General features: G+C 37.9%; 1 protein-coding gene and 2 non-coding genes across 4 annotated transcripts; 1 reads left to right on the top strand and 2 right to left on the bottom strand.

Annotated features, from left to right (window-relative positions):
* Nucleotides 1-13,229: 13,229 nt before the first annotated feature.
* On the bottom strand, nt 13,230-13,335 carry LOC145565847 (small nucleolar RNA R71). The gene has a single exon (XR_014095215.1). It is a non-coding gene; the product is annotated as a small nucleolar RNA R71 (small nucleolar RNA).
* Nucleotides 13,336-34,478: 21,143 nt separating this feature from the next.
* LOC145563837 (putative membrane protein At3g27390) lies at nt 34,479-45,148 on the top strand. Of its 2 annotated transcripts, XM_081624256.1 has the most exons (10): nt 34,480-34,794; nt 39,316-39,424; nt 39,513-39,705; nt 39,859-39,995; nt 40,350-40,638; nt 43,112-43,218; nt 43,361-43,499; nt 43,587-43,785; nt 43,887-44,127; nt 44,691-45,148. In XM_081624256.1, exons 1-10 carry the CDS (start codon nt 34,701-34,703, stop codon nt 44,947-44,949), a joined length of 1,767 nt encoding a protein of 588 aa, XP_081480382.1. In that variant the 5' UTR covers nt 34,480-34,700; the 3' UTR covers nt 44,950-45,148. The 2 variants fall into 2 exon arrangements, with proteins under 2 accessions (XP_081480383.1, XP_081480382.1); XM_081624257.1 differs by lacking the exon at nt 39,316-39,424 and having other exon boundaries at nt 34,479-34,794; nt 39,614-39,705.
* A 9,238-nt stretch (nt 45,149-54,386) lies between these two features.
* Nucleotides 54,387-54,493, bottom strand: LOC145565747 (small nucleolar RNA R71). The gene has a single exon (XR_014095127.1). It is a non-coding gene; the product is annotated as a small nucleolar RNA R71 (small nucleolar RNA).
* Between the last annotated feature and the right edge of the window lie 17,596 nt (nt 54,494-72,089).

Raw genomic sequence — 72,089 nt, 5'->3', positions numbered from 1 at the left:
GCAGTTTTAAAGGGAATTTGTACTTGAAATCACGCTTAGTAAGATAATTAATAATTTGATTTTAGGCTAATATGATTTTAATTCAAGTGATCGCCAATAATAACATAGATTAAACAGGTTTAGGGTTAATATATTGATTGTATGTTAATTGGAAAGAGCACATGAATACGAGAAGAACAAAGTAGAGGCCTATTTAGGGCATGTTCAATCTCTTTTAGGTTGGATTTGTACCTTCATCCCCGAATATCCAGTCATGGTTCTGGACCACTATGGAGCTAGCGATCTCTGTGATTATGAATGATTTACAAGTTCCTAAAACTTGTTGGCGACTCTTTTGCTCTAGCTTCCTTCCCTTTGGACGCCACCATGCTTAAGTGTATGATCACAGTGGGGCTCAAGTGTGGGATGCTTGAAATATTCCCTACAGTTTTTGGCGACTCCAGTGGGGAGGATTTCCATTTTAATTCCTAAAATTTATTTTGGAAATAATTTAGAATGAGTGGATGAGACTTGAAACGTTCTAAATATTCATGTGCGTAATTTTGATTGACGTTAATTGCATAAGCATAAAAAGGTCCGCATTGGAAAGACCATCCGTAATGCGTCAAAAACATAGGATTTTACACGTAGGAAATTTGGGAAATATCTTTCACAACTAGAATCGAAAAAACGCTACGAAAAATCGAAAATCCTGAGAACACAGAAAGCTGTCGAGGCATGTAGGAACTGTCGCGAGACAACGGTATCCATTGGAGTGCGATGACCTTATCGCGACACGATACTCTTATCGCGGCTCGATAAAGCCATCTCCTCGTGATGGATCTAGTTTTCTCGCGCCGAGTTCTTCCAATACCGAGCCAGAAGTTTGCCTTCTTGTTTTGCCGATTCGAGTACTGTTTGATCGATTGTATTTCCTGATTGAATTTTTCCTTCATTTCCGAAAACCATATGTGTTCTACATGTGGCTTTTGCACTCGAGTATTCACGCTCCATCAACCCAATTGAACGCTCCGTGCAACGAAGGGTACATCCGAGTTTTTGAATTCACCAAACCATGGAAACAAGTTTAACTTGTGGGGTCCCATCCTATAACACCCTAGAAATTCCTTTCTTTTAAAATACCTGTTTTGCCCTGTTTAAAACTTTAAATAGGAAAATGTAAGACATTACCGCCATCGTGAAAACGGCTAAGGCAACTATCAAAGACACACAGCGGAAGACTCTCCTTTAAAATATTTAAAACGACTCAACATAAAAAGTCAACCAACCAAAAGTAAAGTCAACCAAAGTAAAACAAAGTCAAACCTACAACTTGGAATCATTGTAGGCCTTGACAAAATCAAATCAATTTCAAAACCTTTACGTTAGTCTTGCAACAATAATATTTTTTTTTCGAGAATAGGGGTGGCCGGATAGTAGGTGGCGCCACTACCGGCTGCTGCCAGCCTGCTGGTGGTCACCGCCGTTGCCAGCTGGTGCTGGTGGTGGCCGGTGGTGGTGAACTGAAAAAGGGGAAGGGGAAAAAGAAAAAGAGAGAAAAATAAAGGAGAAGGGAGAGAAAGTTTACCTTGGGTATTCTGCACTCTGGGCAAAGTTTAATTTGCCCAAGTGTTGAATATTTATACCCCTTTGTCTAGAAACCCTTCTTACCTAAACTTTCCCTTTTTACTCTTTCCTAATCCCTTTCCTAATTAAACTTTACTAAAATAAAACTTTCCTAAATTAAATTCCAACTTAGTAAAATAATTAATTAAATAAAAATTTCCTTTTATAAAATATTTCCAAACTTGTTTAAAATAAATAATTAAAATATCATAACTAATTCATTTCAAATTATTTAAATACCCCACAAAATACTTATTTTAAATAAAATACGTATAAAAATACGGGGTATAACACATCCATACGCGCCAACCCTTCCAAAGGTAAGGCTTCCGCGCGATGCATCCGGACTCATAACCATCGACCCTCTTTAACTACCATAATTCTTGAACTTTAGAGAACTATAGCCATGGTTAGGTTGCAAACTCATTGCATCATATTGTGACTACTTGACTATTTGTGCATTTCTTACTTGTGCATAACTTATGTGTGATTAAGCTAACCATTTGTTTGACTTGTGATTAATAATAATAAGTCAAAATAAACTGATTAATGACTAAAGGACTTTGCTTAATTAATTAATTAATTAATTAATTTAGATTATTAAAGTCTAAAAAACTTGACTTAGCACGACTTTAGGTTCACCCTTTTCGAGCAGAATATTAGAAACAAGTTCAAGCTGATGTTTCACTCATGACGCTGAAGTTTGGCTTGTGGCGCGAACCATCAGGGTTCATCGCGACGCGATAACAATATCGCGCCGCGATGGCTCTATCCCATGGTCTTACACAAGTCACGCGATGGTCCAATGTTTTGCTCAGGTCTTTGCGTCAAGCCTAATTGATTAATTAATCAAATAACCAAGTCATAATTTGGTTTTTAATCGAGTCTAAGCACATAGTCCCATGGTCTTACACAAGTGTCAAGCATGTTGATATTTGTGTTTTATATGTTATTTTATCCCCCGTCCCACGGTCATTTATATGCTTATTTGAGCTCTTCGGAGCTATTTTTAGCGCTAATGTGCGGTTTCTAGTGTTTTGTAGAGTTGGCATTTGTTTTGCAGGAATTTTCCGGATTTGTCGGTTTTTCCCATGGTTTTCCGACCACTACGGAATATTGGAGCTTGTTGCACATTATGACTGTTGATCGTAGCCCAAGACCGATCGTATCGGTGATTAAGGGCTTGGTTCGAGAAATTGGTCCGAGTAATGGACCAAGATGAGGTGTTGGGCCTCGATGGTTGAAGCCCAAGATGATTTAGAAGAGAAGCTAGATAATGGTCAAGGGAAAGCCGGGCCCGATCGGGCAGCCATTGGCTCGATCGGGCGGCTGCCCAGAAAGCAGAGTTCGAGGAGAAAGGCAGGCCCGATCGGGCGGCCCTTCGCCCGATCGAGCGCGAGTAAATTTAGGCGGTTTAGGAGTTTGTTTTGGCTAATCTTTGAGCTTAGTTTTAATACTCTTTTTTGTAATCTTTTATAGGACGCTTTCATTATTCTCTTTTCTCATACTAAAACTTTAGAGAGCTTTTTAGTTGGTGATTATTGTAAAACTCAAGTTCTTCCCTTTTAGTGCAATTCCATATTTTCTTTCTTTCAGTATTCCTTCTTCTCTCCTTTATTGTTTATTTTCTTGTTTTAATCTTAATCACGTCTTCTTCATATGCTTTGATTTATTTAGAATTAATTATGTGTGAGTAGTTTAATTCTAGGGTTCTTGGGGAATCCATAATTAATATGAAGGGATATATTGTTACTGTTAATTATTGATATTGCACAATAATTTCTTATTGAATTGTTTTAATTCTTTACAATTGGATTATGAATCGAGCAGATGTGATTTGATTGTGAAAGTATATCAATATTGAATTGATGAATCGAGCAGATGTTAATTTGATATTAATGGGCTATTTTCAATAGGAACTTAGATCTAGTAAATTACGAGAGCCTGTTAGATCTATGTTGATTAATAAATTGCGAGAGTCTGTTGATTATTGATTATTATGTTTTATCCCAGAATATTAATTATTGGTGAACTTGTGACCCTAGGCTTCTTTACTATTGAATTTTCTCTACCCTTAATTTCCATAGTTTAATTCCCCTTTCACAATAACAATTTTGGTTACTTAATAGTTTAGATTGTATTAATTAATTAGGAATAAATTGACTTGTTTCCCTGAGGTTCGACCCTACTTCCCTATCTACTTATTTAGAGGACTTGGGAATTACTTTTGATGAGGTTCCCTATCTACTTAGTTAGAGGACTTAGGAATTACTTTTGATTAGGTGATACGACTTAAGCCTGTCACATGTCACTTTCGCTCACTAATTAATAGCACACACTTTGTATATGAGTTTCACCATGACCATGTATAAGAGTCATTTTTTTTAAGGGGGTAAGTCGGATAATATTTCCTCCCAACAAAACTATGTTGTTTTAAATCATAGATTGATTTGTAAATTGATTCCCAAAATATGTACCCATTTTTTTTTTTTTTTTTTTTGCTTTTTTGTCTTTTAGACCCATAAAAGTCAAAGTCAATTTGAGTCAAGTCATTAAGTCAATGGTTTAATATTATAGCGCTTGGTCAAGAAGAGAAGGGCGATTAATCAAGGATAACACTTTTGTCCAAGTTCTACTTTTTGATAAACCCATCAGATTCAGGAAAAAGTTCGTAATAATGGCTTCCCAACAAGAAGTTGATGAATTGAGGCAAAACATGAATAGCTTGACTGAGATGATGAAGACTCTTGCTTTTCAAGTCAACGATCCCGTCAAGCAACAACAACTTAAGCACATGGAAGAAAGCCTTAGCAAAATTTCCAACAACTACAAGTTTCAGGGAATTAGCTCGTAAGGGATCTTAGTGGATAAAGAACTTCTTCCGCAAAAGTTCAATGCCAATGACATCCCTAAGTTCAAACCAACTGACAACCCTTATTTTCATTTAAGATCTTTCGAGACTATAATGAATATTAAGGCAATAAAAAAAAGGTTTTCCCTTCATTGTTCTCACTATCTCTTGAAACCGTTTGTCAACAATGGTTTTTCTCTGTAGACAAGGAGAAGTTTTCTTCTTGGGAAACCATTACAAACGCTTTCATTAATAGGTACAAGTGCAACATTCAAGTTGAAACTGACCATAGAGGACTCGAAATGTTGAAACAAAAGGAGAATGAAGGATTCACTTCTTTCTTCAACAAGTGGAGAGAAACTTCTGCTAAGATGGTAGAAGTTCCTACCGAAAAGGAGTCTGTGAGGATGTTCATCAAAAACCTTCAAGAAAAGTATTCAAAACATTTGAAATACCAAAGCAACCTGAATACTTTCAATGCTGTTTATGACATAGGTATCGATATTGAAGGCGACCTTAAAACAAAAAGCTGCTAATAACAACAATAGTGGCTGGAAAGGAAAGAAGAACGACAATCCTTCTTCTTCCAAAACCACCCACTCAAACAATGTTAGCACCTTTAACTTGAATGAGGTCCTTGCTATGAACAATCAAGGACAAAAGAAGTCATTAGGAAAAATTTCACACCTATTGGCATGAGTTATGACATGGCATTCGATCGCCTTCATGCCAAAGGACTCATAACTCCTATTGGACCATTTGGAGATCCACCAGTCGAAAAGAGGACGGCTAGTTGGAACCCCAATGCGCATTGCAAGTATCACCAAGGCAGGGGCCATCTCACTGAGAATTGCTTGAAATTGAAAGAAGCCATTCAAGATTTAATTGATAGCAACAAACTTCCATTGCCTCCTGCTAGCAAGAAGCCAAGTATTAATAGTGCTCTACTTTTAAACGCCTTAGCAATTTTTGATGAGGAAGATAACCTTGATCCATCACTCCTCATCAAACCGATTGAAGAAACTCATCCTATTGAAGAAGAGGAGGAAACCTTTTTCGATGCCATGAGTGATTTTCCCCCAACTAAAGAATTTGCCTCTAAGAAAGATGTATGCGCTGTCATAAACACAATGAGGGAGGCAATGAGCCTACTCTGTGATTCCATCCAGCAAGCGAAGTTGGCTAAAAATAAGCGTATTACTGAAGAGATGATGCCCACTAAAGCTACTGAAAGGAAGCCATTTTCTTTCAATGTTGTTGAACCATCCAAAAGGAATGAAAAAGTCTATACACCTATTGGGACCTCCTACGAAAAACATGTTCAAAATGCTCTTCGAGAATGGAAAGATCAAACCTCTCGAGCCAAGACCATTTGAATCATTAAAAAGGACAGACACATTCTATTGTCCATACCATCAATCTGGAGGACATACTATTGAACACTACTTTAAATTCAAGGATCTTATCTAAGGATTCATTGACAGTGGAAAGCTTGCCCGAACTAATCCAGAGAAGGATGTGAGCATTAATGGAGTTTGGGAAAGCGATGATGAGGATGTCTACCTCAAAGATGTTGAAGAAACCTCACTTTCCACAATCTATCCTGTAGACGACATTTGGGACGAAGAAGATTCATCCATATACGTTCTTACGAGAACCGGAAGAATGCAACCTCCCATCACAAATCAACCCATTCCTACCACTCAACAAGTCGCTATACTACTTATAGAAGACAACGATGTTGTCAAACAACTAAAGAAGACTAAGGTTGAGATGAATGTATGGAAATTATTAGCCACATCCCACGAGCATAAGCTCGCAGTGATGGACACTTTGGCTAAAGTGGGGATAGATTCGGAAACCTCACCTGAGGGTTTATCCAATTTCCTCACTAGTGATCTCCCTAGTCCTATCAACTTGATTACCTTTTCTGACAAGGACTTATCCCTGAAGGTGACAAGCATAATAAGGCTTAAACCTCACGGTTATTTGTAAAAGAATGAACGTTCCGATGACTCTTGTAGATAATGGGTCGGCAATTAATGTTTGCCCACTCCGAAATATGAGAATGTTAAGAATAAAAGATGAGGATTTGTCTCCATCAACACAAGGCATAAGATCTTATGATAATACTCGTCGTCAAGCTCTTGGGACTATCACTATGAATGTCACGGCAGGAGTTATTGAACAAGCTACTACTTTTTAAGTAGTAGATATTAAAGCATCATTTAACCTATTTTTGGGATGCCCTTGGCTTCATGACCTTAAGGCCGTCCCTTCATCCCTCCATCATCAAGCCAAGGCTATAGTTGGAGGAATTCCTATCACAATCGATGCTTCCCCCATGAGAATCAAAGCAATAGATAAACCGATTATAAATGTGGAGCACGATGAAAACGATAAATACTTATGGGGCTTTAATGCTGAAGAGGTCGCTTTAATCGAGGAAGATGAAAATACCCCTCTTCGCTACGACCTCTATTCGAATATAACAGTCAACACTATTCTTAAGAAACTAGGACACTTTCCCGGAATTACTCTAGGAAAGAAGAAAGGAATAGCAAAACAAACGGGACTTCCTGGCCTCCCTAAGTTAGATACTTTTGGACTTGGTTTTGAACCAACTCTAGAAGATTTTAAGCGAGCCCAGGAAAAGTTCAATGCACGAAGAAACGCTCGTACTTAGAAAAGAGCAATCCCAATGGATCACTACCCTCTCACCCTAAATGGACAATTCATAAAAGAGGGTGAAGATTATCCATGCTATGAATTCCCTGAACCTTTTGTTAAAGATGGGATAAGGCAACCAAGGTTCGAAGTATTCTTGGATTGCAATTTTTTAGATGAGATCCCAACTCCCATCCACAAGGAGAAAGCACCTCCATGCTTTGACTTATGTTATGGGTCTCCTCTTTGGATACGAGAAAAATGAGCCTAAGCGTGTCGACGACAACTCCGCGCTTATCCAAACGGTGTTGCAAAATGAAAACTTTGACCCTTCAAAGCTCATTACCCTGGCAGAAGGACTAGCTCAAGGATGGCGAAAGACCGTGAAGGTGACTACGCCAAGTGGAAAAAGAATCTCCATCACCACAAGACAAGGACCAGTGTTTGATGAATCTGATTCATCTGAGTGTGAGTCTGAATTTGAGTATTCTGTTATTGAGTCTTCCAAATATCCCATAATTGCATCTCCTCCTATCCTTCCTAGTTTAGAACCTACTCCTAGAATAGTTAATAGTCAAGTCCCAACGGACGTGTCTCTTTTTGATGTAATGGTTTCTGAATTAAATAATATGTCTTCTTTCGCTTACTTTTCGTGTAATTCTCTTACCCAAGATGATGAGCATTGCTTTGCTAACAACAAAAATGACAAAGAAATAATTAAAGCAGTGGAAACACTTGAAAATAAAACACCGATAATTGAGGACACCGAAATAGTTAATATCTCAAAAGATTCAACTGTTAAAAGAGAAGTTAAATTGGTTTAACTCTTAATAAAGAAGAAATAACCAATTTAATTGACTTATTAAAAGAATACATCGATGTTTTGGCTTAGTCATATGAAGATATGCCACGAATAAATAGAGAAATTGTTCAACACACTATACCATTCATCCTAGAAATGAAACCTGTAAAACAAAAGCTATGTCGAATGAAACTCGACATAGCTCTTAAGATAAAAGAAGAATTTCAAAAACAAATAACTGCAGGTTTATCAAGGTATCCAAATGCCCCGAATGGGTTACTATGTGGTATCGGTTCCTAAGAAAGACGGTAGGGTAAGAATGTGTGTCGACTATAGAGATCTAAATAAGGTAAGTCCAAAGGACGACTTCCCTTTACCACAAATCGATATTCTAGTAGACAACATGGCTAATCACGCGCTTCTCTCATTTATGGATGGGTATGCAGGTTATAACCAGATCCTCATGGCCAAAAAATATATGGAAAAAACCACCTTTATAACACCTTACGGCACTTACTGTTACACGGTGATGCCATTCGGGTTGAAAAATGCGGGTGCCACTTACCAAAGAGCAATGTCTGCCTTACTCCATGACATGATGCATAAAAAGGTTGAAGTATATGTGGACGATATGATTGTAAAATCAAAAGACCATCCAAGACATTAAATAGCCTTGAGAAAGTTCTTCGAAAGATTAAGGAAATACAACATGAGGTATACCTCAATTTGATGTCAGGTTTATGCCTCAAAAAGCCATCAAAGACTCGGTGGTTTCAAATTTCTTAGCAGATTTTTCGATCGAAGACTTAACACCAATACATGAAAATGACTTTTCGGATGAAGACTTAATGCTCACATAAGATGATACTTGGACATTATACTTTGATGGAGTATCAAGCCAAAAAGGATGTGGTGTAGGAGTCCTATTGGTATCACCCAAAGAAGAGCATGTCCTAATCTCAATCAAGTTAGATTTCGACGTTACCAATAATGCTGCAGAATATGAAGCATGTGTGGTAGGCCTCGAAACTACTTTAGCTTTGGGAGTGAAGAAGCTTCGAATATTTGGAGATTCTTCCCTTATTATTAACAAAATCTCCAAAAGATGGAAATTAAGGAGTGAAAGTTTGGCTCCTTACCAAACATATTTAGAAACGCTTACTGATCAACTCGAGAAAGTAGAATATACCTACTTACCAAGAGAAGAAAATCAGTTCGGTGATGCCTTAACAAAACTAGCCTAAATAGTCAGGATTCCTAAGGAAATAGAGCAAATGCCTTTGACAATAGAGAAAAGGCATAAACTAATTTATATTCAAGCCATCGAAGATGAGGAAGTATTCCAAGAAGAGGAAGAGGAAGAACCTTGGTATACCGATATCCTCAATTATGTCACAAAAGGGGAATACCCACCTCATGCTGACAAAAGAGCTAAACGTGCTCTATGGCTTTTGGCTTCCCAATTTGTGCTCATAAATGACGAGTTACACAAAAGGGTACCTAAAGGTAGAGCTCTCCTATGCGTAGGCAAGAAAGAATCCCAAAGGGCAATGGAGATAATCCACGAAGGAGCATGTGGAATCCATATGAATGACAAAATGCTAGTCCAAAAGATAATGCGACAAGGATATTATTGGACTACCAGGAATAGGAACTGTCATCAATATGTGAAAAGGTGTCCCAAATGCCAAATATACGCTAACCTATAACATGTTCCACCATCCCTCCTTCACACCTACACATCTCCATGGCCATTCTCAACATAGTGAATTGATATCATCGGAAAAATAACCCCTCCTGGGGCAGGAGGCCATGAGTACATCCTTGTTGCGATAGACTACTTTACAAAATGGGTTGAAGCATCCTCATAAGAAACTCACTGCAAAACATGTAGCACTCTTTATCGAAAGAAACATTATATGTCCATATGGAATCCCACATGAGATGATAAAGTTATAATTGAAAAGATGACTGAAAACTACAAGGATTGGCCCGACAAACTCCACTTTGCTCTTTGGGGTTATCGCACGTTGATCCGATCATCCACAGGAAATACGCCATTTTCCTTAGTCTATGGAATGGATGCCATACAACCTGTAGAATTGGAAATACCTTCCTTACGCATAGCATTGGAAAGCCAACTCGATGAAGTTGAATGGACAAGGGCAAGGTATGAAGAGCTAATTCTACTCGATGAAAAACGACTGGAAGCTGTACATCATACTCAATGCTATCAAACCCGCATGGCTAGACACTTTAATAAGAAGGTCAAGACGAGAAACATCAAAGTAGGAGACTTGGTGTTAAAAGCATTAAGGAAAAATGTTCTAGACCTAAGAGGTAAATTTAGGCTTAATTGGTCCGGACCGTACATTGTCAAAACTATCCTGTCAAGAGGTGCCGCAAAACTAATTGACATGGATGGCAATGAATTCACAAATATGACAAATCTTGACCATCTTAAGAAATTCTACCCATGATTACTTGAGTTCTATACTCAAAAGAGCTACGTTTGGCCTAATTCCTTAAAAAGGATACATAGGCAACCCTTTACGGGGCGCGGCCACTTTAAATTTTATAAATATTGCACTCCCACATCAACACGCTGAGTTAGCGTCAACGTCGCATCAAAAATGAGACCAACGTGTCATGACAGTCTTATCGCGCCACGACAAGATCAATGCGCAGCGATAGGATCATCACGCTGCGTTGGATTCAAATTTTCAATGACAAATTACTGTTGTTAATCCGGGCAAGTTTGGGTCAATTTCGGGATGTTTTGACTTCCTTACTCGAATCGTTGTTCGAACTTGTTCAAGTTGTTTTCATTTCTTTAATAAAACAGAGAATTTAAAATAAAGTTGATTTAATTAAAAAGCTTAAAATTACATTAATAAATAAATAAAAATTATTATTGATGGAATTAAATAAAGCTTAAAAATAAAATTGACTAAAAAATTAAAATTTTCTAATGAGTTAAAATCAATGCAATGCTTTACTCTGCCTTCTCCTTTCTAGCCCTTTTCCAATTATTCTCTTCTTCTTCCTCATCATCCATCTCTTTCACCAATAGGAATCCCTTAGATGATCTACATACAACCTTCGCAGTGATAGTTTCTCCTTAGCTAACACCCCAATTTTCTTTTCAACTCACACTTTTTTGTTCATAGAGTTAGTCTTTCTTTTCTCCTTGCCCTTAGACACACTCTTTTTCTTAGGCATAATAGGAGTCTTGAACTCAACTTTTGAACCCATACGGTCTTTGGGAGGGATTATCTTGTAGGCTAAACGATCTTTAATATGTGTCTTCTCTGCACGTACTTGTACTTTGAGCTTTACCTTTGTCCTTCTGGGATCTGCTAAGCAACCATTGATTTTCTAGACAAAGGAGGAATCACTCGATTGGAAAAAACTTCCCATAGGGGACGAGCATACCAATAATCATCAAAGTGCTCAATGTCATGCGATATAGGATGCTCATAGGGTCTACGAAGGTCCCTAGAAGGGATAGTTTGTGTAAGACCATATTGTCTTCTTACTCTGTAGGGGAAATAAAAATTCATCTTTGACAAGCTTAGGATACGACAGGCAGGTTGAGCATTGGTCCCAACCATCTTCTCAATTTTCCACAAAGAGACGACCCACTTGACAGAGAAGTCGCGAGCTTCAAAGATTTTACTCCACTCTCGATGACCTATCTTCAAAGTGAAGCGTTTCTTTCTTCTTACAAGGCAATTATGAGTGTATTTGTCAATATTGTCAGGAGGACTTATTAACCTAGGTCTCTCCATTAGCCAAGCCCGCATGAATTTGATACTTGATTTTACTTGAATTTGATCTTTGATTTCAACTTGATCTTGGATTTTTTTTTCTTCTCATCAATGAAAGTTTGTGAGATTTCTTTCCTTTAAATTTACTTTTATTGCAATTTCCTTTAATTTTTGAATGTTTGATTTGAATTTCTTTCTTTGCTTTAGAATTTGTTTAGTGATTGAATTCCTTCTAGATTAAACTTGAAATGAATATGATTTTGATTGAATTTGTTTTGTTCTTCATTTTCACCATGATTAGTGAGTAGATTAGTTGCTAGGGAGAAGGGGAAGCATGCTAGATTGATGATTTTTGCTAGTTGATGATCCTTGATTGATTGAATTGTTACAATTAAATTGGTTGACATGGTTGTGCATGTGATTAATTAGACTAGGAGTGATCAACCTATAAGATTAATCTAGATTGCATTGCAAGTTTCAATGACATGAACCCTTGATTTGAGAATTGCTTTAATTGATTGAATTTGATTGTGATTTTCCTAGTTAGCCATTCATAGTGAACCCTAGCTTGGCTTATAGGAGATAGCCCTTGAATTCCTTTGATTGCAATGTTTGAATTGATTGAGTGATCCTTCAATTAGCATAATCATTGAGCTTGCATGTGGAAGCTATATCCCTAGTGTTTAGTATATTGAATTTCTCGATTTATCTAGTTTTCTCGATACCTTAGTTACCAACCACATCTTCCCATAATCTTCGAAGTAGCTTGACCTAGGCTATAGCTTGCATCTACTCATTCCTTTGGGTTCAACCCTTGACTTACCATATACTCGTATTAGGTTGGTCGAGTGTTTATAAATTTTCTTTGGCTCTAGGAAAGGGTAGAAAACGACCTACATTTTCCCTACGTCAAAATGGCGTCGTTGCCGGGGAATGATATTGGTGCTTTGTTATAGTTGTTGAGTCTATTTCACCTTTAATTGAAAATACAAAAAGATTTTCTTTTAGGCTACACTTGTAGCCGTGCTACTAACCATTTCTTTTGAGATTTTATGCATAGAGCACGTGGTCGTTCACTAGTGCCATTTGATCCGGAAATTGAGAGAACTATTGCAAGGTTAAGGGGTGCTAGACGATCTTTGAGCCCTAGCATTTCAAGTGAAGAAGAACCACAACAAGAGGAACAAGCAAGAATGAGAGAAAATCCAAGGGTGGCGTTGGGGATTCCCGGTGCATATAGATTTGAGAGTGGGATCGCTCCACCTACAACACCGGCAAATGACTTTGAAATAAGACCGGCAATGATCACTTTGATAGAGAGGCGACAATTTAGTGGGGCCAAGCATGAAAGCCGCTAAATCATCTCAAGGAGTTTGAAAAGTATTGCAATACTATCAAGGTGAATGGAATTTCCCAAGAATTCATTCGCCTCAAGCTTTTTCCCTTTCACTCATAGGGCGTGCCTTGGAATGGCTAGACAAGGAAGTCAAGCCAAATTTTCTATCCCGTTTTTATCCACAAAAGAAAACGGTGGAGGCTAGAGCTTTGATTCAAGGTTTCAAGCAAAAGCCTAGTGAGAGTCACTATGAAGCATGGGAGAGATACAAAGAGTATCAAAGAGAGTGTCCTGACCACGGAATTCCTACGTACCAAATTATTCAAATCTTCTATGGAGGCCTTAGTCCTCAAGGAAAATCATGTTTAGATGGAGGAGCCGGAGGTCCTATCATGAACAAAATGGAAGAGGAAGTGGTAGACATAATTGAAGACGTAGTGAGGTACTATAGAGAATGGAAAGATGGAGAAAGAGAGTCAACTAGCAAGAGTAGCTCTTCGGTGTACTCGATTGATCATCTAAATGCAATCAACAATCTATCCTCACAAATGACAAACTTGGGGAAGGAGATGTCCGCTATCAAGGCGAAGTTGGAAAGTGATACCTACCAAGTTTCAAGTCTTCCCTCCCAATCTAAGGGGAGAGGTATGTCTTCTAATTCTCAACTCCCTCCCTCTTCTAGTAACATGCCTAGTGGATGCTTGTTTTGTGATGATTGTGGGTCGTATGATCATGATGTTTCTTGTTGCCCTCATGCATGTATTGATGTTTGTGATGATCAAGATGGAAATGTGAATGAGCATGTGAACTATGTGTCAAAAAATCATGATTCTAGGTTTGAGAATCAAAGAGGTCAATGGAATAGGAATTACAACAACCATGACAATTTTGACAACTACAACCAAGGTGGTGGTAATAGGAACCATGGGAACTAAAATTCCCGAGGTAACTATAACAACCAAGGTTGTAGTAGCCAAAATCATAACCAAAATTATGGTAATCATAACCAAGGTTATGGTAACCATAATCAAGGTAGAGGTAATTGGAACAATCAAAATAGGGGAAGTTTTCAAAATAATTCTCAACGAGGTCCCCCACCCGGTTTTGCTCCAAAGGGCCAAAATGATAATTCCTATGTTCAATCCTCTTCTTCTTCACATAGAACCAATTTGGAAGAAATCATTGAAAATCAAACAAAGTTGTTGAACACTTACATGGCCACAAGTGACACGAAATTTAATGAAATGATGACTCATAATAAGATGCTTGAAAACCAAATTTCTCAACTTGCTAATGCTTTGAAAGACCATGCTAGTTCTTCTTCTTTACCTTCCCAAGGCCTAGATCCCAAGAGACCGGTCAATGCTATTGTCACAAGGAGTGGTAAGGTTCTTGAGGAGAGTTTGCCTAGGAAGAGTGAGACCAAGGAGAGCACAAAAGAGGTTTTGGTTGAAGATGAGAGAGATGGTGCATCTTTGAGTGAGGTTGAGATTGAGAAGCCTAGTGAGGTGAGAGTGGAAAAAGAAATTATGAAACCCAAGCTTCCTTATCCACAAAAATTCATGAGACACAAGTTAGATGAACAATTTGGAAGATTCATTGACATGCTCAAGCAACTTTACCTTTCTCTACCATTTACCGAAGTTGTCACCCAAATGCCTAACTACCCAAAATTCCTCAAAGACATTTTGAGTGGTAGGAGGACTTGTGATGGCGTAGAGACGGTAAACTTGACCGAGAATTGTAGTGCAATCATGATGAACAAGATGCCACCTAAGCTAAAAGACCCCGGAAACTTTTCCATCCCTTGTGTCGTTTATAAAATGCAAATTGAGAATGTCTTGTGTGACTTAGGAGCTAGTGTTAACCTTATGCCATATTTGGTGTACCAAAGACTTGAGCTAGGGGAACTCTTACCTACTAACATCACTTTGCAATTGGCCGATAGGTCAATTAAGTTTCCTAAGGGTAAGGTAGAGGATGTTCCTTTGAGGGTTGGGAAAGTTGTTATTCTGGTGGATTTTGTGGTGCTTGAGATGGACGAAGATGCTAACATTCCTATCATTCTAGGGAGACCATTCCTTGCTACTTCGGGTGCTTTGATAGATGTGAAAAGTGCTAAAATTTCACTCAAAGTAGGGGATGAGGTGATAGAATTTGACTTGAATGATAGTATGAAGTATCCAAGTTCTTCTTTAGAAAATTGCATATTGATTGATTCTCTTGATTATGTTGTGTCCTCTATGCATGAGCAATTGCTCACTTCTAACGATGCTCTTGAGAATGTTTTGTTGAATAAGGAAAAGATAGGGATTCCTAGCAAGGAGATGGCTTTGTATGAAGATGTGCTCAATGGAAGCTTTTAGGATGTTGAAGAGCAAATGTGTATGAGCATTTCTAGCTAAGAAGCGTTGCAAGTGGCTACATCAAAGGAAGGTAAAGGTGTTCCAATGGTTGAGCTCAAACCTCTTCCATCACACCTTAGGTATGAATTCTTGGGACCCAACTCCACCTATCCCGTGATTGTTAGCTCTTCTTTGATTGAGCGCCAAGCTCAAGAGTTGTGTGATGTTTTGAGAAAGCACCAAGGTGCTTTGGGTTGTACCATTGATGACCTCAAAAGTATAAGCCCCGCTTTATGTACACATCACATAACCCTTGAGGAGGGTACTCTACCATCTATTGAGAGACAACGAAAGCTACACCCCCAAATGGGAGAGGTAGTGAAAAAAGTGATCACCAAACTTTTAGATGCGGGAATTATATTCCCCATCTCAAGTTCTAGGCGGGTCTCTCCCGTTCATGTTGTCCCAAAGAAAGGAGGCATGACCGTCGTCGAGAATGAGAAAGGTGAGCTCATTCCGATGAGGACGGTCACGGGATGGAGGATGTGTATAGACTATAGACGTCTAAACACGTCCACCAAGAAAGATCACTTCCCCATTCCTTTCATTGATCAAATGCTTGAGAGACTAACGAGGCACAAGTTCTATTGTTTTCTTGATGGTTATTTGGGATTTTTCCAAATCCCTATCCACCCGGACGACCAAGAGAAAACGACCTTCACTTGTCCAAATGGAACATTTTCTTATAGGAGAATGCCGCTTGGCCTTTGTAATGCTCCCGCAAAATTTCAAAGATGCATGATGATTATATTTGGAGATATGTTGGAGGAGGAAATGGAAGTGTTTATGGATGACTTCTCCGTGGGCGGTGCTTCATTTGAGGCATGTCTTGAAAACCTTGAGAAATGTTTGGCAAGGTGTGAGAAGGTGAACTTGGTTTTGAATTGGGAGAAGTGTCACTTCATGGTGGAGGAAGGCATAGTCCTTGTCCATAAGATTTCTCACAAGGGGATAGAGGTGGATAAAGCAAAAATTGAGGTTATTGAGAAGCTTCCACCTCCGATTAATGTGAAAGGAGTGAGATCTTTCTTAGGACATGCCGGGTTTTATAGAAGATTCATCAAGGATTTCTCGCTCATTGCAAAGCCCCTCAATGATCTTCTTCAAAAGGATGCTGAGTTTGTATTTGATGATAAGTGTTTGGAGGCATTTAATAAGTTGAAGAAGGCTCTAATCTCTGCTCCTATTGTTCAAGCCCCAAGATGGGATTTACCTTTTGAGTTGATGTGCGATGCGAGTGATTCGGCAATTGGAGGTGTCTTGGGTCAAAGAGTGGAAAAGAAGCTACATGTGATCTATTATATGTCCAAGACTCTAAATGGTTCTCAAAGGAACTACACCACAACGGAAAAGGAGTTTTTAGCTATTGTTCATGCTTTTGAAAAGTTCCGTTGTTATTTGTTAGGTTCCAAGACCATTTTCTTCATGGATCATGCGGCTCTCAAGTACCTTTTTGCCAAGAAAGAATCAAAGCCTAGGTTGATCCGGTGGGTGCTCGAACTTCAAACTTTTGATATTGAGATTAGGGATAAGAGAGGAGCGGAAAATGTTGTGGCGGATCATCTATCTCGTCTTGAAGATTCTCAAATTCATAATGATGGTTCTCCAATTGAAAATAGGATCCTTGATGACTTCTTATATGCTATTGAGGCAAAGGAGCTCCCATGGTTCGCCGACTTAGTGAACTTTCTTGCATGTCGGGAGTTTTCACCTTCCTTTTCTAAGAATCAACGAAAGAAACTCAAGAGAGAGGCAAGACACTATGTGTGGGATGATCCCATCTTGTACAAGCGAGGAGTCGATGGCTTACTTAGGCGTTGTGTTCCAAATGAAGAGGTGCCTAGTGTTTTGAAGATGTGCCACTCGAATCCGAGTGGTGGCCATATGGGTGTTTCTAAAACCGCCACTAAGATTCTTCAAAGCGGTTTTTGGTGGCCGCATCTCTTCAAGGATTCATGGGGTTTTGTTAAGACATGCGACCGTTGTCAACGAGTTGGGAATATCTCCAAGCGAAATGAGATGCCTCAACAACCGATTCTAGAATTGGAGGTATTTGATGTTTGGGGAATTAATTTCATGGGACCGTTTGCCTCATCTTTTGGAAATCAATATATTCTTTTTGCGGTGGATTACGTGTCTAAATGGGTTGAGACCATTTCTTCCCCAACTAATGACCACAAGGTGGTAATGAAGTTGTTCAAGAAGGTCATTTTTCCAAGGTTTGGTGTTCCAATGGCGGTGATAAGCGATAATGGTTCTCATTTTATTCACAATGCCTTTCAAAAGATGTTGCGAAATCATGGAGTTCACAAACAATTTGGCCTTCCATATCATCCTCAAACAAGCGGCCAAGTCGAGGTTTCCAATCGTCAAATCAAGTTAATCCTTGAAAAGACGGTTGCAAGAAATAGGAAGGATTGGTCGGACAAGTTGGATGATGCTCTTTGGGCTTGTAGAACGGCTTTTAAGAAACCTATAGGTACCACTCCATACCACCTAGTCTATGGCAAATCATGTCATCTCCCGGTTGAGCTCGAACACCGTGCTTTGTGGGCAATCAAGAAGATAAACTTTGATTTGGCAAGTGGTGGGGGGGGGGGGGGGAGGGAAGGTGGTTAGATCTTCATGAGCTAGAGGAGCTTTAATTTGATGCTTATGATTGTGCTATTATTTACAAAGCTTATTCCAAGGAAACTCATGATAAGCTTATTGAGAAGAAAGAGTTTTGTGTCGGTGATAAAGTTCTTCTTTACAATTTGAAAATGAAGTTGTTTCCAGGAAAGCTCATGTCAAGAAGGAGCGGTCCTTACTTGGTTAAGAATGTCTTTCCTAGTGGTGTTGTAGAGGTTTCAATGATGGATTTTTCGTCTCCATTTAAGGTTAATGGCCATCGACTCAAGAAGTATTTCGATGGTGCTTTTGTTGGCCTTATTCACATATTGCTTCTCCGACAACAACCTTAATAGGTGGAGAACGTCAAGCTATGACGTTAAACAAGCGCTTCCCGGGAGGCAACCCGGTTTTCTAACCCTTTTCTTTTGATTTTTCATTTTTTTATATCTTTTATTTTTTAGAACGGCTACGTTGCGCCTGTGAAATGCTGGAGGTGGATCCCAGTTTTGAGGCATTCACTCACATGCATTATTTGAGCAAAACCCCCCAATTAAGCGGAGCCGGATGGTTCACCCTTACTAGCCATAAGGGTTTTATGATAACGGTGGGGAAGGAGAACAAATGAAAAGACTAGAGGACGAAATTCTAAATAGTTTCCTCCTCCGACTGTCTGCGCAATAAGAGATACAACCGGTGGAACCGGAACCCTCCTCTCATCGCTGGGAAAAAAGGCCTACCACCTATCCCAAGGTAGGCGCAGGAGGAGATACTAGATCGAGGCCTATTTACTGTGGCTGTTCGAACCAATGAAGAGACGAGGGAGAAGGAGGTCACCCCGCAAAGCTACATTCCCCGTCATGAGTGGCTATCTGACGGGACGTTTTTGGCCGCTTGCGGTCTTAGAACTGAGAGGCTGAGAGGTAGTAGGCCGCTTGGCTTTATTTTACTTTGCTGATCTTGATTCTTTCTTTAGTTTCTAACTCTTACTTTCTGTGCAGACAAAGCAATGGAGAAGCTCTCGGCCACCAAGAAGCCGGCTGCACATTCTGCAGCGTATTATCGTTCGTCCATCTTGGGCAAACGGACTAACGAGGAACAACCGTCAGGCGGAGCTCCTAAGGTGAGGAACTTTCTCTCTATACTTGGATTGAGTTTTATTAAGAACACCGGTATACTAACTTGTGCATTCCATGCAGGGTGGTTCGTCCAAACCTTCTCCCTCCAAACAACCGGACCCGAAGCTTCAAAAGCAGTCGGGTGGTGATGTTGGCACTTCCGGGAAGCCTAGGAAGCACATTGCCCATAAGCCTAGGAAGACTTATGACGGCTCCAACCCCAACAAGACGACTCTGAAGCCGAATGCCCCCAGGGTATCAAAGAGTGGCAAGCCATACAACGTTGCTGTCGGCTCAGTAGCAGGCGGAAGCAAAGCCGATTGAGCCTGAAGACAAGGCGTCTGTCAGAGGAGTCGGCTGCCTCAACCTCGATGCCATCTTGGCGCTTCTTTGTGAGGTAGGATACTTGTGATTTTATCCTGAATAACGAGTATAGCCGCTTGATATTGACCATTCTCACTGTTGGTCGAATATAGGCTATGCTGCGCGTGAATGGGCTTAAAAAGCCAATCCTCAAAAATTCTAAAGAGGTAACGGCTGCTAAAGCTTGGGCCGCCTCCTCCTTAGACACTTCTCAGTTTGAGATTGCCCAAAATGAACTACTGACACTTGATATGATGTATTCTCAAGCGTCGGCCAATCTGCAGGTCAAGAAGGACTTGGATGCAGCGAGGGGGCGGGTAACCGAACTCCAAAATGAGGTCAAGGACCTCAAGGCTAAGCTGGGACCCCTCGATGAAGCGGACAAGAAGGCAGACCGCCTGCAGGGGTAGGTTGACAAACTCAAGGGCCGGCTGCAAAACCAAGAGACCCAGCTCAGGTCTAAATACAAGTCCTTGGCTGAGGAGGAGAAAAAGGATCTAGTCAAACAAATGATGGAGGACTATGAATCCATTATGCGGATGGCTTGGGAATCATTGCAGCCGAGCTCTGACTACCAAATTTAGAAAGCCAAGTTTGACGTAGCCAATGATGAGTTTAACGACCGGCTCATGAAGCATGCGGAGGAGGAGGCGACCAAGGGTGTCGAGGAATCCAACTCCTCGAACGAGTCGTCCTCGGGGGATGATGAGGATCAGGAGGTGGATGGGAACGACAATGAGCAGCTGCAAGTGGACAACAAGGATGATGCGGCTGTTAATGTTGAAGACCTCCCCTGATCCTTTTAAGCTTTTTAGGTATCCTTCTACGGCCGGATGGCCAAGTATTTTCATTTCCGGTCTGCGTGCCGAGTAACTGTGTATTTTTACCGACCAAGGGGTCGATTGAATCAACAATTTCTGGCTCAGCCAGCTAACTTTTCCAGTCTTCCATTGTGACGGTTGTTATTTATGTGAATGTAGCATCCGGTCGTTTTGACCACTTTGTTTATATTGGAGTTTTGCTTTAAAAAATTTTAAAGCTTTCAATTTTTCAATATTATATGCATAGATTTTTAGCTAAGTATTTAACTTGTATACTATGCGATTGCTTGTTTTACCGAATGTCCTTGCCCCTGGCTGAATGTCGATTGGTTTCAAAAATGGTTGATTGACTTAGAAATTACTGATACTTTAAAGAGTATGACTAGTTTCTAAGTCAATCAATCACTATGGTGATTGCCCCAAACCAAGCGACAGACGACCATTTTAAGCTGTCGGTTAAACATTTGAGAGTATCCGGCCAAAGGCCTCAGCTGGACGTTTAGACGTTTATTTAAGCCACTAAGTTTTTTAACTTAGCTTATAATCATAAGTATAATCTGTCCGCCTGTATTGCCCTAGAGCAACAACAGGCAGTGATATTTGAATAGCGTAGCTCTAAAATGAAACAGTAGCTGCTTTCCATCTGTGCTAGAACAGTTTGAAAAACTTAACGCTTTTTAGATTTCAAATTAGATTAGATAAAACGGCTGTGAGCGTTGCCTTAACGTAGGCGGTGGGGCAGTTTGGTTTTTGATTTATAGAGCAATGTACCACCCAAATGGGAGATGCTCTCTTCGACGAATTCGCCCGAATGGACGTCGTCGGTTGTTTGACTCATATTAGAGCAGACAGTCATACTCATGTTGGAGCAGACAACGTTATTTATAAAACATATCCGGCCTTCGGCCTCTTTTAGAAAAGTAGTTAGCCGCCAAGTCTTGGGCACTTAGCTTATAAATGGTAAGTAGATTTAGGCCGTCTGCATATTGTGCAGGCGGTGCTTATAAGTATTCGGGCCGACTGCTTATGGTGCAGGCGGTCCTTATTGATGCATTTTTCAAAATGCTAAGTGAGTTGGGCCACCTGCATATCGTGCAGGCGGTTCTCACGATCATGGTAGAACGCTTGGGTTTAGGCTGTCTACACATTGTTCAGGCGGCACCCTATGATGTAACAAAATTTTGAGCTTGGTTCATCTGCACATTGTGCAGGTGGTGCTCTTGAATGTGAAAATAAATAGTCTGGGAAAGAAGGCAGACTTTTCATTAATGAGTTTGAATAAAAAATTTACAAAATTTCAAAAGTAGTATTGCTTCAAGTTATCTACATTCCAGGTTCTGGGTAGCTGCCTGCTGTCTGGTGTCTCCAAACGATAGGTGCCGCCTCTTACTTATTCATATATTTGGTAGGGGCCTTCCCAATTTGGGGTTAGCTTCCCTTGTTCATTCACCCTACCGACTGCCTCCATTTTCCATAGCACAAAGTCCCCAACCTTAAGGGGCCGCTTGTGCACTCTCTTGTTGTAGGCTCTGGTCATTGTTAGACCGTAAGTCTCATGGCGCAAGGCGGCATTGCCCCTACGCTCTAGAAGCGAGTCCAATGCTAGCCGCATGGCCTCCCAATTTGCCTCTTCATCATACAACATGATTCGAAGAGTTGGCTCATAGTGTTCGATGGGCAAGACAGCCTCTGCACCGTACACCATGAGAAATGGGGTCTCTCCAGTCGCCCCTTTTGCTGTTGTTCTGATGGCCCATAGGACGTGTGGTAGCTCATCCGCCCATAGGCCGCCAGCTCTTTCAATCTTCTTTTTTATACCGTCTGAGATTAACTTGTTGAAGGCTTCAACTTGGCCGTTTGCTTAGGGTTGGCCGACTGATGCGAAACAGTGTGAGATCCCTTGATCCCCCAACCAAGTCTTGAGTTGAGGCGTCTCAAACTGAGGACCATTGTCAAAAACCATAGACATAGGCACCCCGAACCGGGTGATCATATTCTTCCAGATGAAGGAGATGGCGTCCTTGGTCTTGATGTTTTTGACCGCCTCTGCCTCTACCCATTTGGTGAAATAATCTATGGCAACAAAGATATACCGCCGTCCGCCTGACGCAGCAGTAATGGCCCCAAGATGTCCATGATCCACTTGGCGAATGGAACCGGGCTATGAATGCCGTCAGATCTATGGCCAGACGGTGTATAAGTTTGCCGAATTTTTGGCATTTATCGCACTTTTTCACGAATGTCATGGCGTCTTTCTCCAGGGTAGGCCAGAAGTAACCCTGTCGCCTAGTCCTTTTTGCTAGAGACCTGCCGCCTATATGTTAGGCATAAAAGCCTGCATGTAGGTCTTCTAGAACTTCTTGCCCCTTTTCGAGGGTGATGCATTTTAAGAGTGGTTGAAGGAATCCTTTCTTAAAAAGCTCACCTTTACGAATTTCGAAATTGGCCGCACGTTTTTCAGTGCGGCTGCTTCTGGAGCTGAATCCGGCAGCGTGCTGTCTAGCAGATACGCCCGGATGTTATCAATCCAAGTAGAAGTTCGGTCAAGTACTCCAATGGGATCTTCTTTAATGCTTCGTTTTTCCATTACTTCCCTGAATACTGACCGAGGTGTATCGCATGAGGCGGATGATGCCAGCTTAGACAGAGCATCCGCCTGATTATTTTCGGACCGAGGCACATGACTTAGATTGAATTCTTCAAGTGTCTCGGCCTCATCTTTGACCGCCTGCAAGTATTTGATCATAGCCGGATGGGTGGCTTCATAATCACCATGGTATTGGCTCACGACCAACTAAGAGTCAGAGTAGGCGTCAATCTTAGTTGCCCCTGCCACCTTGCACATGCGGATTCCGGCTAGCAGTGCTTCATATTCTGGCTCATTATTTGAAGCCTAGAACTTGAACCGTAGTGCATGCTCGTACTTATCCCCCTCAGGGGACTGATATATAACTCCTGCACCATAGCCGTTCATAGTGGAGCTCCCATCCATGTACACTTTCCAAACCTGATCAGTGTTATCTGGCGTAGCCGGCCTTGTCATTTTGACTATAAAGTCGGGGAATGTCTGCCCCTTTATTGCCTTCCTTGGTTCATAAGTGACTTCTAGACCTCATAATTCAATAGCCCACTTGAGCATTCGGCCTAATGATTCCAGGGTCATCATTGGCCGCTTGATTGGTTGGTTAGTGTAGACCACTACCGGATGTGCCAAGAAGTAAGGTTTTAACTTCTTGACAGCCATGTAAAGAGCAAGGCCAAATTTTTCAACCATGGGGTACCGAATCTCTGCTTTTCTGAGAATGTGGCTAATGAAATAGACCGGGAGCTGGGTGCCGTCTTTTTTAGGAAGGAGAACGGCACTGAGGGCATGATCGGAGACAGCCAGGTACATGTAGAGCGTCTCTTTGGGCAGAGGGCTGACCAGCCTTGGCAAAGAGTGCAAGTGTTGCTTCAATTTTTGGAAGGCCGCCTCAGCATAGTCTTCTTCCTGATCGCCTGGAAGAAGTAGAGGCACTTGTCACCTAACCGGCTGAGGAATCTCCCCAAGGCCGCTAGACAACCTGTTAACTTTTGTACTTCATTGACAGTGCGGGGTGACTGCATGTCAATGACCGCCTGTATTTTTTCAAGGTTGGCCTCTATCCCCCTTTGGTCAATTAGGGATCCGAGAAACTTCCCAGACTCAACACTAAAGACACACTTCTTGGGATTGAGTATGACCAGTGAAGCAAATGTTTCTCGTAGGTCAGCGAGGTGATCCATCTGTTGCTTGGATTTGACTATCATGTCATCGATGTACGCCTCTACATTCCTCCCAGTACGATTAATGAAGACCGTATTAATCATTCGTTGGAATGTAGCAGGCGCATTCTTCAAGACAAACGGCATCACTTGTCAATTCAAACCATTTCTCATCAATCATGACTATGTTGTACTGTGGTAGATATTCTTTTTGGTGCCTGCTGTGTTACCAATGAGGTGACTTAAAATCCACCTTAATCTTTCCTTTTTGTTTGCTGGTTTGAGACTTGGTTTCAGAGCATTTGTATGGGGCCGTATGTCTCCCCTCCTCACAAGCCTTTACTCGGTGCTTTTTGAGACATTGACTAGAGTTGCCAAATCCCTTTGACAATACCTATTTCCCATTGAAATGCTCTGAAGTTGTTCAGGTGATATCTGGATTCTTTTCCTCCCACAAAGATGTAATTTTGTGGTCACATTATACACTTGATCACCTCCATGTTGCCTATTTCTCTTGTTCCATATGAGGCCTATGTATTTCCTGGTTATGTTGAAATGTTGTGCAGTAGTTGTGATTGCTCCCCTTCCTAGTTTGCCATTAGTTGCTCTGTTTAGAAGCCATACAAGTATATTATGCTTGTCCTCACTTCTAAGCCTGCGCTTGTGATGACCATCAGTTTGCTATTATTGTTGATTATGTGTTGCTTGATTGTCCATGTAAGCTTGGCCATTATGAAATGTTGCTTCTTGGTCAGATGTGTGCATGCCTTCAGCTGTTGGAATTTGGTTAAGATCTATTCCAAACGCAAAATAGTCCCCTCCATGACTTACATCTTCATCAGCAACATCTTCAACAACAACATTCAAATCGAAATTTATGTCTGAAGCCATGATGAAGCAGGCAATGATGAAAGTGGATAAATTTTAAAGCAGATTTTTTTTCACTCCATAGAGTGTTTAGTGATTGTGTAAAAATATTTTTAGAGGGAATGAAAATTTTCTTTTATACAGTAAAAGGAGGGAAATCTGATTTCATTTCCCTTCCTTTTAAAAGTGTCAGCTTGGCAATCTTGTATATTTTAATTATATTAGTTGTTGTAAAACAATACTTTAATCTTATTGGCTAATAAAGCATCACATGGATTAGTGCATTATTACATCATGTTTATTGGGCATAGGATAAAGATAAAAACCCAAAGGTTTTCTCTTTGAACTAGGACTTTCTCTCTCTAGGTATTAATTGCAAATTATTGCTGACTTGTGTTTTCCCATACATTTGTACTTGCAAATTAAGTTTCTTAATACCCGTGAAATCAATCCAAATGGATCGTTCTTTCGGGGATGGAGGGAGTACTTATCAATAAATATCATTAATTGTGTATTATATTTTTTTATAAAAATTACATATTTAAAAAGTTCACGATGAGACAAATCTAACAAGATCCAATTGGATAATGTTTTTCTTTATTGATTAGCATTAAAATACGGAAAAAGTTTATTCAAACTGTTAACAGATCAGAAAAATTCAGATCAGAATAGATCAAAATTTAAAAAATTCAGACCAAATCTACTTGTTCAAGCGAAGAGAATAAGTCCTTATTGATCCCTTATGAAAGTACAAAAAAAATTTCCAAATCTTGTTCATAATTAATTTCAATCCAAACATTATATATATATAAAAAAAATTATATTTCACTATATTGATTTCAATCAAAAAATAGGACACGAAACTACGAGTACAGCTAAATAGTACTTAAATATTCAATCTTACAAGTCGAAGTACTACAAATAACATGTTACCAAAAAAATAGTACTATAAAACTATTACATTAGATTAACATTAATTATTATTTTTTACTTAACTGATAAGTTTTGTGGGAAAAAATTAAAATTGGTTGCACAAATCTAATATATAAATAGAAACATTATTAAAAAAAAATTCTCAAAAAAAAAAATTAAAAATTATACAAAAAAAAATAGTGAGATAACTTAAGAGAACGATTATTAAATATAATCGGTCTCTTTAATGAAAAAGTAAGCAGAAAATCATGAAATTCAATTGTTGCATCAAAAGAGGTCTGTTATCTAAATAACCAGTCTCTTTGATATTTTAAAAAAACACTGACAGGTGTCGGGGTCTGACGCAGTGCTAATCCCTTGTAGGAATAGCAGCATCAAAGAGACTCTATAATAAGCGGTCTCTTTTATAAATTTTTTTTTAAAATAAACAAACATCATTTTTTTTAATTGGTGGGTCATGTGCACCACTATGCACGTGAATAAATTCTCCCATGGGTATTGTGTGTGTGTGTTTTGTTTTTTGTTTAAGTAAAAGGAAGGATCTTGCTGAATTGACACCTCTTAAAAGTTAAATCAGTCCAGCTCTGCAGGCCAACGCTTGAGAGTAAGAGTAGAGAGGGAGGTAAGGGAATTCTTTTACTCCCAAACAAATGTAGTTGGTGGGTCCACACCAAACAAAGCTTGATGTAGCAGTATTGTTGAAGTTTGAGGCCCCGTTCTTTAGAGCTGTTCTGCTCTGCTCTGCTGAGTCCTGCTTTGCTCTGCTCTGCTTTGCTTCAATCTGTTCTGCTTAAAAATAATAATTAATATTGAATTATTACAATAATAATAAAAAATAATTAATATATAATAATTATAATTAATATTTAATAGTAATAATAGTAGTAATAATAATAAAGATAATAATTATAATAATAATAATTGATTTTTTTATAATAAAAACTAATATTTAAAGATAATAAATAATATTGAAAGATAATAATAATAATAATAATAATAATAGTAATAATAATAACAATAAAAATAATAATAAGTAATTAATATTTAATAATGATAAATAATTAATATTTAATAATATTAATGATAAATAATTAAAATATAATAATAATTAATATTTAATAATATTATTTAATTATTATAATAATAATGCAATAACAAAAATAGAGATAATAATAATAATAGTAATAATAATAATAGTACTACTACTACTACTACTACTACTAGTAGTAGTAGTAGTAGTAATAATAATAATAATAATAATAATAATAATAATAATAATAATAAGTAATTAATATTTAATAATAATAATAATAAATAACTAATATTTAATAATAAAAATAATAATAATAAATAATATTTAATAATTATTATAATAATAATAATTAATATTTAATAATATTACTTAATGATTATAATAATAATGCACTAATAATAATAGTGATAATAATAATAGTACTAGTAGTACTATAATAATAATAATAATAATAATAATAACAAAAATAAGAGCAATAATAATAATAATAATAATAATAATAATAATAATAATAATAATAATAAATAATGAAATCTGCTCGGCTCGGCTCTGCTTTGTTGAGATTTGCTCTGCTCTGCTGACTCTTGCTCTGCTCTGCCTTGCTCTACCCAGAATCTCAAAAGAACAAGGCCTAAGCATTTTAATGTAATTGTAGTCAAATAAGGTTATGTTCACTTCATCTTATATATAAAGTATATATTTAGTAAAAATAATTTCATTTTAGTAAAAACCAATAAGTTTAAAGAAGATATATAATACTAAGTAAAAATAATATTTGTTCATTAAAAATAATTTCAGTTCAGTAAGAATAATTTTATTTCACTAATATTAATTTCAAATAAGTAAAAATAATTTAAGTTCAGCACTAATAAGGCAATAATTACCCTCATCATTAATAACAATGATAAGTGTCTGATGGTATCAATATGACAACTTAAAGTATCATTGGTTTTGTTGGTATTTTTAGTTTACTAGGTTAGAACCCGTGCATATATTGGAGGTTATAGCAACAAAAAAATGATGAAGTGGAAGTTATTTAATTGGAGGTTATAGCAAAAAAAAAAAAAAAAAAAAAAAAAAAAAAAAAAAACCCTCAACGCATGAGATTTGAGAATTGGCCTTTTGAAGGGTTGTGGCTAAATCACTCTGCAATTATATAAAAGATTGGTGTAATTATCATACTAACGTGAAAATTAAATGAAAATCAAACAAATAAATAGGAAAAAAGAAATTATTTAGGGCTTGTTTGGCATCATTTTTGATTTTCAGTTTCCTATTTTTTTGAAAACCAAAAATCAAAAACAGGAAACAAGAAAAAGGTGTTCCCACTTTTCTGCTGTCATCAGTTTTCAAAATTATCATGATTTTTATAAGTTTAAATAATTTTTGATTCATTATGGGACATATATCATATACTTTTAAAAAACAAAAAACCACAACAATGCCAAACGAACCCTTAATTTTTATCTTTAATGACATAAATAATTACTATCTTTTCACTAGTTTTATTGATTAGCTTATTCATGAAAATTGGAAAGGAAATCCTAAGTCTCTTTCCTTTTTTTTTTTTTTTGTTTTTTTTTTTTGGAGGAATGTAAAGATAATTATTCATTTACGTTTTAGAGGTTGTTCACCTCACCTTATAAAAATAAGTTTCAAGTCTAATAAGTTCATATAAGTTCAAATAAGTCACAATAAGGTCCAATAAGTTTTATAAGTTCAATAAGGTTTAATAAGTTCCAATAAGTTAAATAAGATCTAATAATAAGTTCTAATAATTTCTAATCATAAGTACCAAGTAAAATTGTACCCAAAAAAAAAAAAAAAAAATTGATCTTTTCCATATTTTTGTTGACACTTTTTGAACAGATTACAGTTTATGAAGTTTTTTATTTTTTGTTTTAAACTAAGCCTGATCGTTTATCACATGAAAAGTTTGTAAGGATAATTGCATATGACACTACTTTAGTGTACCCATGTTATATGAGCATCACACAACACATGGTATTTTGGTCATTTGTTGTGAAATTTTAAATTTCAATGGTATATTTTGTGTACCATTAGAAACTGGCCAATTAGCCAAATTGGTATAAAAGTTAGCACCCTTATGACATATTGGTATAAAAGTTATCGCCAGCGACACATTGGTATAAAAGTTAGCAAGTTGTGACAAATTAGTATAAAAGTTAGTCACTGGCAACATATTGGTATAAAAGTTACCATGTGATGACATATTGGTATAAAAGTTTATTAGTGATGACATTTAACCCTCTTTCTTGTTAGAATAATAAGTGTATATTGTACAATTGATTATATCTTAAATCTTTTTTTTTTTATTTTGCTTCAAATATTTATTGTAAACTTTTTGGACACTTAAAAGCCCCAAAAATAGTTAAAGAATTAAAAAAAAAAAGGAAAAATAGGAAAATATAGAGAAATATTTTAGATTATGCAGAAGAATTAATCAAGAAAAATTACAAGATCAAACTCTTTGATTAAATATTTTAAAGATTATATCGAGCTTTTTTTCTTTTTTGTTTTCCAATAATTCAATTTTATATAAATATATTTGCTCCCAAATTCTTAAATATTACAACTTATTACATGCCAGTTCTAACTTTTGAGACATTAATTTATAAAAATTTCTCTTTCCATTATTCATTTTTTGAGATGTTTTTTGAACTCACAATTTTTTTTTTTTTTTGTTATTATTTGTCGATTATCTTAGGTGAATGAGCATGGAGGAGAGAATTATTTAGCATAAAATGAGAATTAACAACAAAAAAAATTAAATAAAAAAACCACATTCAGCAAGAAAAGAAGGGTGAAATGTCACAACTTGTTAATTTTTATACCAATTTATCACAATTTGTTAACTCTGATACTAATATGTCGCCAGTGACTAACTTTTATACCAATCTGTCACAACTTGCTAACTTTTATACCTATATGTCACCGGTGATAATTTTTATACCAATATGTCACAAGGGTGCTAACTTTTATACCAATTTGGCTAATTGGCCATTAGAAACATATATAGTAATTGCTCAAATATATATATATATATATATATATATATATATATATATATATAGTACCATTGGAGGCTTAATGGTATATTTTGTGTACCGTTAATATCATTGAAATTTACCTAGTCTATAAAACTCTATTGTACTACTAGAAAAATATCATGACATATTTATAATATCAAAATATATTATGATTAATGGAGTTTCTCTATTCACTTAATGATATGTTTACTATCTCAGAAAAAAGTTCATACTATTTACTAAAATTGGTTCATATCGCAAAGGTATGTAACAATACTTAGCGCTACTTCTAGCGCAAATCAACAATAGATAAGCTCTTTTTAAATTTAAATATAGTAAGAAATTAAAGTGAATTATTAGTAATCCTTCCGTCTTAATATTAAGTGTATGTTTCTCATATTTCACGGGTTTTAATGCAAATGAATGAAGTGTAAAAAGCATGTGTGAAGTACAATGAGAATAACTATAAAGTGTATAATTTTGTTTTCTAGTGGAGACAATAATAATGAAAAAACATGTGTGAAGTACATGTGGGCACCAATTTTAAGGTTATTTAGAGAAGTTTAGTATGTTAAAAGGTATATAATAGGGCTATGTAGGTAATTTTACATGAAACAAAAATTAAAATAAATATTTAATTTTGGGACAACTAATTAGAAAAACGGACATTTAATAATGAGGCGGAAGGAGTATAAAGTTTAAATTTTTGAAGTATTAATTTGAGTATTTGATTTTACTACCTTCGTTTCATGTTTTTTGCAACTTTGGAATATTTTATATTTCACAAATAATACCCAAAGTTGCAACAAATATGGAACGGAGGTAGTAGGATTTTTGTTTTCTTTCAGATTGTTGAATGTTTGACAATAGCAAAACAGTTAGCCAACCTGTAATGTAGACACCTAAAAATGTCTCCTCGAAACCAAACCCGATGATGAACAACCTTTCACCACCGTTATTGGTCGAGTTGAGTATTTAATCTTTGGAGTGCTTAAATCCATATTCAATCCCAATACATTTCATAAACCAACTCAATTCCTAGCCCATTTCCCTAAACCATTACTTAGCTTATTTTCTTCTTTTCGTGTCCACGTCACAAAACCGAGAGAAACTGATTTTTTAGCCCTATAATTTTGATCAAATTATTATTTGGTTGGATATTTCTTTCAATAAGCTTTCCAACGATATATCATAAGCCCACTTCCGATTTAAAACGAAGAAGATATGATCCAAATACTAAACTCGGCCCAAAACCGACACCCTTTCACTAAAACGACCATTATATTAAAATCTACAAATGATTTTGACCTGATTCTAATTGGGTTGGAAAGTAGACTTGATAAGCTTTCCAACGATATATTATGTGTCTTATTCCCAGATAAAAAATTATCATAGATTTAAAAACATGTAAAAAACTGGAATTACCGCGCAACAGCTAAATTGTCGCGTCGCGGCAAAAGCTGACGTGTCACAGTGCCTTGTATCGTGACACGGTATTCTACATAGTGTCGCGGTACACATATCGTGACACGGTGCTTTCCCGTGCCTATTCCATGTTTTTTCTCTCACGCTTATGAATCTGGACGCATTTTTAGACAAATTATACACCGCGACACGGTGTGCTTCACTGTGCCACGGTGGTCTGTACCGTGTCACGGTGCCCAATTAGGGTTTTTATGCGGCTCTTATCTCTTCTAGGGTTCCGTGCATCCCCCTATTCATCTCCTCTATAAATACAAACCTGATTTTTACAGTTACGGGGCACCAAAAATCATTCTCTTCTCCTCTCTAGCCTAAATTCTAGCTTCCTTATTCTTCCTAATATTTCCCCTAAGCACTCTAAGGAGTCCATACTTGACCCGAGGTTCCATCCTTACACCAAGGCATGAAAGGTATAATTGACTGAAGGTTTGGACCAAATCAACTTTATTTTTTATTTAATTTAATTTCAATTTGATTTATTATTTATTGAAGTTACTAACAGTTTATTCATGATGTAGCAATTCAAGGAAACGCGAAAAGTGAGTAATTAATTTACTTAATTACTCTTTTTTTTATTCTTGTTGCTAGTATCATGATTAGGTTTATTATTATTTGATTTGGACTAACGCTATTATTGTTAAATTGCTTCCAATATTAATGTTGATTTTATTATATTTTTATGATCACTATATTGCATGTTTAAAGGGAATATGTAATTGAAAATCACGACTAATAAGATAATTTGGACAACCGGTTTAGGTTCTTTTTTAATCTTGTTATTTAATTAAGTGATCACAAATATTTTAGAATTATATGTTGCATTAATGTTCAACCAATTTAGCATAATAATAGTTTGGAGCGAAATGAATATTTTGTTTGCATGCCTTTGAGATCGTAGGAATCACTTTTCACAAAAAGAATCGAGTAGAGGCCAATACGGGCGAATGTGACTCCATGACTCACATCGTACCATCATCCCCGATCCTCCTTTCGTGGTTTCGAACCATATGGAGTTAGTAATCTCATGGATTATGAATGGGGTGTAACCTTCATGGGTCAATCGTTGTTGCCTATCGTTGTCCCTTAATCGTGGTTGCCTTAAATGATCCGTGAACGGTTTACAAGTTCCTTAAAAAACTTGTTGGCGGCTCCCTACTTTCCTTGTCCCTAATCGTTGGCCCTAATCGTATATGTCAATTCCCACTTCCTATGAGCGCCAAACATATTCACCACATGCTTACGTAGCGCGCTTCAAATGACGCCTACACAACTAAAAAGAAACATTTATGGTACGTTATATTTACTTGCTTGTCTCTTATCAAGACATTTGAAATATACAAACTTAAATGCTTTTATCTTAACTTATTAGTAGAACTATGCTTTATCTTAACTTATTAGTAGAACTTATTTTAATATCGGTCTCCTTTATTTAAAAAAAAAAACTAAACTAATTTTCTTAAACTTACCTTATTTAGAATAAAAGGAACTTTTTATTTTTTATTTGAACTTAATTATTTTTCATAAAATAAGTGGATAGAGTGTGCATAGAGCGGAGATCATTATGTCTTTTTGTTACATTAGTTTCTTGAATTTTTTATCATATAAAATGTTTGTTCGATTTTGGATTAAACCTTCTTAATAAAACCTTAAATACGCCATTAATATATAATGTTTATTATTGCGATTATTACGAAACAGTGATACAGAGTATATATTAGTATAGGTATTTCTTTTCTCCCATAGTTCCTAGACTTCCCACTCAAATCCATTACAATATTTTAATTATTTCTTTTCCACTCACATCCCTTTGTTTCGATAAATAATTACTTCAATATTTTGTCTTATATTGTGCTCCCTCCATTTTTTTTAAATGCATCACTTTGACAATTGCACTATTCACATACCATGGTTGACTTAATTTTTTCACCTCTAAAAAATAAATAAATGTTATTATATAATATTATCATTAGATTTGTCATAATGTCTAGTTTCATAATATAATTTTGTCACAATTTTTACTAATACACAATTAAAGATATTAATGGTCAAAGTAGCGTCTCGGCAAATGTACCGGTCAAACTGATGCATATAAAAAAACAGAGGGAGTAATTTTTATAGCTCAACTTGAATAGATCAACTATGCCCCAACTTGCTTGCCTGGTCCGAAAATATGGTGGGTTTTTGGGCTAGCCTAAAAACACATTCTCAGTTAAAATATCAAACTCAGCCCGAAAAGCCCACTTTAACCTAATAATCCGCTACTTTTTATGAATTTAGACACGAGATATGATATTTTAAAAAAAAAAATACTCATAATCCCTCAAGAGAGATCGGCCGTATGGCAGTGGGTAGGGTGTCCATAATTGGGATTAAAACCGAAATCCAATCCAATCCAAATCGAATTATCAATATAAATCGGAAAGGATTGAATTGAGATTTTTTTAAAATTCAGATTTTTGGATTGGATCGGATTGACCATAATTGGATCCAATCCAAACCGATAATCGAATTGTAAAATTAAGTTTGTATAAATATGGATTTCTTTGTTTTTTTAAGTTTAGCTCAAATACTTACTACTACATAAAATTAATTAGGGAGACTTTATATTAATTAATTATTGACTTGATGTTGAACTATTTATTTTAATTGAACTATTTATTTTAATCATGATTTTGAAGACTTGTATTTATATTAAAACTTAATTTTTATTATCGTATTAGGCACTAAAAACTAATATATTATAATTCGGATTTTCGGATCGGATCTAAATAACCGAATTTTAATTCGAATTAGATCGGATTGAATTGAAAGAGAAATTCGATCAGATTAGAAAATTGAAAATCAAATTATGTTTCAGATTGGATCGAATTTGGATTAAATCCAAAACGAAAACTGAACGGACACCTCTAATAGCGGGCTAGTGGGTGGTGTGGTTGGAAAGGAGAAAACCAAGATCAGTTTATATTCGATTATTCGTTGCTTTTTAATACCAACTGCTTTATCCAACATTTTTCATTTTATAAAAACCGTTAACATCACCAATACAATTGCGCATCACTACTATGATACTTTCCCTTTGTTTACCCCACTTGGCGTCGACACAAGTAAAGAACAACACTCACTAAAGTTGGATTTTCTTGCTACACTCAAATGGGGTTACTACTCATCATAAACCAATTTCACAGATGTTTTTTCTTCTACTAATCTTCTCAGATCGATTTTTCCCACAAAACTGTGTCATTCATGGAGCCTCCAACCGGGATTTGGGCTTCTCTTTTGCAGTTTTTTCGCTTTCTCCCTTTTTTTATTGGTCTTCTTCTTCTGGGTACAATCAAAGGTTTGTCATCATTTTTTTTTTTTTTGGTAATTTCTGATGGACTTTCAATTAAGTTAATCTTGTTTGGTTTTGGGTTTGATTTCTTGTTTAACTTAGTGCGCATACCTATATTTTTCGTTTTTTTTTTTTTTTTTTTTTTTTTTTTTTTTTTTTGGGAAGTGTTGTTGAATGTTGAAGATTGGTATAATGTCATTTTCTAGTGGTTAAGGTTAGGTTGATGAAGTTTTGTTTGAACATTTGAGATAATTAGGTGCCCTGATTATTATTTGAAACATTCATTCATTTTGTTTTTAAAGAGGAAATAATTGTGATTAATGTTTCAATGCAAAAGAGCAGTTCTTGTTGTATACTAGTATGGCAATGAGATGGTCACATTAAGTTTATTGCATTTTCTCAAAAAAAAAAAAAAAAAAAAAATTATTGCATGTATTTTATCCCTCTTATTAGAATATCAAATCAAGGAGAGAAATGGAAGGATCTTCAACATCTCTTAGATTGGTTATTAGATTTTGGCTTATTAACGCTTTGTTTGGATAGCAAAGAAGGAAGGAAAGGAAGGGGAGAGAAATTGGGGGAAGGGAATGGAAAAGAAAGGGAGGGGGAGGTGAGCTCCATTTTCCCTCCAAATCTTTCCAATTTTGGAGAGATTATGCTTATTAAAGAGAGAGGAAAAATGGATACCTCCCTCTTCTTCCCCTTCCATCCCCCAATCCTTTATCCAAACAAGAGAATGTGTCCCCCTCCATTTCTCTTCTCTTCTTTTCCTTTCATTTTTTCCTATCCTAACAAAGTGTAAAAGTTTGATATGTTGGATATTGTTTTGAGTTGAAGTTGTTTTTTGTATGTAGTTGAGTTAACGGGTTCATATTCGTCCCAGTTTTGCAGATTCGAATGAGATATTAGTAGTTGTGTGAGGGTTTTGTATCTTTGCTGTTAGCATGTTGAGTTTACTATTTTCTACTTTATTTAATTACATAAGTTGAAGCTGTCCTAGTTATTTTGGGATTTATAAGCTTAGGTTATAGAAACCCTGTAAGATTCCTATTTGACAGAGAAGTTGTGATCTGTTTAGGAGGATATTATCGAAGAAAGACGGCCATCCTAATTTTTCAAAAGCTCTGTGATACTTAAAAATTTGATTGTTATTGCAAAGAGCCAAAGAAATCAATAATGTCTGTGCATACCCCTACCAATAAATGATAGTTACAGAGATATTGTAATTGTCACCAATCCGTTTGTCAAGTTGATGTGTATGAGGGTGTTTGGAAAAGAGTATAATGCGGAAATTTAGTATAGATAGATGAGGGTGAATGTGCATTTCTCCAATATGCTGATAGGCTAATAGACTCATAACTCATAGAGGCATTTGGTTTATAGTAGAGTGGGATATCATTCACGGATTCACCCCAAATACATGTGGTGGTGTATTTTTTATTCTAGATTTTGCTTAAACACTTTTATCCACTCCTATATGTTAATTAGTGCAGAATATTGAGAAGTAGAACTGATTTAAATATAAAAATATTGAAAAAATTATTAATATATTAATTAATTACATACAACCGGTACAACTATTAACAAAGTTACAAAACAAACTTTTGTCTTTGTGTCTATGGGTGCATTTTTATTTTATTTTCTGTACGTTATAAATAAAATGCCAATAGAGAACTGATAGTTTATCAAACAAGTTTGCAAACCAGTTATCTGCAATGTGTGTGATTCCTTGTCTACCGGGCAACTTGCTGTCCACCATTCATCACATAGGGCCAATAACAGGGTGTATATAATTGTAGATAATGGTTTAAAACTGAAATGTCTACTTATTCCTTCAAATATTAACTATTTTTTACACTTCAGTGTTAAACAGATAGTACTTGTAAAGTTGAATCAGTTACTAAATCCAAATTTAAAAAGCAAAACTTCTAATATTTCTGCAATGATGCTAATCTAAACTCCTGATTGCTAGATAGGGCCTTAAACTTGGCAAGCTCATGATAAGTGTTTGTTAAATTTCGAAACAATATGAAATAGGCCTGGCAACCCGAACAAGGAGGAGGAGAGTTTGGTCCACAAACGAGGCTTAGGAGCTTCCACACTAAAACCAATTGGCAATAGTAGGAGTTACTCCTCTACTTTATAAAGTGGAACCACCTCTCTTCTTTCTCCAATGTGGGACACTCACAAGTGGGATACAATGGGTTTCAACACTCCCCCTCACTTGTGAGTGTCTTTAGAAATTAAGAGCTAACTGGATAAGGCCAGATCAATAATCCTCTTAGGGGCTGGACGTCCTGTCGAGGTAAATCCTTATCCAGTAGTGATTAAATACCCAGTTTATAAGAGACCCGCAACCTGGGCTCTGATACCATGTTAAATTCTGGAAATTGAAAGCAAATTGAGAGAAAAATGAAAGCAGATTTTTGTATATATTTTTGGATAAATGAGAAATCAGCTTACAAAGTGTATATATACCTTAATACATAATCTAGAAGCTGCTGTAAGAAAGCTAGAAATATCTAAAACTAACTTAACAAATATCTGTAACTAATTCCCTGAAATCTAGGGAATTCTGTTATGAATAAGCTGAGCTGGAATTCTGTTATGAGAAAGCTGAGCTGGCAGTGCTAAAGTGCTGACTTGCTGCGCTCGTTTGATGCTGGTAGCTTCAGCTACTGCTTCAGGATGATTAGCTTCAATAGTGTTTGTTCTACTATGTTTTTCCTCTGGAAAAATGAAACATATCTTCTCACTTCAAAGTTGAAACACCTAAACAGATTGAAAAAAGGCATTGCTCCAAAGCTACATCTTTTACTTATTCTTCCCATATATTTGATTTGATACTGGTCACACCTATGATTGCACCTTGTATTTCTTGAGATGGCTGGTTCAAGTGGCTGAAGGCTTTAAATTAACTTTTTTTTTTTTTTAATTTTTTTTAATTTTTTTTTTTTTTTTTTATATATTAATAATAAGCTGTTATCCCTCATGCTATAGCAGTGTCAAAAATTTATTTTCGTAGTCTCAAGCTCTACTTATTTTAAAATGAATTTATCATCTTAATATAATGTCCTACCAGTAATTATTTGGATTTTTAGTTTATTTTTCTTAAATGCTTTTTACCAGTCAGTGGTCTTTAGTCCTTACTTATGATCCAATGACCACTGACCACGTGACCAGTAGCTTTGCAACTCTCCTTATTGGTGATGGCTTAGTTTTAAAGTGGACCTAGTTGCAAGGCGCAGTCAGGCACGAGAGCTAGAGCCTCAAATGCTGGCTGGTCGCGGCCGTGACAATGCCCATAACAGCACCCATTGTATTTTGCTCATATTCTTGCTTTGCTCATTTTGTTCCTTCATTAGTGAATCTGAAATCCACTGCGTGTCCTTCAGATTGTACTAAATGTGTTGGACTTGCTATACTTGGCATTTAGCACTAAATTTTAGCATATTCCATATGATTTGTTAGCCTACTTGCAAAACTGCTTCAACTCATGACTGGGAAAACATACAACCAATTTTTAACATTAGTAAAAGATTTTTGTCTATTAGAGAATAATTAATGGAGTCTTAGATGTTTAGCCACATAAAAGGAACTTCACGGCATATGTAAGATTTTTTATTAAGGATCAAGTTCTTAGTCTGCCTAATGTAGCATGCCAGCAAATGAAGGTATCTTTGAATTCTTTATTCTAGATCTTTAAAGTCAATTTATATATATTCTCACTATTTTAAAACAATGAGGTTTTAGTGTTCAGATAGAGCCACTCTATTCCATCGGTTCTTACCTCTTAGCTCGCAAATAGACTTCATTAGATGATGGTTGCTTGGAAGTTTAAAATTAACTCCTGAAGTTCCTTGGTTTGTGAGCTAGGGGATAGTGATCAGATATCTTCCTTTCTTTTTTGGCTAATAAATGTATCAAATGAGCCATACCTAATTTTATGGATGCGTGTATTCAGTTGTAAGGTAGACTTTATCTATCTTGAATTGAAGAAGTGTAAATTTCTTTTCTCTGAATCTGTGGCTCTATTGTTCCCAAGTTTAAGAACCTTGTTGCTTGATACCACTGATTTGGTATTCTCAGATTTCTAGTATCTAAGGAGTGAAACATACTTTCTCATAATTGCAGGTGTAGTCTGTTACAGCTTACTTGCCTAAACTTCTGTTTTTGAAGTGTCAATACCCCCCTCCCCTCCCCTATAAAAACAAAAAAGAAAAGAAAAAACTTAGTGAGCCTTAAATGTTGTTTCCTTACAGTAGCCAACTAGCCATACATCATACTGATTTAAATTATACTGACTGAAACATGCTTTCACATCCTATTACAAGTATTCCTACTATAATTTACTTTATACTTAATTCTGACTATTATAATTATAATGCCTAGGAATTAGAAATGAAAATATAAAGTGGAATAAAGAAATTATCACTAAAATTGATTCAAGTAGAGGTTTCACAAGTTGTCTTGAAAGTAATAGGTAATTCTAGCCTGTGAATACTAATAGTCTAATATTTCTTGCAGGTATATTGTTTTGCCCTTTGATATGTTTGTTAATGACTGTGGGGCACAGCGCACTCATCCTGGGGCTTTGGCCAGCGCACCTTTGTTGGACATATTATTGTGTTGTAAGGTGCTTTGAGATGTTGAATTCAGCTCTCATATAGTGTATGTTTGTGTGGAAGTATACTTTCTGACCATTTTCCCTTCTTTAATGACAGAGCTAAGCAAGTTGGACCAGTGTTGAAGCTTGTGTTGTGCCCTTTGATCTTTGTTGTTTTAATTATCTGGCCTGTGGTTGGCATTGTTTCAAGTATTATAGGAGGTGCAGCATATGGCTTTCTTTCACCAGTATTTGCGACGTTTGATGCTGTTGGAGAAGGAAAGGAAAACGAGTTTTATCATTGTGTTTATGTATGTAATCTAGTGATTTTCTCTGAATTCACCGCCGAAAATATGAAAGAGAACAAATTTAGAAATCATCACAATGTTACGACATCCCTTTTTAATACTCTCTGGTATTATAACTAACTCTACAATATTTGTAATTTTCTGCTCATCTTGCAGGACGGAACTTGGAGTACAATTCTCGGTTGTTTTACTGTTATTAGAGACTTCAAAGATGTTTGTTTTCATTCGTATTTTTCAATCATGGATGACCTACGAGATCGAGGTCCTCCAGATGCAAAGTATTATGAAATAAGGTTAGTTTTGGCTTTCATAATTGGAATATATATAGCTATCTTATTTTCATACTCTTTGTGGCTTTCATAAATTTTACAAGTCATGACACATAGTGGTCATTTTGTAAGCGGATTTTGTGCACATATATCATCTGGTAGGTAACTCAGCATGTGTTTTCCTTTACAATTATGTATACGGCTACATTATTTGATTTGTGCTTGTAGGCTTTATGCCTTTATGGCCATTTCATGTGCTTTGTTTCTCTTACTACGTCTTGAGATACTATCATAAGAGGTGATGTTTAATATCTTGGATTGTTTTTGTTGTATTTCTTTTCTTTCAAGATTTTAAAACAATATTTGTAATAAATGCAGAATACTTTATCTTCCTGGAGCAATTTTAGCTGGTGTCCTTGGTCTTTTGGTTGATATCCCAGTTATCACAATCATTGCCTTGTTCAAAAGCCCTTACATGCTTTTTAAAGGGTGGAAACGTTTGCTACACGACCTTATTGGACGTGAAGGTCCTTTCCTCGAAACAATATGTGTCCCCTTTGCTGGTCTTGCTATTCTTCTTTGGCCACTAGCTGTTGTTGGAGCATTGATGGGTTCGATGGTTTCCAGTGTCTTTCTAGGTTCTTATGCAGGGGTGATTGCTTATCAGGTTATCTTTTGAAACCTCTTTCTCTCAATTTTAATCTAGTGACTGTTTTTCAACCGCATTAAGTTAATTTTCAAGTTGTTATCCTATCTTCTTGATTTTCCAATTTCTATGTTTTATAGTATTGTGTATTTGGAAGCTTTTCTGCAACCAGGCTTAATATTGTAGAATATATTGATAATAGACATCGCACACAATGAAATTAGAGATCTTGTTTTCTGTAAGTAGAGTTCAAATTGTGAAGTGTAGATCTTTTGGAAGGAACCTTGCTTTTTACACTCTCTATTGTATCCCTATGAGCCCTATTTCCACAAGCCTCTACATTAGTACCCCTGAACATTTACTTTTAATCAATGGTAGGCTTGCTATTAAGCTGTCTCAAATAATTTTTTAGAAAGCATTGTTTCATGTGTTATCTTGCCAATGTTTGGAAAATCATTTATCTAACTCTTACCAAAATCAATGCGTATAAGTATAATGTTTTATTGAGTCAATGAAGCGAATTGACTTTTGAATTGGTACATAAACTTTCTCCTGGTAAGATCTACTTTCTTTTGTTAAGATATTACCAGACTGTTCCATTTCTTTTCCCATCATCAATCAATCAATAACTATATACTAAAAGACACATCAAAAATGACACGTGTCATTTTTTGTGTGTCTCTTATTTTTCTTTTTTTTTTTTTTTTAAAAAAAAAAAAATCTATTTAGGAAAGAAATCTTTTACATAAATAAAAGAATAAAAAGATTTAGTGTATCCTTCCATAAGTTAAAAAAAAAAAAAAAAAAAAAAAATCTAAATTTTACCATTATTATAAAAAAGATTTTTTTTTTTTTTTAAAAAATTTTGTATTTAATTATGTACGAAAAGCTTGCCATTGAAAAGAAATGTGGCATAAGAAAGAATGAATAATATTGTATGTGTAAAAAAATAAATCTATTTACGGGTTAAATACATATTACCTAGATTTTCATTTAGTTAATAAGAAGAAAATGATATAAATTTGTAGGCGATTTTTTTTTTTTTTTTTTTTTTGGGTGTTCCACCCGATTCACTCTTTTGGTTCTAGGTGGTTAGGTTTCAACCCCTCCTAATTGTTGTTGCGGGATCGAACACTACAGTCCTCTCTACCAAGTGCAATTTCAATCACCACTGTACCAACAACCAATTGGTATTTGTATATAATAGTTATAGAAATTTATCGTGCATGGCATGGGACCTAACCTAGTCATAATATATGATCTAGTCACAATTTCCTTGACAAATCTTACCTTCCACATCCAAGCCAACAATATTTTCCATAGATCAGCGCAGCGCTGTGTAAGTAATTTGAAGGTGCTCTCAACTTGCCCTTACCTGAAAGATCTTAATATTCCTGGCCTCATTAGAGGAATAAAGTAACAACAATTAATAGTGTAATCAATATACACTCAATTCAGTCCCATTACCTACTGTTGTTGAAGGCTGCACAATTGCCAGTTGCAGCTCAAGATAAAATATTTATGATGCAAAATTAAATCCAAAATTTAACTGAATATTTGTTTTGTTCTTGAAAAATGGAACTAAATCTCAGAAAGGAAAGTTTACATGAATTGACAAACAAAACAAGCCTTTCTTTAGTTTCTTATTTTGCAGCTTTAATGACATGCGAAGTTCAAGAACCTACTAGGCACATATATCTTCAAGATAGAGAGATAAAGCTGAGTTCACTTAGAGTAAAAGATAGAAACAGAGAGGTTTTTGTCACCCTTTTCGTTGACCTCAGCTTAGACTTTTCTTACCTTTTTCAAATATTCTAGTACTCAGTTTTTGATCAAAGAACTAGCATTCATGTTAATTTATAATAAAGTTAAGAATAAAATCTAATCCGCCTTGTGAAAACGGAGGCTTATTTCCAAATATGTTCTGCTTTTGGAAACTGGATTTATATTTTCTATTCGTCTGATAGATGCTGAATTTATCACAGAATGAACTCTACCAAAAGTTATTTTTTGTCGTAAGACGGCATTGACACACCTTTTCATTTCTTAATATTGTTCCAAGTGTGTATTGTCTAATTTTTTTCCTGCTTCTAGTTAACTGTCTTTTTTTTCTTATTTTTCTTTCTGGTAAAACTGTAATTCGTTATATGAATTAGTGTGGTATGGATGAATTCTTCCTAGCAATTTAACTCATGTCAACATGTAAGAAAAGCTTTGGTTTTCTTAGTCTTGGCGGACTTCGGAATAGCTCACAAAGCCATTGAGAATAGATCAACTTCTCACTTCTCAAGGTCATTGTAATAAGCCAGGCTGTTTCCTTGAATTTCTGTACCAGTTGGCACCATGCCATAGTTTACCCTTTTTTATTTTTTGAGGCAATTGATCTTCCAATTCTTAGTTTTGTAGTAGTTGATAAGGAGTTTGGGATGAACTTGTATCTTTTTTTGTCACTAACCCACAAATTTTCTGAGGTGTTCTATCTTTTCATTTGCAGGAGTCTTCTCTCATGATGGGTCTTCGCTATATTGTGGCTTCCCTGGCCATTTATGACGAGTACAGCAATGATGTCCTTGACATGCCTGAGGGAACTTGCTTTCCAAGGTAATTAAATAAAGCTAACCATAAGGATCATTTATGTACATGCAATATATTTACAACAACATTTAAGCCTTACTCATAGAGTCATAGTGATGTAAGGTCATGCAAAACATTTATATTTTTAACTCAATTTTCCCATAATCAGGCTCTCTTATCAGAAGAAAGATCCATCAATACAGACTCAATCCCGTACACCATCTTTTTCAAGGCCCAATTCTTTCCAGAAGATGCCCTCTCAAAATGGTTCTTTTAAGCGTCCTATGGTCGACTTAAAGCCAATTGAGGTACATTATATTGATGAATCTTTGAAATGACTTTGTAATGTTGCCTCAGTTTATAAAATCCTTATAATTTGCCTACAACACATGTAGTTACTAGATGGCTTGTTTAAAGAGTGCCATCGCCATGGTGAAGGGCTGGTTTCTGAAGGGATAATCTCTATGAAGGACATTGAAGATGCTAAGTCTGGGAAAGATAACCAGGGTGTTTTTATCATTGGTTTACCTGCATACTGCATCTTACAAATGCTTATACAGTCGGCAAAAGCTAATTCACCTGGTTTGCTGCTTAGTAAGTCATGCTTTTGCTTGTGTTCTCAATATTTTATTTACATTCAGCAAACCTGAACTTAGGAACAAACTGTATTTATATGTTTGGTTTTGGTTGTGCAGGTGATACCACTGAAATAACTGGCACTAATAGACCAAAAGATACGTTCTTTGATTGGTTTCTCAACCCACTTTTGATCATGAAAGAACAGATTAAAGCAGAAAATCTCTCACCAGCATTTGAAGATTATCTTGGTAAATTGGTTTTACTAAGCGGATATCCTGAGAGACTTCGAAGTTTTTGCACTGTAAACACCTCTGAAAATGAAGTCAAAATAGCAGAACTTGAGGCATTGGCTAGAAGGTAATGAGATATCCACTCTTTGATCATATGCTCTTGCCATTCACATTAGCATTTCTGTTCTATTGGTTTTTAAATCAACTCTGGACCTCTAATAATGATTAGTCATGGGTTAAGTAAATTGTGATATTGTGGAGATACACTCCTTTTTCTCATTATGCATGTCATATACTCGTATATCATTTTTGAATTGCCTTAAGTTTTTTCTTAGCATCCTTAACTTTATATATATACTTTCTAAAATTATCTTAGTATTTACTTTTATTATTCTATGCCATTAGTGTTTTATGAACTGTATTGATTTTTTTTGCTAAAGTTGTCTTAAACCTTTATGTTGTTTACTCTAAACGTTTTAACCACCTCTTTAAAACTTGCTTGAATTTTATTTTTGTTCTCTTTTAAAACTCCTTTTGTTTTTCTGGGATGCTCTTTCTTTACTCACCTTTTTTCAAACTTTTTCAACTGGATATCTTGTTATGTCCCTTTTTATATCGTACGGTTCCTTATGACCATTGAAGGCTTTGTTGTTTTTGTATCCTTAACTTTTTCTATTTACACTATTGAAGGCTTCGAGGAATCACAAAATCAATTTCAAGATATCCAACTTTCAGACGCCGTTTTGAAACTCTTACCAAATCTTTATTGGATAATATGGCAAAAAAGAGTGGAAGAAACCATGAAAGCAATGGGACTGGATCAGCTCCAAGGGCACGAAGTAGTATTGTTCGATACCTAAGTGAAAGATCATTTAAACGTAGTAAAAGTGATAGCAATTCGGATATTGATTTCCATAATCCCATTGAGAAGGATGTGGAGATACAATGATGATCAAATTGTGTGAGTTCTTTTGTACAGAATTATTGTATTGTATATGCAATTTTAACTCAGATTTCAGATTTCAGAGGTCTTTGATCTTTATGTTAACGCGTTGATAATCTTAGTAAAGTAGTTGTATAATTTAACAATCAATGATACTCTTTACTCACTTCTTACTTGCATATATGATTTAGTTTTGAAATTTTCATCTCTAACCAGTTTCAACAATAAAGAAAAAAGCATATTAAAATCTAATGAACAACTCAATGCACACTGTAATCTAGATAAAGGTTATTATGAAATGAATTATTTTAATCAAATCTTGTATTTATCTGCTTAAATTTTGTGTTATATGGTTGATTTTGTTTTGAAGCTTTTTTTTTTATAATTTTTTTTATTTATTTATTTTTAACAAGGGTTTAAATAGATATAAAAGTATTACAATTGTTTAAAAAAAAAAAAATATAAAAGTATTACAAACTACGAGGCTAGTTAGCTCTTCTTTTACAAAGAGAAAATATTAAATTAAAGTACTTCCATGTTTGCTCTTTGCCCATTTGAATAACCTGTCACTTGCCTTTGAGCATGCGACGAGAAATACACCATTTCATTTATGTATTATTCCACTTTTAATTAAACTTGGAGAATGCATTGGAGGATGATGACGAACAAACAAATTCTTGCATACATATTAACGAGCAGAAAAGGACAGTGCCTATTACATTAAATAAAGATAAAATGGAAATAAATAATCCTACCTTTGCGTGGTCTGACAATAACAATCCCACCTTTTGATTATTACGAGACAATCCCACCGTGGCATGTCATTTTCTTTTAATAGACCTTAACATGTTGGTGACTTATTTTTATAGGTTATATGCCGTGTGTCAATTTTTTATAGGGTTATTTTATTTTTGAATAATAAAAAAAAGCAAAAAAAAAAAAAAAAAAAAAGCAAACATGAAAGTACTTTTCGTCCTAGGAGCCTTTTGTTCCTGCGGACCCTCTGATCCGGATGCTGCGTTCGGATCTGCTGTCTACCGAGGATCGAGCTCAGGCGATCCTTGGTTATCCAGCGGAGCAGCTGGTGCTGCCGGGTGCATCTTACCCGGCATTCGTGGCATGTAGGCTGACTCCTTTTCCAGCTTTCGTTCCGATTAGTATTTTTCTTTTTCTTTTTATGTTTTGATTTTTGTTCGGAACTTTGACCCCTTTTGCTATTCTATTTTTTTAGCGGGTCGAGCTGGGTGGTTGGGTGCCTCTTACGACGGAGGTCACGTATACCGATGCCTTTGGATCTGTAATTCGTGAGATTCTTACGGCAGTGGAGGATGAGGACATACCGTTCGTACCGGAGACGGTTGAGTCGGTATGTTCTTTCCGTACATGTATATTTTCCTTTTTTGTTTTTATATATCATATACATATTTATGAATGTCCTTGTTTTTGGAATAGGTTCCGTGGGAGACTGTGAACGGCATGGTGAGGACTATGCGTGCTTTTCGAGCTGCTTATCGGAGAGCTCTCGTGGCTTTGTCATACCGTGATCATCGGATGGTCGCAGTAAGTTTTGTTTGTTTTCTTATCAAAGTTATTACGGGTACGCGTATTCATCTTTGTATTGGGTTTTGCAGGATGTACAACAGCCTTCTAGGAGCCGCTAAGCACTTTGACTCCCATTTCTTTATTTTTTCTTATGGAAATGTATATATTATTATTTTTATTTTTATTTTTATATGATTGTTGTATATATGACATTTTTTTTGTATATATATCGTATTTTGTTTGCTAGGATATTGGGGCATGTGCTGCACCTCATATCTTTACTAAAATCGGCTTTTCTATAGCTAGAGGAGTGGGGGCCCAGATTGTATCTCGGCTTCCCACTATTTTTCTATAGGTTGTATAACTTTATCTGTTTTTGAGATATAATAATAATAAAAATAAAACAAAACAAGGGGGAAAGACAAAGAAAGAAAAAGAACTCAAAATAAAAGAAAAAGAAATAAATAAAATAAAAAGTTAGAAAAGGAAAGAAAAAGAAAAAAAGTAAAAAAGAAAGGAAAATAAATGAAAAGAAAGGAAATAACAATAAAAAGGCAAGCGTATGGATTAGTCAGAAGATTTCGTTGCTATTCCGTTATTTGGTAGTTCGAAATATGGAAATAACCCAAAAACATGTCGCGACAGAATAGGTCCTGCGCAACGGCATGGGTTGCGTGCGACTGTTGCGCGCATGTAGATCGGTGCGCGTGCAACTCATACGATGCGCGCGCCACCTACGGGTGAACTTTCCTTTGGGCGAAAAATGCCGAAAATTTGTGCTGTTTGGGTTTATTTAAACGTGGTTTCGCATGGGCTTTTGATCATCTCACATTCATTCGTTTAATTAGAAAGAGAATATCGCTCTCTTTTTTCTTGTTCTCTCTCTTTTCTTTTGAACAATGGTGAAAACTTTTGAGCAACGCTTGAAACAATGGGTCACTTCCCTTTCTACTGAGGACAAATTAGCTTTTAAAATATACCACCTTGACCCCCTACTAAGTTATATGCAATTCAATATAAATTTTGATTTTCTCCATGCTGCGATTAATCATTGGGACTCGAACCATCATCTTTTTCTTTTCAAAGGGGATGAAATTGTCCCATTACCCGGTGAGTTTGAGGCTCTACTAGATTTCCCAGCAAATACTCTCCCCGTGACTTATGCCCCTAATTTGTCAGATTCGAAACCTGCGTTTCAGCGATTTTTTGGCTTACATGACAATGATATGGCCAAAATTGAGACATAAGAAGGCGTGAATTTGATTCAATTCATTGAACACTTCGTCGCTCCTCGTGACAATTTGACTAAACAATGATTTAAAATTCGTGCTTTGTGTTTTTGTCTTGTTGTTAATTGTTTACTTAGGACAAGCAAAGAGTATGGGGATTATTCAATGGTGTCCATAGTGGAGAAAATAGAGGGATGTCATTCACCCGCTCCATTGGCTTTGGCGGAAACCGTACTTTGCTTGAACCGTCTTAGAGAAGATCCAAATGAGAACGGTTTCACGGGAAGTCCACTCCTCTTACATGTATGTTTTTTTTTGTCGTAAATCAGCGCAACTCTAATGGTTGCGCTGGTCTGACCAGCGCAATCTACCAGGATGCGCGAGGGTGGCGCGCACGACAATTTGCTTTGCGCGCGCCACCTGCTATCGTGATGACGCAAGCTAATTTTTTTGTTGGTTTTTTTTTTTATTTTTTTTTTATTTTTATTTAGCTCATGGAGCGCTTGCGAATTGTTGATCAGCCACAAATTCTTAAGGCTAACGGAGTGAGAACATTCCCTGGTCGTCGTATTCTTTACAAGCATAAGAATGAAGAAGAATGGACGCCCGTTTTCTGTCATGGGGTTCCCAACATACAATTTGTGATTCCTTGGTGAAACATAATTAGTATGATTGGGAATAGTTTCAATTGTCCCTATATTAAGCTTTTAGGCTCTCTAGTACTACTTATATTTTTCCTTATAGGGTAATGAAACAATATGGGATGAAGCAAATTATTCCCCCACAGGATTGTGATGCTCCCAAGGATGTGAATTTTAGGGCCGAAAGGATCCCTCGTTGGACAGAATATTGGTCTAGTCTTCCTAAGTGGGTGGTACAAAATCCCACGGCGAGCATAGTGTTATCTTCCTTTTATAAGGCTTGGATGAATGCGGCCGACAAGGGGGAATTAAAATAAAGCTCGTCAACAAAATCAAGCCGATTGGCTCGCAATCCATCCAAGCCTTTGATGCAATCGGCCACCACTACTCCTCCTAGTGGCCAAAACAAAGGAGTGAGAAGAAAACTGGATTTCTCCACATCACCTAAGGCTCGTCCAAGAGAACCCAAAAGGAAGGTTGCTCCTAAACCAGCGCAACAAGGCATAAAGATTAAGGAACCTTCATCAAATCCCCGTAAGAAAGCTCCGTCAAACACCAAAGAGTTGAAAGGGCCCCTATACCTAAATTGAAGAACAATGTTTGGGTCAAAAAGAAGGGAGAAGGGGAAAGCTCTAAGGTTGCCTAAAACACTGCAATGGAAACTACTCCTTCAACTGTGATGATTGAGGACATAGTAAAACCTTATGGTGTTACACAAATATTAGTAGCTTAATTAAAATTTTCTTTTGAATATAGTGTAATCACTACTAGTTTTTTTTTTGAATTATATATTATCTAGTTTTACGATGTCTTTTTGAATAATATTTTGTTTGGAATAAAAAAGATCTCTTTTTTTTATTTTTTATTTATGTGGCCGAATAAAAAAGATTGCCTACGTATTCGTATTACGAAATCAGGTCTTGCGTAGTTCTTTGCGAAAAAGTTTAATTGTATTTTTTTATTATTTTTCTTTAATCCTATTTGTAGAAATTAAATGAAAAATTAATCAAAATTTGTTTAATAATTTAAATCAAACTTTAATTTTGTTGTTTTCCGAGTATACGGAATGTTGGAAACACCCTTATTTTATCGCTAGTAAAAATTGAAATTTTATTCAAGCGTAAAAATTCTGGGTTTGTAGTTTGTCATTGGGTGGCGCGCGCAACGTACAGGGTTGCGCGTGCCTGTCGCGCTCAACTTGTGTAGTTGCGCGTGATATCCGTGTGCAACTCATTTAGTTGCGGGTGGCACCTATGCTACGAGCGTTTAATTTTTTAAAATCATTATTATTACACCCCCCAAGTGTGAAGAGTTTTTCGTGATGTTCGAAAAAATCTGAACACTTTGAATGACATGTTTTTTTTTTTTGTGATTACCCTCCCAAGTGTTGTGAGCTTTACCGTGAGATTCGGTAAAGTTCATAACACTTAGAATCTTTTATTTGAATGCTAAGAGACATGCTTGTGAATTATGAATGAACGAGTTTATCCGGATTTTTTATATGTAATATTTTTTAAGTCGGACAATGTTTATTAGTTGACGGATTTCATCGCCCAATATCCATTAATCAAACGGCTCCTTCTGATATAATTTCAATTACACGGTATGGTCCTATCCAATTGGGTTTGAGTTTTCCTCTTGGATCAGTTGGTGGATCCCTAACCTTTTTTAATACAAATTCACCTTCCTTATTGTTACGGGGTCGTACTTGTTTTTAAAGTGTCGCGCGATGCGTCGTTGTTAGACTTGTACATGATGCAGAGCTTTTAATCGTCGTTCATTGAGGAATAAAAGTTCTTCATACCTGGCTCGTACCCATTCGGCTTTCGGTAGCTTACTTTCGAGTATGATGCGTAGGGATGGTATTTCCAGTTCAACTGGTTGAACTGCGTCCATGCCGAAAACTACGGAGTATGGAGTTACTCCTATTGATGTTCGTATGGATGTTCTATAACCCCATAGAGCGAAGTGTAGTTTATTCGGAAAGTCTTTGTAATTTTCCGCCATTTTCTTAATGATGACTGTTATATTTTTATTTGTCGATTCTACTACATTCATTTGGGGTCTATGGGGACAAATGATGATGTTTCACTTTATAACGAGCTAAGAGGGTCTCAACTTCCGCTTTGAATTGAGATCCCTGGTCACTAATTGTAGACACCTAAAATTGTCTCCCCAAAATCAAACTCGATGATGGACAACCTTTCACCGCCATTATTGGTTGGGTTGAGTATTTAATCCCGGGAGTGCTTAAAGTCCATGTTCAATCAAACTCAGCTCACAAAATAATCAACGGGTTAGTCCTAATGTTTGGTCAAAGCATAGTCCGATTTGTATTCTGGCCCGAACCCTTTTAATTCATTTCGTATTATTTATTAATTGAGCCCGATTAATGAATAATAAACCTAAATAGCCCAAAATTATGAAACGACACTTAAAAATACACAGCGTAATTAGGTTAAGAGTGAATTTGGACGTAAATTTGGAAAACCTGTACACCGTGACACGGTGCCACGTGCCGCGCCACGGTGGAAATTGCGGTGTCGCGGCATCCTTTGCCGTGTCACGGTACACATGTCGTGACACGGGATTTTCCGTGTACACAACTGCACACGCTTTATCATTTTCGGGCAACCGTGTCACGGCAGCCATTGCCGTGTCGCGGCAGACATGCCCTGTCACGGTGCCCCAAAATTAGGGTTTTATCTTTTTAGGGTTCCGTATGTTCCCTCTACTCATTTTCTCTATAAATAATTCTCTATTCTCTCTTCTATGCTCTAGCCTAAACACTAGCCTACGTTATTCTTCCACAATACTTCCTTTAAGCACTCCAAGGAGTCCGTACTTTACCCGAGGTTCTGTCCTTAAACCAAGGCGTGGAAGGTAGAACTTTTTGAGGGTTTGGCCCCAAATAAACTTAATTTATTTTAATTTAATTTTAATTATTGTTTTATTAATTTCCTTGAAGTTAGTAACGAATTTATTATTTTGTTTGCTCTATTTTGTAGCTGCAAGCAAACAAAATCAAAGTAAGGAATCATGTTCCTTTTATTTCTATTGTTTTTCTAACATTTTTTCTTATGTTTGTCATATATTAATTGTTGGATTATTCTTAAATTGCTTCCAATATTAATGTTGATTTTATTATATTTTTTATGATCACTATATTGCATGTTTAAAAGGAATATGTAATTGAAAATCATGACTAATAAGATAATTTGGACAACCGGTTTAGGTTCCTTTTTATTCTTGTTATTTAATTAAGTGATCACAAATGTTTTAGAATTATGTGTGTGCATTAATATTCAACCAATTTAGCATAATTATAGTTTAGAGCAAATTAAATCTTTGTTTGCATGCCTTTGAGATTGCAGGAAATACTTTTCACTATAAGAATTGAGTAGAGGCCAATATGGGCGAATGTGACTCCATGACTCACTTCGCACCATCATCCCTGATCCTCCTTTCGTGGTTCCAAACCATATGGAGTTAGTAATCTCATGGATTATGAATGGGGTGTAACCTTCACGGGTCAATTGTTATTGCCTTTCGTTGTCCCTTTATTCGTGGTTGCCTTTTATGATTCGTGAACGGTTTACAAGTTCCTTAAAAACTTGTTGGTGACTCCCTACTTTCCTTGTTCCTAATCGTATACGTCAATGATGAGTGGCATTTACGCCACGATTTAGTGCTCATTTTACGGGTTTTTCCTCCCACTTGTAGCTTGTTTGCCCCCCCCTTTTTTTTTTCTTTTCTCTCACCTTTTTGTTCTTCTTTTCTTTGTTTGCCTTTCGCCTTGTTTTCTTTGTTTTCGTTTTGTAGGAATCAAGGCATTGGAAGAAGAGCAATTCATTCTCATATCCCCTGTGTGCGGGCGCGCAGCACTGTGAGAACCTGCGCAGGATTGCCTCAAGAGCAGAACAGAAACAGAAGGTTTTGTGCGCCTTGTGCGCAGCTTATGCGCTGGCGCGCGCCTTTGAACTGTGCGGGCGCGCAGCCCTGTGAGAACCCGCACGAGATAGCAGCAGAAGTAGAGCCAAAACAGAGAGTTGTGCGCGCCACATGTGCGACATGTGTGCGGGCGCGCACTCATCATGCGCGAGCGCGTAGTAGCTGGGAGAAGGCGCGCATCCATGGGTCTAATTCCTCCGTACCCACAGATCTGCGGGCGCACAAGATCGGAGAGGGCGCATGCATGGCAGCTGTGCGGGCGCGTAGCGTATTTGCGCGGGCGCGCACCGCTGGGTTTCAGTTTTTTTTATTTCGAATTCTTGTATCTTTTCAGTGGACCTATATATGTAGGCCGTAGGGTGAATTAGTGGAGCATCTAGCATTATCTTAGAAACAATTAAACCCTAATCTTAGAGAGAGAAAGTGTAGTATTACTCAAGTTATTTCCATGTATGCAACTTTGGCTCAAGTTTCATTTCAATCCATCAAGCAACTTTGCAAGTTTTAATCTTTCTATTATTGCCTACTTAGTAATCTCTAATCCTTTCTCTTAGTCTTGTTTATTTGCACTCTAGTTGTTTATTTCTATCTATTTTGTGGATTAATATATTTTGGTATTTTCATTGTTTTTGATCATGTTTGCTTTCATGTTTACTGTGTTTTCATCTAGTTTTGTTATCATGTCTAGTCCCCCTTTTCTAGGCTAATCTCTTAGCTAGGGGAAGGGGGTGTAAAATATGTATTGAATGATGGATGAATGATGATAGTGGATTGATTACATGCCTTAAATTGATGAAAGATATGATTTTTATTGGCTTGAGATTATTGTAGTACTTTATTTGATTGCCTTCTAGTTTAAATGCATGAAAACGATTTGAACTAGATTTAGATCACCTCTATTTTAATGATTACATGAGAATGAGTTGTTAAAATAGAGTTCCATGTATTGTGCCTCTTTATTCTTGGGTTAGCTTGTGCCTAATGGGATGCATGAAAATGATCCTACTCAGCTTAGACCACTTTCATTGTTTTGCCTAAACTTTTGCATGAAAATGAGTTGTTTAGGTAGAATTTTATATTCTTTGGCATGTTAATCATGATGCTTATCATTGTTTTCCTTCATTCTAATCATGTTTGAAACCCCCTAATCCCTAGCGTTGTTATTCCTTGATTTAATCACCCTTTTACTTGTTTATTTATAGTTCTAGTGTCTACATTCCAAATTCCAACAAAATATACCCCTTTCTTACTCTTGCATGGTGATTTTGATATTAAATGAGAAAGCTTCCTCAGTGGATCGACCCTTGCTTGCCACTGACTAGTTTAGTGTGAAGTCTAGGTTTTATAAATAGTTAATTTGATTAGGGTTAATAGTTTAACGACCTATCCTAGCCCGATCAAATTTTGGCGCCGTTGCCGGGGAGGCGGCTTGTTTAGTGTCTAATTTTGCTTTTGTTAGGGTAATTTTAATTGCTTTCTTTTTTGTTTTGATTTGTTTTATCATACTTGTCATTGCTAATTGTTTGCTTAGCTTTGGTGAATGCTTAGAAGATCTCAAGGACCACCTACACATCATATCGACCAAGAAATCAACCGAACTTTAAGACAAATCCGTAGACTTTTTCAAGGAGGAAGAGGACTTGGTGCTATAATTGATAGTGGGAGTGATTCTTACTCTTCTAGTTCGCAAAGTAAATCAATGGCGGGACAAGAGGATGATATTTTATTTCGTGAGTTCGGAAATCCGGAGGATTATGAGCTCACGGGAGGGATTTTGTTACCCGTCATGGAAACTAACTTCACAATTCATCCCCAATATACAAGAATGGTTCAATCGGAGCAATTTTCGGGTTCTACAAGTGAAGACCCCATAGAGCACCTTGATAGATTCCTCGAGCTATGTGCCATGATTCAAACCAACCAAGTTTCTCAAGAATACATCCGGATGCACCTATTTCGACAATCTCTTTCGGGTAGAACAAAGAAGTGGTTGAAGCAAGTGAAGCCTAAGTCACTCACATCTTGGAGGGAGGTAGTTAAGGCATTCTTGAAGAGGTTTATTTCCGAGGAAAAGACCGCCAAGATGAGAAGGAAGATTGCATCATTTGAACAAGAAGCGGATGAGAGCCTTAATGAAGCTTGGGAGAGGTTCAAAGAGTTGGTACAAGCGTGTCCTCACCATGAATACAATCAAAGTTTGCTCATGAGGTTTTTCTACGATGGATCGGAGCCCATGTCTAGAGCTAACTTGGATGCGGGGGCGGGTGGACAATTGATCAAGATTCCCCAAAATCAAGTGGAGGCAACGATCGAGGAGGTAGCAAAGAACTACTCTTGGGAAGGTAGGAGAAGGAGTGCACCGAAGAAAGGTGGGATGTATGAATTGGAGAAGGTCGATCAATTGCAACATCAAATTGAGCAACTCACAAAAGGGCTCTCAAAGTTGAACATTAGTGTAAATGCAAGCTCAAGCGGTGGAGCAAGCTCTTCTCAAGTCAACTTTTTCTTTTGTCAAAATTGTGGAGGAACGAACCATGATACATCTTATTGTGGAGGTTTGAGCCCCGAGCATGTAGCGGCATACAACACAAGACAAGATGGTTTTAGAGGAGGCGGTGGTGGAGTGGCTTGGAGACAACCACCACCCGGGTTTGCATCTCAACCTCAACAATGGGGCCAACAAGCTCAACCCTCTTACAATTCGAACCCCCAATACCAAAATCCACCTCCATCTCAAAACCAAAACCCAAGAGGAACCTACCCAAGGAACAACCAATACAACAACCAAAACCAATACAATAACCAACACCAATACAACAATCAAACCCAAGCACCGCAAAGAAATCAAGAACAAGCACCTCAAGCGGAGCCAACTTCCACACAACTCCTTCAAGCTATGCATTCACAAATGCAAACTTTTGGGAAACAAATGCAAGAAATAAGGGCTCACAACAAGATGGTTGATTCACAACTAGCTCAATTGGCCGAGAGGACTCCTTTCAATTCACCATCAACTCTACCCGGACAACCACAACCTAACCCTTCTCATAACCAAAAACCCGATACATGCAAGGCAATCACTTTGAGGTCGGGAACTTCCTATGATGGTCCAAATGAGGGGGATAGTGAGGGAAAGAAGGGAGGAGAAGAGAGTGTGAATGAAGATAAGAGAGGTGAGGAGGAAAAAGTTGATGAGGTAGAAGGAAGTTCGGAGAAGAAGAAGGTCAACAACGAGAAGACAACTTCAATTCCTAGTGAGACTAGGAACCTTGATGGACCGGTTCCTTTTCCAAGTAGGCTTGCGGAGAAGAAGTTGAATGACAAGTTTGAAAAGTTTCTAAGTGTGATGAAGAACTTGCACATCAATCTCCCTTTTCTTGAAGTAGTGACACAAATGCCATCTTACTCCAAATTTCTCAAGGACATCCTCACCAACAAAAGGAAGCTCAATGATGAGCTTATCACCCTTCCACACCAAGTGAGTGCTCTTGTTCAACATAAAATGCCCAAGAAGGAGAAAGACCCGGGGAGTTTCACTTTGCCGGTGAAAATTGGAAATATGGAAGCTAGGGGTGCATTGGCCGATCTTGGAGCAAGTGTTAGTCTAATCCCCTTATCCATTGCTCAAAAACTCAATATTGAGATGATCCCTACAAGGAAGACAATTCAACTAGCCGATCGCTCGGTGAAGTTACCTTGTGGAGAACTTGAGGATGTTCCAATTCAAGTGGGACACATCTATGTGCCTTGTGACTTTGTAGTGATGGACATGGAAGAAGATGTGGACACACCCTTGATTTTGGGTCGGGAAGCTCTTAAGACTTTGGGGGCGGTCATCAATTGCAAAAACAACACCATCACATGTGAAGTGGCCGATGAGAAGATAATCTTTGAGTTTTCAAAGTTGCTAAAGACCCCTATGGTTGAAAAGTGTTATCGAGTTGATGTTGTGAATGAGGAGTTAAACCGTTTGGGAAGGGTCATGATGAAGCCTCAAGATCCAATTGTGGAAGCTCTCACATGCAAAGAGGAGTTCCACTCTCAAGAAGCCAAAGAACTTGTCATGGCAATGGAGGAATCCTCAAAGGAGGAAGTTGATCGACAAAGCAAGATTGAGCTTGAATCAATGGAGGAAAAATCGGAGGAGAGTTCCAAGCCTCCTCCCAAGATAGAACTCAAGCCCCTCCCCCCTTCTTTAAAATATGCTTATCTTGATGAGGAGGAAAAATACCCTATTATTGTCAATGCTACCCTTGATGAACTTAATTTGAAAAAATTGCTTGATGTTTTGAGAAAATACAAAGATGTGATAGGGTATAACATTGATGATATCAAGGGAATTAGTCCTTCTCTATGCATGCATCGTATTCATCTTGAGGATGATCATTCCACCTCCATTGAATCTCAAAGGAGGTTGAACCCCAACCTTCAAGAGGTTGTCAAGAAAGAAATTTTGAAACTACGTGAGGCGGGCATCATCTATGCTATCTCCGATAGCAAGTGGATGAGCCCGGTTCATGTAGTTCCTAAAAAGGGTGGAATGACCATTGTCAAGGATGAAAAGGGAGAGGAAATCTCCACCCGGACGGTGACCGGGTGGAGAATGTGTATTGATTATAGGAGATTGAACAAGAACACAAAAAAAGATCATTTTCCTCTCCCTTTCATGGACCAAATGCTTGAAAGTCTTTCTCACCATGCTTTCTTTTGTTTCTTGGATGGGTAATCCGGATTTTTCCAAATCCCTATCCATCCAAGCGATCAAGAGAAAACTACTTTCACATGTCCATATGGAACATTTGCATACCGAAGAATGCCAATCGGATTATGCAATTCCCCCTCTACTTTTCAAAGATGCATGACTTCCATTTTCTCCGAAATGCTTGAAAAAGAAATTGAGGTTTTCATGGATGATTTTAGTGTTGGTGGCTCGTCTTTTGACACTTGTCTTTTTAACCTTGAAAGAGTTTTGCAAAGGTGTCAAGAGATGAGTTTGGTTTTGAATTGGGAAAAATGCCATTTTATGGTCAAGGAGGGCATTGTCCTCGGTCATAAATTTTCAAAAAATGGCATTGAGGTTGATCCGGCCAAAGTTTCGGTGATTGAGAGGTTGCCCCCTCCTACTTCCGTCACGGGAGTATGAGCTTTTCTTGGGCATGCCGGTTTCTATCGGAGGTTTATAAAAGATTTCTCCTCAATTGCCAAACCTTTGACCGAATTACTTAAGAAAGATGTTGTTTTTAGCTTTGATGAGGCTTGCCTTGAGGCATTTCGTAAGCTCAAGGAATCTCTCATCTCTTCTCCTGTTGTGCAAGCTCCGGATTGGAGCTTGCCTTTTGAGCTAATGTGCGATGCGAGTAATTTTGCAGTAGGTGCCGTCCTTGGTCAAAAGAAAGAAGGGAAATCATGTGTCATCTACTATGCAAGTAGGACTCTCGATGAAGCTCAAAAGAACTATACAACAACGGAGAAGGAGATGCTAGCGGTGGTGTTTGCATTTGATAAGTTCCGGTCCTATCTCATATGTTCAAAAGTCATTGTGTACACGGATCACATCGCGGTGCGATACCTCATGACCAAGAAAGAAGCGAAGCCTCGCTTGATCCGTTGGGTTCTCTCTCTTCAAGACTTTCACATGGAAATGAGGGACAAAAAGGGAGCGGAGAATTATGTGGCGGATCACTTGTCTAGGCTTCCATTTGAGAACAAGGAGGATGTTCTAATTAATGATGAGATAGGGATCGAGGCCCTCATGGCTATGGTGGCGACTTCTACACCTTGGTATGCGGATATTGCCAACTATCTTGCTTGTGGGGGTAGTTCCTCTGGAATTCTCCTCTCAACAAAAGAAAAAGTTCTTCAAAGAAGTGAGAAGGTATTTTTGGAATGATCCATACCTATTCAAGCAATGTGGTGATGGTCTCTTTAGGAAGTGTGTCCCCGGTCATGAGATTGAGGGTGTCCTTGAGCATTGTCACTCACTACCATGTGGGGGACATGGTGGTGTTGACAAGACGGTAGCAAAAATCTCTCAATCTTTGCTTTGGTGGCCTTCAATGCACAAGGATACTCACAAATTTGTTATGCAATGTGATCGATGCCAAAGGAGTGGTGGAATTACCAAAAGGGACGAGATGCCCCAACAAAGTATTCTAGAGGTGGAGCCCTTCGATGTTTGGGGGGTGGATTTCATGGGACCGTTCGTTTCTTCATGTGGGAACCTATACATCTTGGTGGCGGTTGACTATGTGACGAAATGGATCGAAGCTATACCCTCTCCTACCAATGATCACAAGGTGGTGCTGAAGCTTCTCAAGAAAATCCTTTTTCCTAGATTTGGGGTGCCAAGAGTTCTAATTAGTGATGGAGGGTCTCATTTTGCCAAGAAGCAATTGGAAGCTCTTCTCAAGAAATATGGCGTTCATCACAAGGTTGGTCTACCTTACCATCCTCAAACTCAAGGTCAAGTGGAGGTCTCGAATCGTGAGATCAAGAATATACTTGAGAGGATGGTGAACAAATCAAGGAAAGATTGGTCTCTCAAGCTTGATGATACACTTTGGGCTGTTCGAACAGCATACAAGACTCCCATAGGTACAACCCCCTATAGGTTGGTCTATGGGAAGGCTTGTCACTTGCCGGTCGAGCTAGAATACGAAGCTTGGTGGGCCATCAAAGAGCTAAACATGGATTTGTCGTTAGCGGGTGAAAATAGGTTGTTGAAGCTCAACGAGCTCGAGGAGCTTAGAGATGATGCCTATGAAAACTCAACAGTCTATAAGGAGAAGACAAAAAAGTGGCACGACCAACATATTCGGAACAAGAGTTTCAAGGTTGGGGACAAAGTCTTGCTCTTCAACTTAAGGCTTTGCTTGTTTTCGGGCAAGGCTCAAATCTAAGTGGTCGGGGCATTTCGTTGTATCAAAGATTACTCCCTATGGTTCTTTTGAGTTGGATGCTGACGGAAACAAATTCATGGTGAACGGCTCTCGTTTAAAGCACTATTTCTGCAAGGAAGAAGTTGGTGTGATTGAGTATCTGAGGCTTGACCCTTTGGGTCCTAAGCCACCCTTTTGAATGGATTTTCATCATGGTCAAGCTAATGACCTTATAAAGAAGCGCTCCCGGGAGGCAACTCGGCTTTTAAACCCTTTTCTTCTCTATTTTCCATATTTTTGGTAGGTTGTTTGTTTGATTTTTGTCTTATGGCTTTCGTTTTTCCACTTGCTTTGTAGGCACTTGTCTCTTTGGTGCGTGTTTGGAGGGAATTTGGAGGCCGTTTGGTGTTATATATGGAGCTAAGTTGGGGTTTGGAGACTTGGAAGTGAGTGAGGGGGATTTAAAGCAAAAATATTGATGAAGACCCTGTGCGCGGGCGCGCAGGCCTGGGAGAACCCGCGCACAGGGAAGCTCAGCAAGGCAGAATCTGGCAGAATGTTATGCGCGCCCTGTGCGCGACATCTGCGCGGGCGCGCAAGAGAAGGATGTGCGGGCGCGCAGGCCTGGGAGAACCCGCACAGAATTAAGGCCAAATTTCAGATTCTGGCATAATTTTTTGGGCGACGTGTGTGCGACATCTGCGCGGGCGCGCAATACACTTGCGCGGCGCGCAGGATACCTGCGCGGGCGCGCAGATCTGGGTTTATCGGGGGATAGCTTCTCTTTTTCCCCGATTTCATCATCATTTTCACGCCTCTCATACCGATTCTCACTCTCTCTCCTCAAGAACACAAACCCTAACCTCTCAAATCCCCTCTAATCTCACCTATTACCTTGAAATTTCATTAAATCCCCTACATTCCCTCACTTTTCTCACATATTCATCACTTTCCCCTCTCAAAATCATCCATTTTTCACCAAATTCGGGATTGCTCCATGGTGGTCGAAGTGGTGGTGCGTGAGTGGTCGTGGTGGTCTTCATGCTCTTCAATTGTGGTATAATCCTAAACCTCGGCTACTTTGTGGCTTTAATTCATTAGATAATACCATGTTTTAGGATTGTTAAGCAAGATTGAGCTTGTAAGAATTTTGTGTGATTTAGGGTAGTTTTGCTTGTAATTGTGGAATTTGATATGAATTTCTTGGTGATTTGTTGAGTATTGTTGTTGAAAATTGTTGTTTTTATGCAATTTTCCTAGCAATTACTTGATTGTGGGTATTGAGAATTTTTGAAAGTAATTACTAGCTTGATATTGAGTATTGAGAATTGTTGATGCATGTGAAATTGAAAATTTGTGATGTTGAGAGTTTTTGATACTTGATATTGAAATTTGCTTAGTAATTGTCTCTTTCGTGATTAAGTATTGCAAATTTTGGCATTGAATATTGTTGGCGATTCTTGTGTTCTTCTTGTGCTATTTGTATCTTGGAAAGTTGTTGCTCCTAACCTCTTTTCAGATAACAAAGTCAAAGCTTCAATTGTTGTTGTTGTTGTGGGAAGAATTGGGTATTCTTGAGTGTTGGATCACTCTTTTGGTGTTCTCGGTATTTTTGGGATTGTTGAGTTAAACTTGGTGAAGATGAGTAGTAGGAGAAGGAGCAGGAAGGAGCCCAGGATAACAATTGATGAACCCCAACCCTCCTCTCAAAATCTAAACCAAGAACAAACAACTCTACCCACCTTGAAATTTGTAAACCGACACCACGCTCCCATCCATCAAACCCTCATCAAACGCAAACTAAACCCCACTCGAATCTACTACCAACGCTCAATGTGTGATCTGGGTATAGATGAGGACCTTCGGTCCCTTCTTGATAACCTTGGGATGAGTGAGTTCATCCAACAGCAATACCCAACTTTCAAGGAGCCCACCTACGAGTTCCTAGCCTCCTTTGAGAAGGAACCTGTTGGAAACAACGAGTTCCAAATCTCCTTCCAACTCTTCAATGCCCGCCATGTGATCTCCTTAAGGCGTCTAAATGAACTTTTGGATTTTAACCCTGACGCTGATCTCCTTGCCCCATCCACCGAGCTCTTCCCCGAGTACGATTACCGACATGGAAGAGTTTAGTACTCGGTACTCGGTGGCAAGCCAAATTATCCACCCAGTACTCCGCATCCTACACCGCATCTTGGGGTTTGCGGTGTTTAGCAAACAAGATTTGAGCAAGCTCTCTCATGAAGAGCTTTTCACACTTTGGGTCGCCACAAAGGAGGAATTGAGTGGGCGGCTCAACATGGGGTACTGGTTTGTGTTGTGTTGTGAGGCAATCAAAAATGGGAACAAGACGGGAGAGATTGCCCTTGGTGGGATGATTACAAGGATTGCTTCGAAGCTAGGGGGTGAGTGTCTCTTCCCTTTTTGCACGAGGGTTGGAAAGGAAAAGGATATGTTCGTGGACATTTCTTATATGAGGAAGTCGGTCTTCATCCAACCGACCAACGATGTGAACAACTTCCACGAATGGTGCGTTGAGCGGGTGCACCATTGCATCTTACCGTTCCCTAGCCGCACATCCTTGGAGCGGAACTCTAGGAATGTGTGGAAGATCCCTATGAACAATGGTGTCCTGCCTAACGCTCTTGGAGGTGAGCGTAATATGATTGTCCGCGAGTGTCACCACCACCAACAACAACAACAAGAAGAAGAACAACAACAAGAAGAACAACAACAAGAAGAACAACAACAACAATTTCAACAACAGCAGCAATTTCAACAACAACAACAATTTCATCAACAACAACAAGGGTTTCAACAACAAGGATTCCAATATGGGGAGGGATCCCAACAAGGTTTGCACGTCCCCTCCTTTAGCGAGGGAGGTATGGCCTCTTCCTCTTCTTCTTTCAATCTTGAGCGTGCATTCCAAAACTTGTCTATGCAAGTAAACCAGTTGACGGAGGCCGCCGATGGGTACTCGATTTACAATGCCAACATTTATGATTGGCATGTAAACCAAGGGCATTTTGACCCATCGGTTAACTATCCGTATTTTCCGCCCCAACAGGGGCCGGTTCCTTGTCACGAGGAACCGCATGCTGACGGCACACCCCGTCAACCGGTTTGGTCCTATTGGCCCAGGCCTTCATCTCAAGGGGCCCCCCGTGTGAATACCCCACCTCTGAGGGGTACGATTACAAGGCACCGGGGGGATGTGATTACCGAGGGGATCCCAACTACCCCATGTATACATCCGAGCCTCTTGAGATGCCCCCTCCCTTTGACCCTCTTCCGGACTATCAACAAGAGTTGTACCGGAACCGTGGTTTTCCACCGGGTTACACCGGTGGTTGGGACCCCTATGGCCCTCCTATCGACGTCGACTACGAGTGGCGTCCATATGGATAGGGCTCTAGTTCTCACATGGAGGACTAGGGCCCTCGGGCCGAGTTTAGCCCTTCCTCCCACCCCATTTTCCACTTTGTTCAAACCGAGGACGGTTTTCCGTTCAAGTGTGGGGGGGTGCTTATTCATTGTTTCATTCAAGGGTTTTGTTCTTATGGGGCGCATTTTTGGGACAATATGTGTCTTTTTAGAAGCTTCCTTCCCCTCTTCTCAAAATGATGATGATGATGTTTTTAATGAAACCTTGTGTTGTTTTGGCTCCCGTTTTTGAAAATCCAAATTCCCTTTTAATCCAAACCTTTTCCTCTTTTCTTTGTTCTTTTTCTTTAGTAGTTTCTTTTCTCCATTTTGCTTTCTTTTTATTTCATTGTATATATTTCTCTTGCTACTAACCAAATATTTGCCGAGTTGTTTTGGATTTTGACATTTTGTAGGGCTTATTGGCGCATTCCCCAAATTTTTCCGTGCAATGGAGCTTCATTGATAGTGGACTTGCGTTTTCTAAGCGTATTTGGGTGACAAATTCTCCTTCTTAACTCTTTAAATATTTGATTGGTTGCATAGTTTAGGTTAGATTAGGAAGGAGTTGAATGGTTCGAGGTTGTTTGATTTGGTTCTAAGGAACCTGGGATCGTTGATGTTGTATTCAACGATCATTGTATGTCGATTGGGATTTATGTGATTTACATGCCTCTTTTATGAACCTTTTCGATTTCTTCCTTTTTCTTTGTGTGTTGCTTTTCTTCTTTCTTTTGTGTGACATTCATGACCATGACAAGTGAAAAATTTTGAAAGTTGAGAATTTGCTCGTTCATTTGGACATGTGGACTTATATGCTTTCGTGATGACATATTTTTGAATGCTTACCTTCCTAGTTGAAGAGGGTCTTCACGGTTTGAGAGTGCTTAGGGTTGAACTAGACACATTTTAAGCTAAGGTAGCCCGGTTTAGAACTCTTGAGGACGTTTGAACCCCTAGTTCACGGGAAAGTGGTAAGATGGTGTTGCTCTCCGTAGTGAATAGGATTCCCTTGGTTGGTATTTGCTTATTTTCATGTCCCATGTGAGCGTCAATTGTTCAAGCCTCCATCACTTTTGTTGAGCGGCATATTGGATCCTTAACTATGCGTGTCTTAATCCTTGTGTTGGTATCTAGCTCCCAAGATCGTGATCATATAACTCTAGAGGAGGAAGAGGGCATTTCTTCTCATTTTTCTTTGTTTTCCTTGTGTTTTGTTACAAATTTGGTTTTTATTTTACATTCACCTTCTTGCTAGCCATGTTGAGCCTTATTTCCCCTTTCTTGGTTAAACCATATTACAAACCTAGCGGCCTATGTTCTACCAACCCTTATAGTTAGTGAAGCATCGGCTTGTGAGGTTCGAGTTTGAAAGTTTTGATTTTAAGCAAGGAAGTTGTGCAATTTGGTTCAAATAAGGTCTTGAAAGTTTATTCATGAAAAAAAAAATGAGGAAAGAAAGAAAGGAAAAAGAGAAGGAAAAATTGAGATCAATGAAAAACATGCAAAGAGGAGTAGTATTGTCATGTATTTTGTATTGAAGGTTGTAATTTGAGATTAGGTTAGATTCCTATGTTGTTATTGAGAGATGGCCACTCTTACGCTTCACTTAGGAGTTTCCACCAAATTTTTCAAATTGACTCCCAACCTTAACCTTTAGCCATGACATTACAACCCTAACTAAGACCCTTGGACTTTAGAGGGGCGTGGACAAAGAACGGTGGAGGGAGATAGATTTCAACCCTATGGAGAGAGTATGCATAGTTGAGATGTCGGGATAACCTCATTGTTCCACATAGAAGTAATTTTTTCCGGTTCCCTCGAGGAATCATGAGGAGCCAACTAGGGGATGGATTGAAGCTAGCGGAGAGAACGTGGACCGTCTTGGATGGGGCTAGGGCGGAGGATGAAATCATTAGTTCTCTATGCTTAGCTTAGGTTTGTCTCTTTCAACCTTGAGCATCTTAAAGTGTGTCTTCCCTCTTGAATTGAGAAAGGTAAGTATTCTTTGATTAATGTCTCTATGTTTGAGTCCAAATGGAGCATTTCTCACCATGGTACTTGATTGATTTTCTTAAACCTTGTCATGTTGTGTTTGTTATGATGTGTTGCCTTTTGCCTTGGTTTCCTTTGCTTGAGGACAAGAAAGAAGCAAGTGTGGGAGAATTTGATGAGTGGCATTTATGCCACGATTTAGTGCTCATTTTACGGGTTTCCTCCCACTTGTAGCTTGTTTGCCCCCCCTCTTTTTTTTTTTTTTTTTTTTTTTTCCTCTCACCTTTTTGTTCTTCTTTTCTTTGTTTGCCTTTCTCCTTGTTTTCTTTGTTTTCGTTTTGTAGGAATCAAGGCATTGGAAGAAGAGCAATTCATTCTCATATCCCCTGTGTGCGGGCGCGCAACACTGTGAGAACCGGCGCAGGATTGCCTCAAGAGCAGAACAGAAACAGAAGGTTTTATGTGCCTTGTGCGCAGGATTGTAGTACTTTATTTGATTGCCTTCTAGTTTAAATGCACGAAAACGATTTGAACTAGATTTAGATCACCTCTATTTTAATGATTACATGAGAATGAGTTGTTAAAATAGAGTTCCATGCATTGTGCCTCTTTATTCTTGGGTTAGCTTGTGCCTAATGGGATGCATGAAAATGATCCTACTCAGCTTAGACCACTTTCATTGTTTTGCCTAAACTTTTGCATGAAAATGAGTTGTTTAGGTAGAATTTTATATTCTTTGGCATGTTAATCATGATGCTTATCATCGTTTTCCTTCATTCTAATCATGTTTGAAACCCCCTAATCCCTAGCGTTGTTATTCCTTGATTTAATCACCCTTTTACTTGTTTATTTATAGTTCTAGTGTCTGCATTCCAAATTCCAACAAAATATACCCCTTTCTTACTCTTGCATGGTGATTTTGATATTAAATGAGAAAGCTTCCTCAGTGGATCGACCCTTGCTTGCTACTAACTAGCTTAGTGTGAAGTCTAGGTTTTATAAATAGTTAATTTGATTAGGGTTAATAGTTTAACGACCTATCCTAGCCTTCGATCCCTATTTAAATACCAACATTAATGAAATTATGAAGAAGCAAGGGCATTTCCCTAAGATGACCCTTGGACTTAAGAAGAAAATGGCTGAACTTTGGGGCTATCCTAGTGCACTCAAGAAGGATACATTTGGCTTAGGATTCAAGCCAACAAAAGAAGATATGAAACAAGCTCTCTTGAAGATGAAGGCTCGCAACAATGCTCGAATCATGAAAAAAGAAATGACCATGGATCCTTATCCCTTCACTCTCAATGGCCATTACATCAAAGAAGGGGAGAACTTCCCATGCTATGAATTTCCAGAGCCTTTCATCTACAATGGGAAGCGTGATCCAAGGTTCGAGGTGTTCATGGATTGTGATTTCATCAACAAAGGTGATATGTTGTCAACAGTCGGGGAACCAAATAGTCTAGGCTCTGGTGATATGAATATTAGTCTTTTTTTCAGGATGGAAAAGAATGAACCTAAGCACATCGACAATGATAATTCTGAGCTCATTCAAGCTTTCATGTCAAGCAAAGATTTTGACCCCTCTGAGTTGATTGTCCCAGCTAATGGTGTCCTAAAGGGTTAGCGCAAAACGGTGAAGATCACTACGCCGAGTGGAGAAAAGCTGGAAGTGACCACTGGCGAAGGCCCTATGTTTGATGAATCTGAATCGTCTGAGTCCGAGTCTGAGTTTGATTCTGTTAATGAGCCTGTAGGATCTAAGGCTGACCCCCTTTTTACTATCAAGTCTTTTTCTGTAGTTCCTCCTAGTGTTGAGCCTCTTGTCGAGTCTCCTCCCTCTATCCCAAATAACTCTGGCAAGGTCGCAGCTGACCTTGCCCTCTTTGATGTAATGTTAAATGAATTCAATAAGATGAGTACCTTTGCTTACGATGCGAGTCATTCCCCAACCCTGATCAATATTGCTTTGCTAATGATAAAAATGACAAAGAAATAATAAAAGCAATGGAAGAACATGAAAATAAAACTGCAATTGAAGATACAGAAACAGTTAGTATTTCCAATGATACGACTATTAAAGAAGTTAAAATTGGATTAACACTAAGTCAAGACGAATGCTAAGAGCTAATTAACTTGCTTAGTGAATTTGTTAATGTATTTGCTTGGTCATACCAAGATATGCCAGGTATTGACAGGGATATAGCTTAGCATACGATACCACTCATTCCAGGTATGAAGCCTATCAAACGAAAGCTACGCAGTATGAAACTAGATGTGGCTCTCAAAATCAAGGAAGAAATCAGAAAACAACTAGCTGCAGGTTTCATCAAAATGTCCAAGTATCCAGAATGGATAGCTAATGTGGTTCTAGTTCCTAAGAAAGATGGAAGGGTTAGAATGTGTGTTGATTACAGAGATCTCAACAAGGCAAGCGCAAAGGATGGGTTCCCTCTACCTCACATCGACATTCTGGTTGACAACACAGCAAACCATGCACTCCTCTCCTTCATGGACGGCTATGTTGGATATAATCAAGTACTACCACATTCATTACACAATGGGGTACATATTGCTATACGGTAATGCCATTCGGGTTGAAAAACGCGGGTGCCACCTACCAAAGAGCAGCCACAACATTGTTACATGATATGATGCATAAAGAGGTGGAGGTCTATGTTGATGATAAGATCGTCAAGTCAAAAGATTGACAGGCCACATCATTGCACTTCGCAAATTCTTTGAACAACTCCGCAAATATAACATGAGATTGAATCTAGCAAAGTGTGCATTTGGAGTTACATCAGGCAAACTCCTTGACTATGTGATAAGTTCTTGAGGGATTGAAATAGATCCCACAAAAGTCAAGGCAATCATGGCCATGCTACCACCCAAGATTGAGAAAGAGATTCGAGGTTTTATAGGAAGATTGCAATATATAATTAGGTTCATATCTAAACTCACTACGATATATGAACCTATATTCAAGAATCTTAAGAAGAATGTTCCAGTCACATGGGATGATGATTGCCAAAAAGCTTTCGACAAGATCAAAGTGTACTTGGCAAATCCACCCGTGCTAGCGCCAGCAATACCTGACTTTCCTCTTCGACTCTACCTTACAGTCATAAGAGAAACGATTGGAGCAATGCTTGCACAAGAGATCGAAAGCAAAGAAAATGCAATATACTATTTGAGTAAGAAGCTTCAAAGTTATGAAACTCGGTACATGCCACTTGTAAAGATGTGTCTCGCACTTGTGTGGGCCGCACAGAAGTTAAGTCGTTACATGCGCACTCATACAGTGCATGTCGTATCAAAGATGGATCCTCTTAAGTACTTGTTCGAGAAGGCAATACTCAATGGCAGATTATCAAGGTGGATAGTCAACCTTACTCAGTTTGATTTGAAATTTGTACCACAAAAGGCCATCAAAGGTTCTGCAGTTTCTAATTTCTTAGCATATTTCCAACTAGAAGAAGTTGAGAAAGAAGAAGAAGAGTATGATTTCCTTGACGAATATCTACTCATGATCCAAGATGATAGCTGGACACTCCATTTCGATGGAGCTTCGAACTAAAAGGGTTATGGTGTAGGAGTCTTGCTTGTATCACCTAACGAAGAGCACATTCTCATTTCCTTGAAGCTCGATTTTGATGTCACCAACAACGCTGCAGAATATGATGCGTGCATCTTGGGATTAGAAACAGTTGTGGCTTTGGGAATTAAGAAGCTTTGAATCTATGGTGACTCGTCACTAATCATCAACCAGATCTCTAAGAGATTTAAAGTGAGAAGTGAAAGTCTCGCTACGTATCAAGCTCATCTCGAAACTCTCACGGAGCAACTAGATGAAGTGGAATACACATACTTGCCTAGAGAGGAGAATCAGTTTGCCGACGCACTAGCTAAGTTGGCATTAGTGGTGTGAATCCCAAGAGACATAGTCAGAATGCCATTGACTATAAAAAGAAGATATGAGCCGGCTTATGTTCATACACTTGACAATGAACAAGAATCACAAGAAGAAGATGAAGAGCTATGGTATACAGATATCCTTAAATATGTGACAAAGGGAGAATACCCTCCTAACACTGATAAAAGGGCACGCCGTGCTTTGAGGCTCCTAGCCTCACAGTATGTGCTCCTTAGGGGAGAACTCCACAAAAGGACCGCACAAGGGAAAAACCTCTTATGCATAGCTAAGAAAGAAGTGCACAAAACCACGGAAAATCTTCATGCCGGAATATGTGGAACGCATATGAATGCTAAAATGTTAGTCCAAAAGATTCAACGACAAGGTTATTATTGGACTACCATAGAGAGAGATTGCCACGACTATGTCAAGAAATGCATGAAGTGTCAGGTATACGCAAATTTACAGCACGTTCCACCTTCGCTTTGCTACACATACACTTCTCCATGGCCTTTCTCTACTTGGGGAATCGACATCACTGGGAAGACAACACCACTAGGACAAGGGGGACATGAGTTTATTCTTGTAGCAATCGACTACTTCACCAAATGGGTCAAAGGTGCTTCATGTGCTAAACTTGCGATAAAACATGTAGCTCAATTCATCAAGAAAAACATCATATGCCGCTACGGTGTACTACACGAAATGATCAGTGATAATGGGACGCATTTCCAAGCCGAGTGCACAGAACTGTTGCAAAAATATCATATCAAACATCACAGATCATCACCCTACAGACCACAAACGAATGGTGCGGTAGAATCGGCCAATAAGAATGTGAAGACTATCATCGAAAAGATGACGGAAAGTTAAAAGGATTGGCCAAGCAAGCTACATTTCGCCCTTTGGGGTTATCGAACTTCCGTTTGTACATCAATGGGGGCTACCCCTTTCTCTTAGTCTATGGAGTTGAAGCCGTACAACCAATAGAGCTTGAAATTCCTTCTCTACGAATCGCGTTGGAAAGCCAACTAGATGAAGTCGACTGGATTAGAGCGAGATATGATGAACTAGTCTTACTTGACGAAAAACGCTTGATAACTTTGCATCATGTCCAAACCTACCAACAGCGTATGGCACGACATTTCAATAAAAAAGTCAAGACTAGGAATATCAAAGAAGGTGATTTAGTGCTTAAGGCACTTCGCAAAAATGTGTTAGATCCAAGAGGAAAATTTAGATCAAATTGGTCAGGTCTATACGTTGTCAAGTCCATCTTGTCGGGCGGAGCGGCACAGTTAGTAGACATGGATGGCAACGACTTCCATAGTTTACCAACTTGGATCAACTCAAGATATTTTATGCCTAGTTACATGGGTTCAAGACCCGATAGAGCTACGTTTGGCTTGATTCCTTTTTAAGGATACGTAGGCAACCCCTCAAGGGGGCCCGACCACTTTAAAAATAAAAATCCCTCCTTTGTAGGCCAAATACAACACACAAGGCAGTAGAATAACACCGCGCCATGGCAGCAATCATCGTGCCACGACAGCAAGCACTGTGCCACGGCAGAACTCACCGCGACACGGTAGCACCACCGCGATGCGGTGTAGCAAACGGCAGTTTTGGGGGTCTTGCAGTTACCACACCACGGCAGATCACATCGCGACGTGGAAACAACACCGTTTCACGGTATTCACCACCGTGACATGGTGGTCAATCTGGAAAAATATAGTGCAGTAGAAGCACCGTGTCACAGGAGTATTACCGTGTCACGGTACTTGCCACCGTGACACGGCAGATGTACCGTGGCGCGGTAGATTGTTTTGCAGGATTTTGCGATTTTTTTTGTTTTACGATTTTTTTGTTCAACGATTATTATTATTCTTCAATTGCGTCCGACTCCTTGACTCAGATAAATAATAATAAAAATAAAAAGTCATTCTAAGTTTTAATTGAGGCAAAAATAAATATGCTATTATTAATAAATTAAATGTCACTACAATTATTGGCATCATAAGCCTTATTTAAAATTAGAACTTAAATCATAAAAGCAAAGCAATATTGGTCTAATCCTTCTTAGCCTTAGGAATTTCTTTCTTCTTTTCAACTAGGTCGGCCTTCACCATTAGTGTGTCCTTCGTAGCTTGAGCCGTCACACCCTTAGTAGAGCTTTCACCCCTTTCGTCTCTCTCAGGTTTCTGAGGATGTTTCTCTCTATACACCATCTTGTCTTTACCCTCTCCATTTACCCTACTATTCTTCTTAGGCATGATAGGAGTCTTAAACTCAATTCCTTGTGTTCTTGGACCAAGACGATCCTTAGGAGGTGCCTTCTTACTTCCAAGTTATTTCTTCACATCACCGTCAAACTTACGTGATCCAACTCGCTCTCTCCTACTTTGAGGATTCAACCACGATTTGTTTGCATTAGATAATGGTGGAGGAGGTTGATTACTCGCAGAAACGGTCCGCAAAGGTCTTCCAATCCAATACGTCTCATACTTATGCACATTACTTTCATGCAATGATACTTCACGAGGACTATCATTATAGCGTGGAACTACTTGTTCAAGACCATATTCTAGCATCAATCGAGAAGGGCAACAAAAAGTCAATTTTGAGAGGCTAGGAACACGACAATACGGGGTATCATTCGTTCCAACCATTCTTTTAAGCCTCCACCAAGGCACCACCCATCGAATGGAAAATTCTCTGTTTGCGAATAATCATCGTAAGACATGTTTGCAGAGTAGTTTTTCTTCCTACGAACTAGATCATTGGGACCATATTTTTCAATATCGTCAGGGGTTTCAAAGAGTTCCAAACGCTCCATCAACCAAATTTACGAAAAAAAATCGCAGATAGTTAGTCAGTTAGTTAAAAAAAAAAGCGCCGTGACACGACAAACAGTTACCGCGATGCGGCAAAACTTACCGTGACACAGTGCCTACCACGATATTGTTTTACCTGCAACAGTACTAGAGAGCCCTTCCTGACGACGCAGAGTTTCTCCAAGCCAAGTAGGCATAGGGGATTTCCCAGATTCAACATGTTCAAGCACAGATGCTAAACTAGCATGTCCTACTCTACCGTTTGCAAATAAAAGCTTGCTAAACATGCAAAAAATATAAGCTCTCCTACGGTATACATGGTATGACTCACAGACCGGACGATTGAAATATAAATTTGCAAGCTTTTCTAGATCTACCTCGTTACCACACACAATTTTATTTAAATCTGGATCTGTTAAATTTAGATGACGCTCAAATCCTGGTAATAATAGTCGCGCAGAGTAGGCATTGCAACGAGAACTCTAGCAGGGAAGCCAAAGATAGCACCAAATTCCTCCGACAGAGGACATATTTCATCATAATCGAACTTGAAACAATGGGTTTCCGGACTCTAATAGTCTAAGGCTGCTCTATGAAAATCATGTTCAATTGCTACATGCCTTAATGCCAATAAACCTCTGACATGAAACAATTCTAGCTCTCTTTTCTTTGCATTGGTCAAAGAATATGACCAGTCACACAATGTATTATCAAAATTCTAAGACATTATTATT

This window comes from Chenopodium album, chromosome 10, assembly GCF_948465745.1.
Source record: "Chenopodium album chromosome 10, dcCheAlbu1.1, whole genome shotgun sequence".
In the NCBI taxonomy this organism is placed as follows: domain Eukaryota; kingdom Viridiplantae; phylum Streptophyta; class Magnoliopsida; order Caryophyllales; family Amaranthaceae; genus Chenopodium; species Chenopodium album.
The sequence above is the reverse complement of the archived record's forward strand: the minus strand, read 5'-3'. Positions and strand labels throughout refer to the sequence as shown.

What these genes read in the sequence shown, in the direction of transcription:
- LOC145563837 (XM_081624256.1), top strand. Translation starts at nt 34,701, where the DNA reads ATGGAGCCTCCAACCGGGATTTGGGCTTCTCTTTTGCAGTTTTTTCGC. An exon ending in TCTTCTGGGTACAATCAAAG is followed by an intron (nt 34,795 to 39,315) that starts GTTTGTCATCAT and finishes TATTTCTTGCAG; the next exon opens with GTATATTGTTTTGCCCTTTG. An exon ending in CAGGGGTGATTGCTTATCAG is followed by an intron (nt 40,639 to 43,111) that starts GTTATCTTTTGA and finishes TTTCATTTGCAG; the next exon opens with GAGTCTTCTCTCATGATGGG.